At 54.3% G+C, this 67638-nt stretch overlaps 5 protein-coding genes and 1 long non-coding RNA gene across 7 annotated transcripts; 1 reads left to right on the top strand and 5 right to left on the bottom strand.

The window, feature by feature from the left end:
* Window positions 1-7201: 7201 nt before the first annotated feature.
* Window positions 7202-45399, bottom strand: HOXC4 (homeobox C4). Its single transcript, NM_001289851.1, has 4 exons — window positions 44836-45399; window positions 9947-10063; window positions 8866-9310; window positions 7202-8373 (listed from the first exon to the last, which is right to left on the bottom strand). Exons 3-4 carry the CDS (start codon window positions 9302-9304, stop codon window positions 8018-8020), a joined length of 795 nt encoding a protein of 264 aa, NP_001276780.1. The 5' UTR covers window positions 9305-9310; window positions 9947-10063; window positions 44836-45399; the 3' UTR covers window positions 7202-8017.
* On the bottom strand, window positions 26302-29831 carry HOXC5 (homeobox C5). The gene is made up of 2 exons (XM_004274230.3): window positions 28855-29831; window positions 26302-28154 (listed from the first exon to the last, which is right to left on the bottom strand). Exons 1-2 carry the CDS (start codon window positions 29306-29308, stop codon window positions 27940-27942), a joined length of 669 nt encoding a protein of 222 aa, XP_004274278.1. The 5' UTR covers window positions 29309-29831; the 3' UTR covers window positions 26302-27939.
* On the bottom strand, window positions 31700-45399 carry HOXC6 (homeobox C6). Of its 2 annotated transcripts, NM_001289852.1 has the most exons (3): window positions 44836-45399; window positions 33589-33934; window positions 31700-32867 (listed from the first exon to the last, which is right to left on the bottom strand). In NM_001289852.1, exons 2-3 carry the CDS (start codon window positions 33740-33742, stop codon window positions 32560-32562), a joined length of 462 nt encoding a protein of 153 aa, NP_001276781.1. In that variant the 5' UTR covers window positions 33743-33934; window positions 44836-45399; the 3' UTR covers window positions 31700-32559. The 2 variants fall into 2 exon arrangements, with proteins under 2 accessions (NP_001276781.1, NP_001276797.1); NM_001289868.1 differs by lacking the exon at window positions 44836-45399 and having other exon boundaries at window positions 33589-34100.
* A 3910-nt stretch (window positions 45400-49309) lies between these two features.
* HOXC8 (homeobox C8) lies at window positions 49310-53084 on the bottom strand. The gene is made up of 2 exons (XM_004274231.4): window positions 52399-53084; window positions 49310-51029 (listed from the first exon to the last, which is right to left on the bottom strand). The coding sequence occupies exons 1-2, from the start codon at window positions 52832-52834 to the stop codon at window positions 50737-50739; spliced, it is 729 nt and encodes a 242-aa protein (XP_004274279.1). The 5' UTR covers window positions 52835-53084; the 3' UTR covers window positions 49310-50736.
* Window positions 53085-59375: 6291 nt separating this feature from the next.
* Window positions 59376-62235, bottom strand: HOXC9 (homeobox C9). Its single transcript, XM_004274232.3, has 2 exons — window positions 61682-62235; window positions 59376-59924 (listed from the first exon to the last, which is right to left on the bottom strand). Exons 1-2 carry the CDS (start codon window positions 62217-62219, stop codon window positions 59680-59682), a joined length of 783 nt encoding a protein of 260 aa, XP_004274280.1. The 5' UTR covers window positions 62220-62235; the 3' UTR covers window positions 59376-59679.
* Window positions 62236-62572: 337 nt separating this feature from the next.
* On the top strand, window positions 62573-63395 carry LOC117202980 (uncharacterized). The gene is made up of 2 exons (XR_004485520.2): window positions 62573-62712; window positions 63146-63395. It is a non-coding gene; the product is annotated as an uncharacterized LOC117202980 (long non-coding RNA).
* The last annotated feature ends 4243 nt before the right edge of the window (window positions 63396-67638 follow it).

Genomic DNA, 67638 nt, shown 5'->3' with positions numbered 1-67638 from the left:
TGGGTTGGTAGTTCAGTTGCAGCTCATTGTTATGGAAACTGAGTGGCAGAGCAACGGGGGAGCATGAATCTGGGGCTCCTGGCCAACCACTGATCTTCAAGGAGAGAAGAGGGGCAGGATCCCAGGCAGGGCAGAATCTCAGGACAAAGCTGGAGGGAAGGGAGGGAGGAGGATTTACTCTTTTCTACCAGTTTTCAACTGTGGGCATGAGGGCAAGGACCTCGGGATTATTCCAGTCTGGCGCTCTGGAATATAAGGTGGGTTCTTGCTAGAGACAGGTCTACCAGACAGAGTCCAAGAGTCTTGGGCCTGAATGATCTGCACTGAGACCCAACTGGACTAAGAGGATAAGGCAGGCTCTTGTTCACCCTGATTAAGTTTACCACCCTCTCCATCAAGCTTTGCAGACCACATGTTCCTGGATATGAGTGGACAGAAGGAGGATGTGAGGGAGTCTTTTTTATTTTTTGGAAGACACAGAAAAGAGACCCTCCAATGTGTACAGTGGACACTGCCTTGGCCTCCTCAGTTAGGTTACAGAATTCTGGGGGGGATTGAGGGAAATTCTAATTTCGCAGAAAATAACTTTGCAACCAAGGGAAGGGGCAGGAGAGGGTGATAAAGAATGACCAGGTACAGAGGTTAGAAAAGGCCATCTCCCCTCTATGGTCAGAATATGAAGGTATGTTCAAAATCTGGAACCCAAAAAAGCCCAGCAGAGAACTGGGGCAATTATCTAAATAATTCAGCACCAAACCCTTCGACCTCAGATTCCCCACTTTTACTTGAATTTAATGGGTAACTGTCCCAGTGAGAGGACAGACTGGTCCCTGGAGGCCAAGACTCAAATTGTGCAATTCCAGGACCCTGTCTAGCTGGGAGAATGAAATGAAAGGGACTGGGGGTTGGGGAGGGGTCTCAAGGTTTGGCCTCAAAGGTCTCTGGGCTCTGGGGTAGCAGAACAGACGAGAGGCCCCAGGCCCTCCATTTGGGGGCTTCTTTGACTGCTAGAGGGGGAGGGAGGGGGGAAGAGGAAGCGAGGTGCGGGGGAGGGGCAGTCAGGAACAGATGCTTCCAGATCTAAAGAAATAATTTGAGGGGGAAAGGCAGGATCAAACGGAGGAAGACGAGGGGGAGGAGGGGGAAAAGGAAAGAGAACAAAGGTATGGTGGAGATTGGAGCCTCTTTGGTGGAGGAGAGATAAAGGGCAATCTGGGTGGGAAGACTAAACCAACATCTGCCCCGGGCTATAAAACCTAGTTCTATTTGCTGCTGGCGGAGGGGCCACTCTGGAGCGGTCAGATGGGCCCCCGAAGTGACCTGGACTGGAGGCTCAGCCAGGAACCTTTGAACCTCAGCTGTGCCTCCCAGGTTGTCGCCCCTACCTTTTGGTTCCTCTCCTGTTTCTCAGTTGGAGGGGAGTTTGAGGAGGGGCACTGGGGCTGGGGATGGTCCCCGCAGATTATTGGGAAATGACAGGGCAGAGGAGCAAGAATTCGAGGAAATACGGAGCACAGAAAGCAGCAGTAATGCGAGGCTTCCTTGAAAATGCCGAGCAAAGACAGACAGACAGACAGTGCTGGAGGCAGTCACATTCCAAAATGGTTCAAAATCATCAGAGAGACTGAGTCCAAGAAGAGAGGTTTCCAGCTGGGAGGCCCACATCTCCCCATCTCACCTCTGAGTCCGATCAGGCAAGATAAGGGTGAGGTGGGGGGCTGGAGAAGGGCAGCTAAAGGGAGGAGCAAATGCACATGGGGAATATTCCGCACCTCGCCCATTTTCTCCTCTCCCCAGCTTTCCTTTCCTCCAGCTAGAACTCAACCCCTGTTCTGTAACCTTAATTACCAAGGTCTGTTCCAGCTGAGTGGAAAGACTCCACATGTACAAAGTTACAAACACTGGGTTACCGCCCAAAGGGACAGAGTCACAGACAGGAGCCAGGCAATCAGTGGAGGGGGGCAACACCTCAGAACAAGAACAAACTGGTTGGGGGACATCTCCCAAGTGACTCATTCCCACACTCCCATGGATAACCCAGCCCTGTCCCCGTCCATCAGATTGGAGAAGGTGCCGCCCCCTTTCGTAAGAGCCCTAATCCTAACCTGACATCCAGAGACAAAGGCCAGGGGAAGAGGGAGGCAGTTCTCCCTAGGATTTGGGGTGGAGGTGGGGGGAGGACCCACTCTCTGCCTGGAATTCCTCTGATGGAGGAGACTGTTGGTTTGATGACCTGGGATTCTTCAGAGTCACCAAGTCCCGGCTTGGGAATGTTTACTACTAACTAGATCTCTCCTCTCCGTCCTTCCACACAGAAATCTTGAGAGGGTCCCATTTCCTGCTCTTGTAACTCAGAGAAAACTATCCTTATTTCCAGAAAATGAAATCTTATTTGGCGGGGGGGAGTTGGTCGGTAGAGGAGCCGTCGAGAGTCCGCTCCATTTTCCACGAAAATCTGGAAGGTGGAATAGGGGGAAGCAAAGGGAGCTTGGGCTCTAAAGGGCGAGTCCCGGGAGGTGGAGCGGAGTTCACCGCCCAGTGAACCCGCTCGGCCGGCCACGCAGCCCTAGGCCCCCGCCCCACGCCCTATTGTCCTCCGTGCGAGCCCGGGGTCGTGACCCAGCTGAAGGCGACACCGCACCCACCCGGAGCGGACGCGGCGTGGAAACCGGAGGAGGAGCCGGGCCGGCGGCGGCCTCTCGCATCTCGCCCTCGCACCACGCTTTTGCCCGGGCTGGTCACATTTCGCCATCTTCCAGACCCTGGCCGCTGCGAAGAGGGGAGCTGTGACCACCCCCACTCCCCCCCCACCCCGCCCCCGGCCCCGGCCCGAATGCAGGCGGTTGCTCTGTGCCCTGCTGTCTTACTCCCGGCTTCCTGGGAAGCCAGAGGCCGGGAGCAGGAACCTAGGGTTGGGCTGTTTGGCCGTGCCTCAGATATGCTGTGATCTAGGGTTTCTCCGCCCAGAAGTTCAAATATACTTCCCACTCCCAATCTCTGATGCTGGAAGAGAAGGTCAGAAAGGAGTGAGTAGAGGTGACACTTCTCTGGGCTGGACCCATAGCCCATCACCACTGGCAGCTGGCAGAGCGGATCCTACAGGACCCTACATCTTAGGGAATCTAGCAATTGCTGATGGGGACTGGAAATTTAAAATAGTCCCTTTCCATTTATTAGACTGTGCAACACTATTTACACTCAAACATACTCTGAGACCCTCCCTAGCCATTCTTGTCTCCCCTGCCTCCTAGCTCATCAGCTAGCTGGGCCTGCAGGAAGCGGCAGGCTGGAAGACAGTGAGTGCTGCGAGGACCCTACCCCTGCTCGCACGGTTGTGGGCTTGGCCTCTGGGTGGATCCTGTGTTCAAAGAAGCTACACCAGAGAGAAGAGCAGGAAAATCCCAAGGCATAGAGGGAGAGCCAAGCCTGAGAAGAGGCTCCTGGACGTGGGGGGCAGTGAGCAGACCTTGGTTTCTCTCTGCTCCGCGAGTCCAAAGGGGATCTGAGCTCCTGGAGCCCCACAGATTTTAAGATGGCTGAGGGAGCCCTTTAGGTCTCTGGTTCAAACGGGTCACCCTACCATTTTTAATTCTCAAGAAGCAGCTAAAACTTGGACACTCAGAGCAGCCACACACTGCAGGAGAAAAGTTGAAATGGGGCTAGCGAGATGGGATGCAGAAAAAGCAGGCTGAGGGGGTGGTCAGTTCCATCAGAAAGATTGGTTACAGGCAAAGACTTTTTTTTTCTACTAAATCTCCCAAATGTTTATTTTGGGCCCCTACCCATCCAGATAAATCAGGCTAACAGATTAGGAAGTTCATAAAATTGTATTTAGGTAATGATATCCAGAGAGGTAATAAATATTCCCTCAGCAACTGATGGCTGCTGGAGTTGGGGGTTCCTCCATCTCTTCTTCCAAGTTAGACAAGGATTTCTTGAAAGGGGAACACTTTCATAAGAATTAGCTCTCCAAAAGTGGGGTGCCAGATAGAAGCTGTGGAAAACCATGAGAAGTGGCTTTGTGAACCACGCTCCCCCAGCTGGAAAAAAGATGGTGAAATTGCCCCAGCACGCTGCTCCTCCCCATTGTAGCACCCTCCATCTCAAGGACACCCTTCGGAGTCAGTCTCTTTAATCTTAGAAAAGCAGACAAACTGTGCCTAGCAGAGCATACCCTGGCCCCAAGCTCCAGAGAACCCCTTAATTGTTTATCTTCCCTAGCACTCCCCCAAACACACACATATACATACATCTAACAGCAGGAAGATGTCTCTGGATTGCAATCCGCCCAGTCCATGCTCAAAAAAAGCTGATGCACAGATTGCAGAGAAAACTTTGTAGGAAACTTCACACAAGTGGCAGCGAGAGGCCCTTAGAGAAACAAAGTTCCCCAGTCCTTCCCATCAGGCTCACTTTTTCGACTCTCTCTCTCCTTTTTGAGCCAAGTTTCTTCACTCCTCAGGTACACGACTCTGCACAGAAACTCCATTCTTCCCAAGCAGAAGCCCTCCGCTCCTGATTGGATTTCCCGCCTTCCCTCACCAAGACCGGGAGTTGAGATAAAAATTGAACCGCAAACAGAGATAGAGTTGAAACTGCTGTGCTCCTCACCCCCAGAGCCGATCAGTGCTAACTACTTACATGTCAAGGGGATTTTTGACCTGTGGGGAATCTCCTGGTGCTTGGAGAGAAGGACCTTGGAAGACTGGTGTCGCCGTTTTCACCCCGTCTTCTTTTTACTTAGCCATTGGAGAGACACACAATACGCTAGCAGGCATTCATGCGTCTTGTCTCTCCCATTACTCGGGGCAAGAAATCCCCAGCCCTACAAAAGCAGTGGCATCCTATCTGGAGACCAGGGGCTGAGCAAGGGCTGGCTTGGGAGGGTCGGAGATGGGGGTGGGGGAGAGGTCAGAGGCGCTGCCGAATATAAAGGCAATGGGAGAGAAAATGCTGTGTCCTCCCCATGAACCTGGGCTGCGTCCTCCCCGCTCCCCCCCCACCCCCCTCCCGCCCCCGCCCCCCCAGCCTTTTCCCACTGCTCAACCCAACTTCAATAAAAGCTCTGGCCCTCAGCTTCCCAGTGAGGCTGTAGCAGCATCCAGTGGACCAAGACAGCTGGAGCTAGGAGCCCCGGCCCAGGTCGGTCCCCACATCCGACATCCTACTCCTTCCAGCCAGCCTGATCCCATTCTAGGTGGCCAGGTCCAAGGCAAAGGAGAGTTTTAGGGAAAGAGGAGAGAATGGAGCTCACTGGAGGGAAGGCCAGAGGCCAAAATTTTCCAAAAATCAAATGTAAGAGGGTTTAGTTTTGTTTTATTTGTTACAAACTAGGGATGTCTGATGTTTCCCCTTTTCAGACAGAGAAGGACAGAGAGAGGAAGGACAGAGTGACCATGTGTGTATGTGTGAGAAGAGGAATTAAAAACAGAAGCCCCTAAAGAAGGAAAAATAAAAGAACTGTCCCAATCCTTTTATGCTGCTTTTCCGGAGCTAGAGCATGTCCCTTCAGCAAGTTCAGGAAAAAGCATAAGACATAAAAGAGAGTGAATTTTCCCCTCCTTGCTTTCACCTCTTCCACTTTAAGGAGGACAGGGAATAAATTCCCCTGAAACCAAATGAGCAAAGTTAGGAAAGGACTGTGGATCTCAATTTCCATTTTCCCCTCTCTTTCCATCTTAGCTTCCTTCCAGGATGGGAAAGACACCCAGGTCCACCCCTCAGACCTTCCTTTCCTTCCCCCAAGCACAACTAGACCCCCTTTTCCTGCCCCAGAATCAATTGCCTCAAGATGATGGGAGCCACAGTCAGATTTGGCCCCTAATTCACTTGATTACATAAAATCACTCCAGATAATTGTTGGCCCTGCTTCCTCACACTGTAGGCAGCTTGTTTTGCTGTCCCCAGGGCACCATTGAGGGAGGAGAAAGTAGACCTACAGGACTGATTCCCCCCAACACACACACACACACACACACACACACACACACGCTAAGTACCAGCAAGCAAGTCCTTCAAGAGGAAATAAATCCAAAGCTCACCAAACAGATTTTCATAACTTGGTTCTTCTGCTGCCTTTCACTCCAGAATCTGGGGAGAGAGGACAGCGGTATCCATGGCTCCCCTACTTACCCCAGATATCTTCTCCCTCTCTCTTCTACCTCTGATAGGCCTCCATCCTGAAATTTGGTTAAACTTCCCGAGAAGCTCACCAACTACCTCCTCACCTTCTCCCAACAAACAAGCGAACATGTGAGCAGGCCTTCCTCAGGGCCTGGGCCCCTGGACCAGAATTCGCTGGAGGCTTTGGCCTAAATTAGTCATTCAGGTAATCCAGCTCAGTTTTTTGTTGTTGTTGTTGTTTGTTTGTTTGTTTTAGCCCCCAAGGAAACAATTTAAAAAATTTTTTTACAACCAGGCAGCCTTGTTCTGCCTATCCCAAGCCCTGCGGGGACCTGGGAAGTTGTAGGAAGAGGGGTGGTCCCTGCCTCTCCCTGTGTCTTTTCTCAACACCTGGCAGGTCCATGATAAAAGTTAGGGGGAAAAAATAAAAGTGCTTCATTATCTCTAGGAATCAGGCTTTGAGGCCTACCCATGCAAGGGGGCCTCCCAGGCCTCTGGCCTCCACTTCACCCTTCTTTCCAAGTCTAAACAAACAGAGAAGCCATCCTGACAGGTCACTTTGCTGCTTCAGTCACCAGCTCAAAATGTTTCTTCTTTTAAGGAGAACAGGCATGCTGAGTGGGCATCTCCCTTAATCCCTTATTCCCAAAGAGCTTCCCAAAGATGAAAACTCTTCTTCCTCCCAACTCCCTAAACTTGCCTTCTAGTCTGCAAATTAGGCAGGCCTACTCATCAGAGAGAAAGGAGAAGAGAGGAGAAGGAAATAGACAAAAGAAGGCACTGTGCTTAACTCTAGAAAAGTGAGACACCCCCCCCCCAGCTCCACTCTAAGTACCCCCAGGAGAGTCTGGCCTCTGCAGACTCGGAGAAATTGGCCCCAATCTTCCACATCCCCTCCCCTGAGATCCTCTGCCCCAAACCTTTTGCTGGTTCTTCTAAGGACCTTGGGAAACTGGAGTTGAGAGTTAAGATTTGTGTGTTTGCTTAGAGTAAACTTCGGCAACTATATAGAGAAGGTGGGATGTTATACCAGGTCAGAAGGAGGAGGGGGATAAAAAGAAACCATCAGACATTGACGTAAAACTAATTCACATCCACTGGTTTATTATTGATCACGGGGCATTTCACATCGACACTAAAATTCTTTATTGCAAGTTTTACAATAATCAAGTAAATTCAGTCCAAAAACACAATAACCACGATGGGGGGGTGAGGGGTATTCTACCTATAGACTGCCTCTCTGAACTGAAAGTTCATTTTTATTTTCTTTTGGCTCCTCAAACTGAACAGCTCTGAGAGGCTCTCCAGATGCATTTAGCTTTGTCTGCTGTCTTCCCCCCCTCTCCTCCCAGCTCCCCCCAACAATAATACAAAAGAACTTCATAGCTTTGTTCTCCTTAAAATGACTTCCCCCTCACTAACCTCCCCTGGTGCATTTTCAATGCAAAAGGCCTAAGGAAAGAGCGGGGAAGGAGGAGGAGGAGAAAGAAGGAGGAGAATTGGCTTAAAAATCTCTTTCCTTTTTTCTTTTCCTCATTTCCCCTGAAACGCACCTAAACCAGACCATCGTACCTTGCAATATATAATTTTTGCAGCTTTTTTTCCTTAAAAAATAAATAACCCCCCAAAATGGCCTTAAAAAAAAACCCCAGCAGGTACCATGCTAAGACAACATCACATGCTTAAAAGGGTCCTTAACAGTGGAAAGGAGAGAAGGGCAGGGGGCTTGTTTGTTTATCTGTTTTGTCTGTTTGGAAATGACAAGGGATAAGGTGGGAGGAAGAGAGAAAAGAACCAAAATATATATATATATATTAAATTCTATAAATAAGAGTCAATTTGTGTGTGAGGGGAGGATGGGGGCTTGGGGTGGGGGCAGGGTGTGAGTTATGTTTTATAACCTGGTAATGTCCTCTGCCCGTTGCTGCTCCGGTGGCGTGGCGCTCTGGGAGTGGTCTTCAGAAGTGCCCTGGGTGGCTGCCGAGAGGGTGCTGGGTGCAGCGCCGGCCGGGGGCGCTGACCTGACTTTGGTGTTGGGGAGTCGGTGGTCCTTCTTCCATTTCATGCGACGGTTTTGGAACCAGATTTTGATCTGCCTCTCAGAGAGGCACAGCGAGTGGGCGATCTCGATCCTTCTCCTTCGGGTCAGGTAGCGATTGTAATGAAACTCTTTCTCTAATTCCAGGACTTGCTGCCGGGTGTAGGCTGTCCTCGAGCGCTTGGGTTCCCCTCCGTTATAATTGGGGTTCACTGGGGGAGGGGGAGGGGAAAGCAAATAGTGGGGTTCAAAGGCAGCAGGCTCCCCGCCCCCCACCCTCACCCCATCCTCAGCTCTGTTGTAACAGGAGGAGGGGGTGGTGGAAATAAAGTCATCAAGCTAAACGGGTTATAAAGAAGTTGAAGGGAGCTGGAGACTTTGTAGTGTAATAAGAGGGGAATCCTCATTGCAACGACACTGAATTATTTATGCGCCCTTAGAAAGCGAGCATAGTTTTCACACATACAGAACAGATCGTAGCACATGGCTCGGACTGCCCAGAGTAGCTAAGCCATAAAATTTATGGGGGATGTAATTACCCATTCTCGCTCGTAAATCCAGTTCAATTGTGCTAACCCAGAGTCGCTCCTGGAGAGAGAGGGGGAAGGAGAGAAAGGAGGACGGGGGCCGGAGGGGGCCGAGGAGGGTGGGGAGCGCTGGGGAAGAGGGGAGGGAGGGGGAGAGCAAAAAGCAAAGTTGCCTACCCGTGCTAACGTGGATTTTTTTCATCCATGGGTAGACTATGGGTTGCTTGCTGGCGGCGCTGGAGGGATGGTCAGGGGCTGGCTGGCTGCAGGCTGGCGGGGCTGGGGACGGGGAGGCGGAGGCGCCTGAGAGAGGCGCCGGCTCGCAGAGCGGCTGTGATTTCTCGGGGTGGTGGTGGCCCGCCTGGGCCGGGCCGTGGCCTCGCGAATTGCCCGGCCCCTGGAGACTGGTGCAGCTATACTGGCGCTCAGGGTAGCTAGGGCGCGGAGGCGGTGGTGGGTACAGCTCCTGGTGGTGATGCTGGAATCCCGATTCCCTGGTCCGGCCGTAATATTCCGGACTGTGTTCAGGGATGTAGCTATTTTGCGAATATTCTTCGCATGGAGGAAATTTCGGATCGATGTAGTTAGAGTCCATCAAATACGAGCTCATGATCATTAATTTCTGGAGTGGAAAATAATTTTTCTCGCTTTGTCGTTTTTCTGCTCCATAAAGCCCTCCTACTAGCTAGCGACCCTGTAAAGTTACTTTCACCATGTGACTCCGCCGGCCAATCACACGGAGCAACCCAGTCCCCGGATAAGGAACCGAATCGCTTTATTCAAAATGTATCCAATTTTTTTTGTGTGTGTGGTGGTGGTGGTGCTGGGGGGGTGGTGGCGGTGATGCGGGGTTAGCTGGCAGGGGCCGCGGTGCCCCCAGTGCACACCCCGCCGACTGACAACCCTCCCCTGCAAAAGGAGATGGGAAGCCCCAGCTCCCTTCTAAAGCCTGGGCACTGGGGGGCTGTCGGGAGGCTGTGATTCAGCCCCCTCCCAGGGTCTCCCCTTGGGCCTCCGGTGGGCCCCTCGGGCTTCGGCTCCCGAGCTTTTCCAGAGGTCTCCATTCATGGCGATCCTGTCTCAGTCTGTGTAGGGCACCGTGGCAGCGCCCCTCTTTCGCAGGAAGAGGAAGTTGAATGAGGACTGGAGTGGAGGTTGGATGGGGAGAGGCCCAGGCTGAGCCCAGGAAGCTGGTGAGCCTGGGATGCCCCCCATCCAAGGAGACCAGAGTCCAGCCCCCTTCCCCATACACACTCACTCAACCCTCTGGCCATGGGGCCGGCGAGGCAGGGTCCCAGCTGGACCGGGCAGGTAGAGGCAGCGGGATGCAAATGATTCTGACGTCATTTCTGGAGGTCTGGGGGTTGAGCCCCCGCTGAAGAGAGACAGGAAGTGGTTGGCAAAAGCAGAGTTCAGAAGCCTTGCCCTCCCCGAGTACCCACTAACCCTCCCTTCCCAGCCCAGAGCAGAGGATCTCTCCTGCTGGCCGCTGTTTCCACTCTCCATTCCGTCTGGCCTGCTGCTTTCTGACAACCGCCTCCAAGGCTGGTTCCCAAGGACCTGGAGCAGGGAGGAGAGCACTCTGCCAGGGGCCAGTGCCCTGGGATGGTGCCCAGCCAAGGCCCAGGGAGTTCTTCTTTCTCCATCCCCACAGAAGGCAGACCTAGCTAAGGGGGAGGCCTTCGTCTGTAGAGCCTGCTTCCGGCCAGGGATTGTATCCATGTAACACATGTGTTTACATGTAAACACGCATCCCCAAGGGCCAGCTCCAGGCCGCCTTCCAAAAGCTGAAGGGTGAGCTCACGAAGCTGGGGATGCTGGGCGGGCCTTGGGGGTCTCCAGCCCGTTCCTGCACCCTCCCCTCTCTCTGCTACCCACCCACAGGCATACCCTGATGGTGGGGTGGCAGGGCCATGGAGGAGGGAGGGGGCAAGGAAGAGCTGCTTTCTGACACACTCCCCCTCAGCCAGGGGTGGCCACGTCTTGCACCAATTCCAATTAACTGATCCCATAACTCAGAGTTGAGGGGGGTGGCAGAAGGGAGAGCCCAGGGAGGGAGCCGGGTCCCCTTGTTGCACTTGATAACAATTATAGTTTAAAATCATAGCTTGCCGGGGCTCGGCTATATTTTACTTGATAACAATAAAAGTGACACATAAAGTTAACTGTTTATGTTTTATTTATTAGACTAAATCTGCCAGCGGTGGTAGAAGCGCTTGCCTCGTCGCTACAGCTTTTATAGGGCTGTAAAACGTCATAAATCAGTCTCGTGGAATCGCCCGCACTCTTTGTGTCGGCGGCAGCGCAGGGCTGGCGGCCGCTGGCTGCCTGCTCCCTCCTTTCCACGAAAAGTCGTAATGTGATTTTTTTCCCTCTGATTTTATTATTATGATCGCCGCTGTGATTAGTCAATCTACCTTTAATTCGCCGCCCTACGCTGCCTCCTCCCTGCCCAGCCTGGTTGACACTTGAATAAGTACCTTTTAAAACGGCATAACAACTATTTGAGGGTTTAATTAGAACATCTGCAATTAAGGGAATGAGGAGGGGAAAGGGAAAAAAATAAAACCCTTGTGAGAGGGAGGCTGAAGGCGAGAGATTCCCAATCTGTCTCTCACCACCTTTGGGATGTCAGAGAGGGTCCCCACTTCCAAATTAGGGCTCACCCTGAGGGCTGGAACGAGAGCTGGGCCACAGCCGATGCCCAAAGGGACTGATTCACCCTGCCTGGGCCCCTGGCTGCCTTCCCTTCTGCAATGCTTAAGCCCCCCAAACTCACCCCAGGCTCACCAAGAGCCAGTGCTTGGGGGTCCCTGGATACCCTCTCCCCAAGAGGTCAGTGCCCGACCCCTACCAACAGATGGGTGAGAGAACCGGAATTCCCTGGAGGTTGACCATCTCTTAGAAGAGGTTCTCAGATTTCCAAAGTTGGTTGAGAACTCCTGCCCACTCCTGTCCGGGACCCTCTGCGTGTGAGGACTGGCTGGTTTGGTTGGAAGAGGAACTTGAGACTGTGAGAAGGGGAAGGCTGCTGCTTGGTTGACAGTGATTTGGAGTGCGTGAGGGTTTTATTATTGGTGGGAGGGGGATAGGTTAATTATAAGTTGTTGGAAGTGGCGAGGGAAACCAATGCTGACTGCCGATCCACATAAAAATTCTGAACCCAGCCCCAGACTGCTGCCTGGGGAGAGGCAAAGCCCCTGAGAGCTCAGGTAGGGTGGGAGGAAGGCTGCTGAGGGAGAAAGCCTTCCAGCCCCACCCCCATCCTCCCTTCTAGGCCTGCACCTGGATCAGGTAGCCCCACCTCATCCAGGCAGGGAATAATCTCTGCTCCACCTGGCTCCGCTCCTCGCAGTCCTCACATTCACCTTCTAGCAGCCCTGCCCCCGCCTCAGCTCGCTCTTCTTCCATTTCTTCACCCTCTTGGTCTTAATTAGGGAGTCCTTCCCAAGGCATTGCACATCTCACACCACCACTCCCTAGGATTCAGAGCTCCTGCAGGTGGGTCGAGGGAACGAGAGCAGGAAACCCACTTCAGGCCAGTACGTGTAAGTAGATCCAGAGAGTTCAGATGCCTCCAACCACGTGTCCAATCCGTCTTTGGTTATTACTGCTAACAAATATATTTGCATTCATACTATTAACATTTATTAATATATTAAATGCCTCCTTATGCAGCCATAAATCTGTGGAGTTTTCGCTCCAGGTTTTCACAGCTAATTCGATATGCACATCCAGAAAGTGAAATCTGGGAGATTCCCCCAAGTATGCCCACACTTATCTACATCACTTACCAAAACCCTCTCTTTGGGCTCCTATAATAGCAAGAAAGTTGCCTATGGGGAAAATAACAAGCCAGACTCTACCACACACACACACAAGAACATTTTCACCAGGATATTATTGCAAGCACAGAAATAAGATCCCTTCGGAGGGCTTCTGTACTTAGCACTGGCTTAACGGGTTGGGGAGGGGGGCAGTAAAGCGGTTCTTGCCCGTGATGAATCCTTGTATCTCCTTTTGTGCTTCGCCCTCCTGCCTCCTCAGCGCAGGGATCTCCAACCCCTGCTCTGCCCTCCACCTCTCTCTGCCCCAATTTTATTTTTTATTTTTTCTGATCACCTTTTGCCAGCCTCTAAGCCATCACTGTCTGAATGCCCCCCTCACCCCATATCCTTTCTAAGTCTTGATCTGGTTTCTCTTTCGGAAACACGTTTCAGTACAAAGCGCTTCCCTTCTGACACCGCTGAAGAAAAATATGTGTCCATTGTGTGCGAGGCCTTATTGTGCCCGGATTACCATACTGACCGTTGGATAACCCATATTCCTCCCCTCCCCGGTAACAAGCTGCCGGCTGAGAGACCTCAGCGGCTCCACTGATTCTGCGATGCCTTAAAATCTCACGTCTCAGAATCCCTGGATTTTCCTAGGGAGAAAAATAAGTGGGAGAACCAACTCAGGACTTGGAGGGCAAAGAGAAGGAAAATGAGGGTCAATCCACTTCCCACTCTCAGAAGTGCAGGGTGTGGGTGTGTGCGGGCACGCGCGCCCGTGTGTGTAGGTGGTTTTTGTTGTTGTTTTAGAGATTAAAAATTGCAACATGTCTCTTTCTTCTTCCTCAAGTAAATTGACTTTTAGATGGTATACAATCAAGTAATTCATTTCATTTTTATTTTTTCTCCGAGCAACTTGAAAACCCCAAACTAAAGCAAGGCTCCCATTTTTCCCCCTGTGTGTGTATATGTATATATGTATGTGTTTTGTCCCTTTCTAAAGCCAGCAGGCAGGGCTAATGTATGCAAAAGAATATGCAAATGCTTAATTGATTTTTTCTTAAATCTCTTGTCAGTAAAAGTAATGAATTGGTCTAAAATGATTTTAATAACCCAGAAGTGTCACCAGAAAATACTCAACCTTTTTTTTTCTCCTAGAATCGCTTATAGTCTCAAAAAAAAAAAAAGCAATCATGGAATGTTAATTTTCCCCCCTTTAAATATTAAAGATGAATCTCTCTTGTTTATTCGGAGACCATAGGCAAGGTCCTCTCATGGATTTCCCCCTCCTTGCTTTGCCTTTCTTGGAATTCAATTTTCCTCAAATCTCGTTTAAAGTGGCTTTTTAAAAAGTGGCTGCATTTTAATATTGGTTAGACAGAGTGACCTGCATTTCACCTCGGGTGTTTGACTTGTTCCAATAGGTCACTGCCATGGGGTTATTGATGGGGAAACTCCATTGAAATTTGTCTCTTCGCAAATGGCCTTTAGATCTTCCAACGAGTTCAATAACTAGTTATAATGTGGAAGGGGAAAAATGAAGGCCCTGGGCTAACGAATTTGATGTTTCATTTTTATGCTGGAGAAATTGTTAGTTAGAGGTTGGGTTCCCCACCCCCTTCCTTGCCCATCGTGGCCTCACTGACTCTTGTCAAGTGAGGCCCCCACTCTTGTCCAAGGCTGCTGGATTGCATCCCCTTTAAAATTGGGGCTGGGGTGTCCCCTTCTCCCTTTGATGCAAGCTTTAACTCCTCTTTTTTGTTGTTGAAAATTCTGACTTATGGCTGCAGGAAGCTTGCGCTGCTGAAGATTTGTAACCTGAACTTTCCTGTTAGAGGGGGAAGGACTTTTACTTTTAAAGCTCTCTAAATGTGGTTTTGAAAGATCTAGGAATTAGGCTGGCTTAGGGGAGCTTACAAAGAGCTCCCTGACCTAGTGCTCTCAGAATTAAGAAGCCGATAGGAAGATGGGATCCCTTTGGGGAGCTGATGAGGGCATCTCAACATGCTCTTGGCCTCTGAGCTGCCAGAGACCCATGGGATTAGACACCCAGGACCAAGGAAGGTAGAGACTGGGAAAGGCTAAGGATAGAGGGAGAATTCCAATATAGCAGGCAAGAGAATCCTGGGTCTCCTCCAGGGTCAGAAACAGAATTCATGGGGACTTGGTCCAGTAACTGCCTGCTGAACTTCCTAAGAAGGGCGCCCGGCAAAAGCCCAGTGCCCAAAGATGATGCATTTTACTGAACTGGAGAGAGCAGAGGAAAATGATGGGGGGGAGTTGAAGATTTTATAAGGTTTCCCCTTTTTTTCTGGAGTTCTTAAGGAACGGGAGAGGAAAGGGCAGGGAAAGGGAGGAAAGGTCTTCATTTTATTCGCCCCAATCACACCCAAGTTGGGGAGCTGGTGACTTCTCCAGAGAAGCCTCTGTGAGAAAGGGCTGTGAGAGCTTGTTCTCTCCAGGCTGACCCAGCCATACCTGATCATTACCATCATTAACCTCAGTAATAACAAGAACACCATTCCCTCACAAACAGAGCTCCCTGCGTGCCTTATTTTTTTCCTCCAGGAACTGTTCCTTCTCGTTCCCTGCCCAAAGGGGTCCAGTTAGCTCAGGCCCAAGTCTCCCCTTAATAAGCCCACTCACCTCCCTTCCAAACCTGGATGCCTAGATGAGAGTCATTCCAAAGGCAAGCCTTGATTCCTGGGGTGGGGGAATCCAGTCCAAAGGCAACATGTAAGTGTCTGAAACTAGGGTGCCACTTCCCTCTACCCCCTTAAACCCAGAGGCAACGTCTTGGTGCCACTTGCGCTCTCAGACAAACCTGCCTGGACAGATCGGGGCACCCCAGGGATCACCACACGCCACGACCCCATGAAAATGGGGGAGCCCGGGAAGGGCCCATCGGGCGGCTTCAGGGTCCGGCCTAGAAGAGGACACACAGCCTGCTCTTTCCAGCCAAGCGGGAATCAATAGCGATCTGTTACAAACTTCCCCGCAGCCCCTCCGCGCTCCAGCCGCGACGGGAGAGCCCCATCCTCAGGCCGCTCGCCCACCTCGGCCCGCACCTTGGCTGCCTCCTCCGAACCCCGGACCCCCAAGCTCGGGCCTCGCCCTCTCCCCGTTTTAATTACGTGATTGATTTTCGCTTTGGCCGCGTCGGGACGCCTCCGCCTCCGACTGTTTAAATCTTTCGGCTCCCTGTTTTGCATTTCCGAGTCCTCCTGATGGGCTGTAATTTAGAGACTGGCCCTCGGGCGGCTGGGTCCGGGTCCGGGCTGCGGCCTCGCCCTACACTCCAACGAAATGGTCCTCCCGGGCTGTGCGGCGCGGTCCGCTCTGCAGCCGCTTCACCGCGCGGGGATCTCACACCGTGCTCCTGCCCATCCGCCTTGCTGAATTATTTTGTGCTCCGTTATTCTCTGATAGAAAAATGTTCCGCGTTGGAGTTAGCACTCCATGCCTGGGCTCGGAGCCGGGCCGCTCAGCGTTTTTGTTTTCTCTTCACCCGAATGAGGGGTATATGTCTGGGTAGGTCTGGATCGAGACCCCGGGAAGCGCGACGCCCGGCTCCAGGCTCGGCGGGGAGCTCCATCCGCTTCCCCCAAAGACCCGGCCCCGCCGGCGGCCCAGAAGCGCCGGGAGAAGCGAATTCGGCCGCAACTTTCCACCACTTCGGCGCAAGTGGGACCGCAGGGCCGGCGGCCCCCAGCCCGCAGTTGGCCGTTGGGTCTCATTTTGCTCCCCAGCCCCAGATAGAGGCCCCATCACCCGGGCAGCCCCAGCGGGCATCGGAGCAGCCTCTGGGAAGTGGCCGCGGTCCCACACCGGAGGGACCGAAGGTGAGGCGAAGTAAGGGAAGGACGGGAGGCATTTCCACGGACGGGAAGACTAGATGCGGGGTGCGGAGAGGACAGGGAAGACGTGAAATTTTAAAAAGGAGCCCCTTCTCCCACCGTGGCTGACCTCCCCTTTCTCTCCTCCGGAAGAAAAAAAACATCCCTCTTTTTCCTCCCTAAACCGCTGGTCTCCTGCTTAATCTCTCATCTATTTACAACTAATAAACACTTCTCTGATTATTTCCCCATGTCCTGTTCGTTCTTTGATCCTTTTCAATGAGGCGAGCTCTGAGTTACTATTAGCACTATTTTATGATCCTGCTTTTCCCTCAGGGAGAGGAGGGAGTTGGGAATGTCTTTCTCACTGGGGAAGAAGTTCAGTGAAACTTGAGTTGGTCACAACCTTCTCCCTGTCCCCCCCCCACCTGCAACAGCCGAGCCCCAGCTCCCTCAGCCCCTCTCCCCCCACCCCTTCCCGCAGAAATGTTGCCGGGTAAATAAGAGTCCTCCTGTCTGGCTATTAGGATTCTGGAGACGTTGGCATCTGTAGCAATCATTAGTCAAAGCCGCGCAAGCCAAAGGAGCCGAGGAGTTGGACAGAAAAAATCTTGGAAATGATATACAGGAGCCGCGGAGGCATCAATCCCGGCCGATAAGAGCTCGGCTGCCGGGAGTGAGGCGGCCGCTTAATTGGGCCCTGGGCACCAAGAACAATTGGGGAGGAGGCATCTATGGGTCGGGCAGTGACTCTGGCACCATTTGGGCACCCTACAAAAATAGTGGGGGACTTGAACGCTCTTTTCCCCAAATTTCAAAGGCCCAGTTGGCGTGGGGGGACAACGCCTCCGTCAGCCTCTCCACCCTGGGAGCCAAGAGGAGCGGAGCTAGAGGACTCTTCCCTTCTCTCTCCCGTCTTAGTGACTGTCTTGGGAAGTACTGCAGGTTGGGGAGCCTGGGCTGGGATTTCAGGTCATAGGGACAGCCTGGAGAGGACTGTGGTCCCTAGAGCAGGTTTTCAGGGGCAAATAACTCATTTGGACTCAGCCTTGGAGATAGCAACAGAATCACTCCCTTTAATAAGCAAGACAGCCCAGAGATATTTGTTCCCTATCCCCACTCACCTGATGTCTTTATTGACACAGAGATAGAGAGACAGAGAGATGCAGTAAGTGTCAGTCCTTCTAGAGGGAGATCTATGTCCCTACATATAGATACATGCATTATGGAACCATCTCTAAACATACTTTCAAATATTTAAGTTTGCAGCAAAATTGCAAAGACTATAAAGATCTCCAAATATGTAGCTTCAATATGTAGCTATTTTATGAGTTGGGACTTCTGCATAAATCTAGATAAAATTTTCAAAATAGAGATTGAGCAACACACGCAGAGTTCTTTCCAACCGAGGGAAAAAACTCACCAATTATTCATCCAGATATTTAGGGAGAGACATCCCAGCTTATACATCCAACACTATAGAGAGATTGGTAATGTGTACACAGGAGTTTAACAGAGGACTGTTACGTTCACTGTGTATCTATAAATCTAAATATCTATAAATCTGCATTTAAATGTGGAGTAGAGAGGGATGTAAAACACATCCTGTTATACACAGAGCAATCTATAAATACATTTTCACGTATACAACTATGGGATTGCTCAGCTCTCTGTAAAGACACGTGTATTTGCATCGAATCTTAGGAATGAGGGAGATTCTCTGATGCTTGTGGGTTTGGGATGCCCCAGCCCAGACTTCCCTGGGAAATAAATGAGAGTAAACTGAAGCCTGTGCAAGTAAGTGCTAAGAGGGCCCAGGGACTCATATAATCTATGGCCTTATTTCCAGCATATGGGGCATCTCTCTGGCGATGGATAGGAGCCCTGACAACTGGGCCTGAAAGCATCCTGACTTGATGTAGCCCGAACTGAGACAGAGGTAGAGGACTCTTTACTTCTTTCCCCTTTAGCTCCCTAACCCAAAGCTGGGGGACGGATCCATGGGAAGCTGGGGTGTCTTTAGGAGGGGAAGGCTCATTAACATTACAAAATGGAGCCATTTAGGTAAAATTTGTTTTTGGCAACAGCTCGGTTAGAGGGAGATGTGAGAAGACTGTGGGCTTTCACACACTACCCTGCACCCATCTTAATTACATAAAACCCAGTCACTGAGAGTTTCCTCCATTCATACAATGCTAGATGGGGTCATCTATATGCCCCCCTCCCATCCCCTCTCTTCACGAGCTGTCTCTTACAGACCTGAATTCCCACCCTGTCAAGAAGGGGTTTGGGGCTCAAGAAAGACATCACAGGGAGACAGCGGCCCCAGAGAGAGTAGAGCCCCCAGGAGTCATGGTATCTACCACCAGGCTCAGAAGCTGATTGCTTTCCACGTTAGCTCCTTTTTAACTAAGGGGTTGGGGGAAGCAAGGTCTGTACGGGCAAAAGAAAATAAAAGACGGCATGATTTTTAAATCTGGAGTTTTGAGGGGGAAAAATCACCAATGAGCCCTTTTCTTATTGGAGGCAGAGGATTTGGGGAGCCCTGGACTTCCTTTGATTTTTCTGCTCTGGTTTACTGGGGAAAGGGAGGTAAGGAGGGCCCCAGGTGGGCTTGGAGAAGTGCAATCCAATCTAGTTGGCCAGCTTGGGGGAGAGTGATTTACAAAGCAAAAGCTCAAACGCTACTTCCTGAGAAGTCACCAGATCAAAACAGCCTCCTCTAGGCTTTATGACCCCATCTCTACTCCCAACAGGAAAAGCACCTTCAATAAAACCTCAGCCCACGCCCCCATCCTCCACCCAGAGGAGGGGGAGAGACACAGTGTAAAATGAGGGACGTGACCCTTCCTCGCTTCATACACAGACACACACACACACACACACTCACACACACACTGGTTCTCCAGCCAGAAAGTTGACTTTTTAAAGAAGTATTTACTAGACAAGAATTTTCTCCACCATCTGAGCAGAGAAGCAGCCCTAAGGTATTTGGAATTAAGCCTGAAGAGCAGATTTGATCAGATAAGGATTTGGCCTCCTAGTCCTACATTGCCTTCCAACCCCCTACAACTCAACAGGCCAACAGGCCACTAAAGGTCACCAAGAGCCTGGCTGCCCCCATCTGTAGGGGCTGCTCCAGGGGGTTGGTTTTCCGGGGAGGCAGAAGGGAAGAAACTTAACAGATGCCTAGGGCTCGAGGGCATGAGTGGGGAGGGGAGGACAAATGGTCTTCAGGCTGGGCTGATGGGAAGAATCATGGGCTACCGGGAAGTTAGTTTAAGGCTGGTTTGCTGTGTCCAGCCTGGCCTTCAGACCTCTTTCATACACACTTGGACACATATATATACTTTGCCTGTTCAGGTGTGGTGATCTGGGCTGGGGGGCTGAGAGAACTGGGGATCTTTCAAGGGCAGAACCCAGCCTCCTCTACCTCTCTGAGAGCTGTGTCACATGCAGATCTGAAGGGATCCCAGGGAACTGAGCCCACACATTCCACACCCCCCAATATGGGGCTGCAGATCATGGCACTTGTGTCAAGTATAGAGAAGTAGCCTCTGTCCTGCAAAGGCTCCCTAGCATGCCCAGAGCCTTCTGGTCAACCTCTCATTCTAGCTTCTAAGGCCTGGTCATCAGAGGCTGAACAAGGTCCTGGATAACCTAGCCCAACTTCCCTAAGTCCCAAATTTCATCTCCCTCCCACCCCCACCCACACACAGTGAATCTTCCCAGGAGTGGGAGAAGAAAATGGATCCCAGGGTTCTTCTGTAGGACTCAAGGACAAAGAGATCTCTATCATCTCAGTTCCTCAGTCCAGACTCCTTGGGCTCCTGGGGCCCCATCAAAGCAGTGAAGGGAGGTATCACAACAGACATACCATTCTGGGTTACAAAGACCCGACAAAATGGACGTGATTTTCTTGGCCCTCTAACAGCTAGCCTCTTCTTGAAATTGAATTTCAAAAAGCCAGAAAGCCCTAGCTTGGGGTCCTGAATCCAGATTCTGTCCCTTCTCCACCTCTAAGGGCTCCAGGGTCTCCAGTCCCACTGAGGAGGAAGCTCAGAGCAGTGCCTGTCTCTCCAGGAAAGGAAAGCACAGAATTAAAGCCCAGGACAATGATGTTTCAGCTCAGGAACTCAGCCCAAAGCAATTACACAAAGAGAGGGAGAGTCAAAGACACAGATAAAGTTGACCTGGATATTAAGAGGGGCTGAGGCAATAAAGTCTCTCTTCCCAGTGCCTGCTTAGAATGAGCCAACACTCCTGCCCTTTCTTTCCTTACTTTCCTGGAGTCTGGAAACTCCAGCATGAGATATCCACACAGAGGTGAGGATTGGTCTCGGACAAGACTACCACACCATCTACCAGAGAAAAATAAGTTTGTGTGCTCTAATTCTAATTCATGATAGAGGTTAGTGGAGTGGTGGGAGTGAAGGTGACTTGGCAAGTGGGGGCTCAGTGGTTTCTGAGAAGAGCTGCCCTCCCTCTGACTTCTCATTCTAATCCTTCCCACCTGACCTGTGGCATTGGCCCCAAGTCAGCCCCACCCAGACAAAGCCCAGCTCCATCTGGGCTATCCCTTGACGCCCCCAGAGGAGGGCTTAGAGGTCTGGGTGGCACAGCCCGTCTTGCTCCTCCGTCAGCTCAAGGAGGGCAGGAGTTCAGGAGGAGGAGAAGGGGAGGGGAGGGGAGGGGAACTCAACCAGAAAATTAACCCTGGAACAAAGCCTTGGAGACTGGGGGATGGGGGTGGGGGGGAGAAATGCCTGGGTCTGGGCCTGAAAGTCAAGTGTTCAGGAGACATGAGGACAAGTACTCCTGCCACACATGCACATTCTCTGTGCCATCAGATGGACTTGCTCAGCAATAGTTTATCAGCCATTGCTTGTTCTGACCTAACCCATGTGTAAACACAAACGCAAAATCCACACCTTCAGTGGCTGTGTCCTTTGATAACCATTGGCCAGGACAAAGGGTCATCATCAACATCATCATATCTTGTTAAAAGAATGGAAAGGAAGGGAACTTAAATCCATCACCTGTTTCGTATGGGGGAAGGGAGGGGGAAGGGTCCTGGTTTTCCGTGCTGATTTCCTTTTCCAGAATGCTTCTTTCAACTTACTTGAAGTTATTCAACAAACTAGGTACCAAATACAACTTTCAAAAAGTCTCCACTTTTGCTCCCTTCCCCAACCATGCCAGAGACACTTCGATAAAGCTAATGGCTTCTGGAGCATTTCCAGAAAGATAAATCAAAAGAGGTCTCTTCTAATCACTCCACCTGTCCCCAAGAGGATAAGAGAATGAAAGCGAAAAGGTGTGCAAGGTAAGTGTATAGGGAATAATCATAGTCAGAATTTGAATTCAGGGCTGGAGTTCGTATCCACATCCACTGTACAGCCTAATCTAGAGTGTATTATCTATAAAGTCCAGGGAATTGGGTAAGATCACACAGGAGAACATGAGAATAATGCAGAGGTTGCCCCACAACCTCAGATCCCAGTGCAGTTGAGACTGATCTCGAAGTATAACTTTGTTAGAACTGGAGGACAAAAGCCAAAGACTCCCCAGAGCTGGGTCAGGGACAGAGGAAGAGGGCTAGAATATTCTCAGCATCACTTATCCCCTTCATTTCAGAGACATGGAGGACCCAAGAACTAAAGAGGGTGGTGGGGAGGGAAGAAGAGGAGTCCGGGGAAGGCCGAGACTGAGACCCCAGTACTTTTGGCTGATTGGTTGCTAAAGGCCATGTGACCCTGCTTAGCTCATTTCTGATTGGTTGCTTGACCTCTTCTAGGGTTAAAGACCTAGGAACAAAATTAAAAGCTTTCCGGGTTAGGTGGGGCACCTTGACACCTGATGGACCGCCCATCCCCCTATACTCCAGAGAAACCGCAAATTCCAGAATGGGGGAGGGGTGGGAAAGCCAAGAATGTCAAGGCCCGTTTGTGTTTGTACTACATCCATTTGTATTAGTCCTACAAAACAGCAAAATAAATAAATACATGTAAAGAAAACCCCACCACAACAAAAAAACAAACAACAACGCCCTGGCAAATTATCTGAGAGGAAAGACAATCTGCAATTACTGGGGTGGGAAGAAGGGGGTGATAGTTACACGGAACTTTTGAGCCTAAGAAACAGGAAAAGGGGGCGAGGGAGTCATAGAAACCCTCCAAGAGACGCTGTGTAAGTCTGTAAAACAGAAACACACTCACTCACCCTGCTACACAGAGCTGAAGGGATCGGGACTGAGATCTGGCCAGGAGCTGGGGAAGGCAGCGAGTCTTGCCTGGGTGTGGGACTTGGGCCCTGATTAAATTCTTGATTGAAGACCATTAGATTCGCTCCCCAAGACCCAAGGGAGGCTGGAGGGAGGGGGGGCGTCAAGTTATAGACCAAGGGAAACTCCCATCTCCCTGCTGCTTGGATGGAAAGTTTCCAAAAATCCTCAGAATCAGACTGGGAGGGAGGGGTAGAGTCGGGGAGGGCCCCTAATGAGAAAGGGAGAACAGGAGAGTTAATTCTCCAATGGGTTACTGGGAAGAGTCCGCTGGGGTCCTAACGGCCTCTCCAGAAAATAAAGGAGTGGGAGGCTGGAGGGGGAGGCCGGTGTTGAGGGACTGAGGCCCGGGAGGGAAGGCTTTGGAGAGTTCTCCACCTGGGCGCCCCGGCTCTTCAGCTCCTCTAGCATGCGACAGTCCCCTAGAGCAAGGGACGGGGCTCCAGCTCTGACGGCCGGTGTCCTTGGGTCTCTGTTCCCCATCACCCTGCCAGAGTCTGTCTGGGCCCCCTGCCTCTGCCTGATTCCTGTTTCTTTCTCAGTCTTTTGGGCGACAGGGGCACGGTAACAGCGTCCTCCTCCTGTCCCCAACTGCACCTCTCCATCCAGTGGCGCCCAGAGCCCCTCGCCCCCAAAACATTCCCTCCCCCTCTGCTCTGCCTCACCCCCTCGCTCCCCTCCCCCTTTCCCCTGGCCTAGATGCCTTGCCCTCTAAGGACCCGCTTTCCACCCTGCTTTGGAATCCCTGGCCTCTTCAGAGAACCTGCGTTCCTACGTTGTCATTTTCTTGGTGTAGCCCCCAGTGAAGCACGGGGAGGTGAACACTACGCATCCTCCACACGCAGGTGTGGAGGACACGTCCTGCCTCCGTGTCCAACGCCTCTGCTCTTCTTTCCTAGAAACCTGAAGGGAGTCTCAGCCTGAGATTGGCCCCAGGGCACTATGCCCATTGGGTCCTGAGGGCTCCATCGCCCAGAGGCCACTCTCTCTTCGGGGCCAGGGGACTTTCCTGGCCAGCCTAGTAAAGACATTGCCTCCACTCCCATGCCCATTTATACTCCATTCACAGCAGGGGCCTCTAGGCCTCCTCAGGCCAACGCTAGGGATGCCAGGAAAGACCCCGACAGTTAGAGGGAGGGGGAGGCATGAAACCACACTGGCCCCAGACAGACTAAGACCCCAGACTGTGGAGACCCGGAGACCCGGACAGCTGCCCACCCAGGCCTGGTGATGAAGAGAGAGAATGTTTCGGGACTCCCTGGGCTCCACCCGCCAACTTTAAGATGCTTCCGCCATTTCAGTTCACAGCCTGTGGGCTCAATAGTCCCAAAGGCCTCCTTCCCTGTCTCCCTCCCCAGCTGCCTGCCCTGCCTGGACTCTGGGCCACTGGCCAAGGGCTGAACTGGCCCCTCCCCAGAACAAGGGCCCCAGAGGCCCTTTGCACTTGCGCCTACAGTTTACACACTCCTAACAAACAGCAAACATCCCTGTGTCTGCCGCTGTCTTTCTTCTCAACTGAGAAGGGAGAGGGGGTCAGGGGGACCTGGCAAAGCTCTAAAGGACCCAGGTCTCTCTTTACCCCAGTCGACTTGCAGCTGGAGGGACTGAGGGGCTGGGGGTGGGGAGGGCTGGTCTGGGGAGACAAGCTCCCCCATCCTCCTACCTCCCAGCGGCTTCTCTTCTTCTCCCACCCCGGCCTGGGGAGGCCTGGGGAGGCCTTCTTCCCCTCCCTTCATGAGTGGGAACTGCCTCCTCTTTGGCGGGGTTGGGGGGGATTAGGTAAATGGGAGAAAGGGTCAGAGAGAGAGAAAATTAACTTACAGCGTTCGTCTGGGATTCATTTGCGAAGATGTAACCTCTCTCACCATCATCCCCAGCGCCGTAATCCCCTCTAACTGCCAGGCCCTCTGTCCTAGCATTAAACCTCACCAGCAGCTGCGTGGCTGGACAGTTAAGATTATATATGATGTAAATATATTGTGGGTTTGTCAGCTCTCCCTACACCATAAAACTTGGTTTAATGACATCACGTGGTCCCCCAAGAGCCACTCATGGGCTTGCCTTCGGGCCATTCACATAAATAACCTCCAAAAGTTTCAAACTCCTAAATTCACATAGAAGCAGTGCGTGTTTCTCTAATGCTCAGTTACACTAAAAAGCCCTCGTGCTGCTCCCTGGCCTCACCTCATACCCCCCTTGCAGGGTGGGGAGAGGGCAGAGGATGGATCTTTATTTATTTACTTACTTACTTCCATAAGGACCTGTCGCCTTGAGGTCGTGTTGATATTTTTTTTTCCTCCTATTTTCTTTCTCCTCTCTCCTCTAATTGCTCAGAGTGGGCCGTGTCCCCCTCTTCCCACTCCCCCGGGAAGGTAAGTCATGCTTCTTCCCCTTCTTCCTCACTGCCAGAGGGGGTGGGTTCCAGGGCAAAGTGGAGAAGCAGGCTCCATGGTCTCCGTTTGGGACCCAGAAGCCCCTCCACTAACTCCCCAAGAGCAATGCCAAACCCTGGTACTTGAAGATTGTTCCAGGAGGCCGGCTGGTGAAGCAGAAGCCTCTGTTCAGGGAGAAAGCAAGAGTCTGGGCCGCACCCACTCGCAGTGCAAGGGAGCGTGTCCGAGGCCTCTGTCTAGGTTGTGGGCGCTGATGCCGCCGAAGCAGAGGCTGGGCCCTGAGCACAGGTCTGCAGACCATGACACAGGGTGGAAAACTGGCAGGCACGGCTGTGTCTACCCAAGTCTGGCCGACCGGAGTCACTACTCCAGCTCCTCCAGGGAAAGAGGAGACCCAAACCCTGCGGGGAGGAGGCGTCAGTGCACAGTGGGGCTGGTGTAACCTGCCCAGCGGGTCTGAGCCACACTGTCCCCACCCCTGGCCAGGGGCGATGCATCCCCTCACCCCACCCCACTTCAACCCCGGGGAAGAAGCGCAGGGCCTCGGCAGTCAGGGAGGCTGGGGTGGGTGATGGTGGGCACCACGACCTCTTTCTTAGTTAACTGTGACCCACTGGAGACACCAATGCTTCTCCACGCTTCACTGCTCGCCCAATAGTTTTACTCAGCATGGAGAAAAAATTAAAATAACTCCCTGAAGAAAATTACACATTTTATTTGAGAGAAAGGAGACAGATGAGCTGGTGCAGGGCTGGGCTGACTGCTGAGCGCTAGTGGAAGAGAGACATTACAGGCTCCCTCACCTGGCCTGAGTGTAGTGAGAAGGGGAAGGGTGGAGCCATGGGTGCAGTTCAAGAAACATGTGTGGAGACCTCCTACGTGCTAAGCATGGGGTGAGGCAAGGCTCTTGGGTCTTTCAGAAAAAAAAAATGACAGACTGGCAGCTTAGGCAGTGGGATGCAGAGGAGTCAGTCCTTACAATAAATCCAAGGAACATCAACGTTAATAATCATAAATATTCCCCTTGCCCCTCCCCAAAGCCTCTCTGCTCCCTTTCCCTCTTGGCTGCTGGAATAGACTGCTAGCCCAGATCCTGAACTGGCCCCCACCCCCAGTGTGGGGGGCCTAGGCTTGGCTCCAGGAAATCACCCCGTCGTGGGAGGCGGGAGAGGAAATGCAGTAAAGTTTTATGAACCCTTCCCGCATTTGTTTCTCCTATAAAGTACTTCCTCCCCCGTCCCATCCCAGGAGCCTGGGGCGGAGCAGATCTTTGGCCTAGGCCAGCCTCAGGCACCACCTGAATTATCTCCTTTTCCCCTTCCCTTTAGCTCCCCCTCCCCCTCCATACAAAATCCCAGAGACTGAGACAAATGATGGCAAACAGACCCAACTCAGGCACTGGTCTATGCAGCTCCCTTCCCAGCTAATTGCCCTGCATAGCCCTAGGCCCTAGGAGGTGGGGAAGACAGTCTGAACATTTCCTGCCTGGGAGGTACAAACTGCAGGTTGCCCCACTGCTTCCCCACTACCTTAGAAGCGTCACACACCTCCTCCCACGGCGCCCCTCTACTGAGCAGTACCAACTCTTTCTGAGCATCCTTTTGGGACCAAATAGGCCCCTAGGCTGAGGGCTCAGCCCTTCCTCTATGTCCAGCGAGGCCCGGGGACCACCACGTAGCCCTGAGAGAGCTCTGCACAGGCCCAGAAGGGCCTGAGTCTGAGCACCGTGGAGCCATGGGTCCCTGGTCCCTGCAGATTAGCTCTGGCATGCTGTGGGGCCGCTGCCAGTCTAGAGGCCTCATATCCACCCAGCCAAAGTGGGAGTGGGTGCGGAGGCCTGAATGCCTGGGGCAGCCACAGCATGGGAAAAGCCGGTACAGACGGCTTGGGTGCCCTCCCCTTCCCCGAGAGGTCCTTCTTGGAGCCAGGATTGGGAAAAAGGCTCAGTTCGACCTTCCTCTTCTCAATACTCCTAGAGGCTCCTAAAAATTCTTTTAAAGGAGAGGCTTAAAGGCTGTGGGCCTCCCCCAACACCCCATAGCCCATTTAGACAATTTCCCCCAATACATGCCCCCCAAACAGAGAGGAGCCGCTGCATCTTTAGTCCTGTTCTCTCTTTGTCTTTATTTGATATGACAAAATATAGTTTCAGGAAAGACCTGGAGTCAATAAATAGTTGGACAACAGCGATGAGAGGAAGGACACCGAACGTCGTGGCAGGGACTACTGGGGCAGCCAGGAGCCTCTAGGACCTTTGCTGGGGTCCAGTAGCAGGGAACCCCAATAGCTGAGCTAGCTAGCGGTCTGAGGCTGGGGGCCTGAGAGGGCATGCAGAGAGCGCAGGCTGGACAAGTTCCCGGGCTTTGGGGTGGGGGGCGCAGGTTGGGAGAGCATAGGGCAACCAAGGGGGCCCTAAGCAGACAGTCAGTCATCTTCCCCCTTTCATATGCAAATCATTTTAAAAATGAACATCGAGTTTAGTGGCTACAAGGAAGCACCCCGAGTCTGGTGCCGGACTCCGCCAGGCACAACCATCCTCTTACCGAGCCCGCAGCCGGGAACAAAGGAGAGGGCGAGGCCGGAGGGTCCCGGCACGGGGCCTGAGGCGCCCGCAGGGCCCACCTGAACCCCGGCGGCCAGGCTGGGGCAGGAATCCTGAGAGGCAGCCCGGGCCGGGTTCGCTCAGCACCGGCCCCTATGCCACAGCCCTCTGGGGATCCTGCGGAGAGCCTGCCCTGGGACCTCGGTGCTGAGCAGAACCGAGGGGAGTCCGGGCAGCGCGGGCAGCCACGCGGGAACCTGGGGTCGCTGGGGATGCGGAATGCCAAGGGAAAGAGCTTTTGTCTGTGAGGCCGGGGAGCCGATGCTCCCAGCCCCCGCCCTATACCGAGAGAGGAAAACCGAAAAGGAAAGGCGCAGGGACCGAAGCGGGCTCGGGGTGCTCCCGGCGGGCCTCTCCGCTGCCTCTAGAGAGCCTCTTTGCTTTTCATTTTGGAATCTTTCTTCCACTTCATCCTGCGGTTCTGGAACCAGATCTTGATCTGTCTCTCGTTGAGACACAAGTTGTTGGCGATCTCTATGCGCCTGCGGCGAGTGAGGTAGCGGTTAAAGTGGAATTCTTTTTCCAGTTCCAGAGTCTGGTAGCGCGTGTAACTGGTTCGGGACCGCTTGCCGTCAGTCTCTGGAATATAAACCCCCAAGCCAGGAAGGGGTGAATAGCGTGCAGCGCCCCAGCTTCCCCATCCCAGCCCCAGGCCCCCACCAGCGGCCGGAGGGAGAAGACGCGAGCGGGGCAGGACAGGCCCGGCGGGCCGCAGGCGGGCCCGGCCCAGCCCAGCCTGGCCCCGGGAGAGGCGCCTCCGCCCGGGCAGGAAACTTTCCGCCGTAGCCTTCACTTAGCAGCCGGAGGGGCTGAGGGGGTGGGGGGGAGAGGGAGACCCAGGCTCGGACCGAACAATAAGCACCCTCGAGATCCGAGCACCGGGGACCCCCCTCCCGCCCCTCCCAAGTCGCTGGAATCTTCCGGAGCGGCAAGCGGCGGCCGAGCCGGCTCCGCAGGGGAGGGAGGAGGGACCGCGGGGGGATCCCCGCTCTTGGAGCCCCGCGCTCCTCACCCTTCAGATCCCTCTATTTTTTTAACTCCCTCCCTCTCCCCCCAAAATTGAATATTGCCTTTTATACACGTTTTGTTCCTATGATCCAATTATGTCGTCGTAAATTTGGGCGCACACAGCCTCTAAGCCTTTTAGTGGACAGTTTTACGAGCCATTGATGCCTGGATCGTAAAATTTATGGCCGCAGGTTTTTTTTCTTTATTTGCCCCGCATGGCCTATAAAACCCAGGCGGACCCGAGCGCGCAAAATGAAGTCCTAAAGTTTACCGTGGCTCATGTGCAGTTTGGTCATCCACGGGTAAATCTGTGGCGGGGCCGGTGGCTGGCTCAGTCCGGCGGGCTGCCCTGTCTGCGCCTGCTCCTCTTTGATCTCCCCACTGCTCTTAGCTCGCTCCTCCAGCGCTGGGCGAGCCGCCTTCTGACTGTACATCCCGGGGTTCAGAGGAGCCGCTTCATCTCTGCCCAGAGCGTGTCCCGGAGCGGCCGCGGCGCTGCAGGCGGGGCGGTCGGGGTGAGCCCGGGGGTTGGCAGCCATGTCTACCCCGTGGAGAGAGTTGGAAGGCGCAGGCGGTGGGAAAGTGATGCTTAAGTCCAATCCGCCGTAGCAGTACCTGGATGCCTGCACCTCTGAGGCCGATCCATAGTTCCCACAAGTTTGCATGTTATAGGCAGGGATATTGGGGCTCTGCTTATAGAATGAATTGGCTACGTAGGAGCTCATGGCGGGGAGGGCCCCAAAAAAATTTCTGCACCCTTTTTGATTAAGGGTGATTTGTGACTCTTTGAAGTTGAGGGGTTTTTTGTTCTCCAAAGTGCACAATTTATAGGTGGAGATATCTCTTTCTTTATCCTATGCGCTCTTCCCAAATAAGGGAGCCTTAAATAGAGTCACGTGACTCGAGCGGCCACTCATAAATTTGGCTTGATGACCTCCGGGAGTTTAGTGATGGAAGCCGGCGAAACGCATCTTGATATGTTGGCAAAGCCCAACCAAGGGGGAGAGGGAGTGAGGGAGAGAGAGAAAGAGAGAGAAGGGGGAGAAAAAAAAAAAAGGTTCTTGGAATTGGGGGGTAGGCGGGACAACGAGCCCACAGCGACACCTGGTGCCTCCTTGGAGGAATTGCAGCCTGGCTCGCTGGCTGGCCTTCAGGACTCTGGATTTTCCACGCTGTAGAGGAGAAGCTGGGTGTTGCTGCAACAAACCACTGAAATGGCCTTTTAAATTGTATTTCATTTTAAGGGGAGATGAGGCTTCACTAGGATGCACAGAGGGTTTGTTCTGTTTTTTGGTTTTTTGTTTTCTGTTTTTTCGGGGTTTTCTTGGGTAACGGATGGCCCCATCCTCCCCAACCCCGGGGCCTTTCAATGTTCAAAAATGGCTGAGGGAAGGGGATTGAGGTAGGAGAGCCCCTACCCAGGCCGGAGGGGGCTTATCTCAGTTTCTCTAAACCAAGGGTCGAGGTCCCTTTCCTTTGAGGCCCCAGAGCCCTGATACTGCTGAGGAGGTGCCTGTCAGCCTGAGAAAGTGAACCCAGCCTCTGCAGAGGTAGGCAGGATGCCCAGGAGTAGGGGTCCCGAGTGGGCAGAACTAGATAGGGGGCTCATGGGACTGAGAGTGCTGGGGACTCTGGGATGAGCCTGGAGGTGAGGAGCCAGGGGAAGATGAGTAGGCCTCCTCACCATGCCAGGGACCCCAGAGTAGCAACAAGGCAATTTTCAATTGTGTGACTGGGTGGATGGCTAGCTGGGTGGGTAAAGAACCAGACACAATGAACTGGAGGACTGCTCTGCATCCCTGGGTATGACCCTGGTGTGGTACCCATGCCAGGTATTTGGGATGGAAAATAGATGTTAATTGAGGGCATGGAGAAGCAAGATTCAAGCTTCCACAAATATTATATGAGCAGGGCAGAGGAAAAGGCCTGTTTTGTGCCCTTTGGAGGAAAGGCCTCTGGACCAGGCTTTCCAGGGACCTGGGTTCAGAAGGTCCACAGGAAAGCAATTTCTGAGCTATCTGGAGGTGTCCAAAAGGATCTAGCTGGGGATGGGGGGATGGGGGTAGGCAGGGCAGGCGCCTGGGCCACCTTCACAGCCTGTGACCAGGGGCTCCGCAGCCATTCGGCCCCTTTACATCCCCCCCTCCCCTAGCCCCAAGTCTTATTCTTTCCTGCCTGTCTCTCCCCGGGAAATATCCGCCCCGGCCAGGAGAAGCCCCCCTCCCGCCCCCGCTGGCAGAGGCGCTGGAAGGGGCGCTGGCGGGGGATCTGGAAGGTCTGGAAAACTGGCGGACTTTTTCCCTCTGGGAGACCCCCTCACTACCTCACCCCCTAGGTCCACTCAGGTTTCTCTGGCTGGGCTTAGGAGAGAAGGCCTGAGCTGGGGAAGGGCTAGGGTCTGGCTGCGCTCCTCACCGGCCTAGTTTGAGGGGAGAAGAAAGAGTAAGGAACCAGACTGGGGCTGGCGCTGTAAGGAGGAAGGAATTTGGTCCCGGCCACGTCAGGAGTCCCAGAGCAGGGGAGAGCTCAGTTTCCAGGCTTTCTTTTCCGAGATGTCCTTGAATCGCTCAATCTCTGCCGAAGGGCTCGGGTCCCGCGGTCTCCTCTTTCCCTCGGTTCTCCGCCTCCGCCACGTTTCGCAAGAGTCGGCCTGGCGCGGGCCGGGGGCTGCCCTGCTGGCTTCCGGCGGCGCCTCCCTCCTCGCTCCGGGGAGTGGGCGGGGGTGACCTGGGGCCTGGATAATGCGTCCTTTCTGGCCTTTGGGGCCCGGGGTTCAGAAGCCGAGGACCCCAGACTACCAAAGGCAGGAAGAAAGGCCTGTGTGGGGCTGGAGACCACTCCGACCAACCCGGGCTCCCACTCTACCCCCAGCGAAACCCCGTGCGGCCCTTTTTGCGGCGCGAGGGCGTTGCTCTATGTGGGGAACCCGGAGAGGCCTCCCAGCCACCAGCGCGATCCCCGGGAGAACCGGGAGGCAGGGCTGAGCGCCGGGCCGGGCGAGGCGCGTGCAGGGGGCCGGGGGCTCGCAGGCGGCGGGCGGACGCGAGAGCGCACGGAGCCTGCTCCAAGTTTCACCCCGAGGCCGGAGGGCGAGCGAAGTAACAGAAATCCCGATATAAACTTTAAAAAATAATATCAGTTTTATTAAATATTCGAGAACGGATCCAGAGGTCGGATTTATACAGGAGGGTAACACGACGGGATTTTTAAAATTTATTATTTTTCTCCTACCGGCTAAACAAACGTCATTCACTATTTTTTCTCTCTTTTTGTACTTTTCCCTCTTTTTTTTTTTCCTTTTTAAGATGGGATTGGAACACGGACGGTGCTAAACATAAATATAAATACAGAGACCACAAATACAGCTAAAAATATTCACACAGAAATGGTCACAGTTTGTAATATGCCATAATGATCCCCAGGCTTCTTTAAATACAATTCGCCTGGGCTGCGCATTTGCTGGGGCAGAGGGGCCGGGCGGGGGCTGCGGGCAGGCCCTGGGGGTTGCTGTGGGATCACCACGCGCCCTACTTGGGCCTCCCGCCCTCCCCGGCTGCCACGCCGGGCCCTGAGGCCTGGGAGCGGAGGCCCCCGGGCCCGGGAGCCGGCTCTCTGCGCGGGGGCGGGGGTGGGGGGCGCCGAGAGGGTGGGAGGCCAAGTCCTCGTTTGGAGGGAGATCTGTGGAGTCTGAAGCGAGGTTCAGGCACGAGCCCCAAGGCCTGGGCGAGGGAAGGGGCCTGCAGACGAGCCGAGAACGAGCTAGCGAGGGAGCAGGAGAGGAGGAGGCGCCTTGTGAGTCTGTGCGGTGAGGGAGGGGGTCCAGAGCTGACTTTTCAGGTCCATATTTGACTCCCTAATTTTGTCTCAGGAAGTCCAAACATCAATTGTGCCAGTGATAAATACAGAGTGTGTGATTAGGAGGGAGTTGCGGGGAGCGAGGGAGCAGGAGAGAGAGGGGTGGCAGGGACAGTCCTGGTCACTCTTTCTGCTTCTCCTCTTCTGTCTCTTCCCGCTTTTCCTCTTTTCCGCCCAGGCTGTCGACCGCGGCCCCTCCGCCGCCCCCTGAGAGCGTGGACGTGAGATTAGACTCTTTTTTCCACTTCATCCGGCGGTTCTGGAACCAGATTTTGATCTGTCGCTCGGTCAGGCAGAGCGCGTTGGCGATCTCGATGCGCCGGCGCCGGGTTAGGTAGCGGTTGAAGTGAAATTCCTTCTCCAGTTCCAGGGTCTGGTACCGCGAGTAGATCTGGCGACCGCGCCTCCGGTCCGCTCCATAGCCGACCCCTAGAGATCCGGGCACAAAACACACTAAAAACAATCAGCAAGGCATCCTCCGCAGACGATTTAGCCTAGCACAGCCCTGACCCTCCCAACTTGGCCAGCAACTCACGGGCCCCCTCCAGCCTTCTCCTCTCTGCCCTGTCTCCACCCCCACTGGGGGTACTACAGCCAGGATCCCAACTTCATTCAGTCCCCCCCACGCCAGGTTGGTAGGTGGGTCCCAAAGAAAGGTGGGGGTAGGGTGGGGGACAGAACCAGGCAGAAAGCTGCAAGTCTAAAAGCTGATTTTTGAAAAATCCCAAACATGGGGGATGGGGCCCCATTTCTGAACGACTGGGTTCCCCCATCTCCCCAAGCGCCCTAGCTCCTTGGAAACTTCTCCCCACTTCTCTGTCCCCTCCTCTCCCCCTCCCTTCTCCTCAGCCTGACTCGACTTTGGGGGGCTCCCCCACCCCCTCCCCTCATCCCCTGCCCTGTTCCTGCCCCCTCAGCTCGCCTTGGAGCCCTCCAATCCGTCAGGGGCCGAGGGGGCCAGGCCCCTGCGAGCAAGCGGGAGGCGAGCAGAGGGGGCAGAAGAGGGGGCCCTGTCTCGGCGTCGGCGAGGAGACGAGCGTGATTGTTTTTATGGGGCCATAAAAAACTCTCTCCGCCCGTTCTTCTAGGGAAGCCGGTCATAAAGCCAGTTCAGTTTATTTAATTTATATCTCGGAGCTGTAAAACTCACCACTGTGCGAATTCATTCGCTGCATCCAGGGGTAAATCTGGATACTGGCTTTCTGGTCCTGGGGCGCAGTCCTGCCCTGCTCAGAACTAAAATCCTGAGCGATTGAGGTCTGTGTGTTATGTCCTAAGGTGTTTTGTCTGCAGTTTGAGAGCATGTCTTTCTCCTGGTAAAAGGAATTAGATCCATAGTCATACGGCCCTCGGCTGGAACTGAACACGACATTCTCCTGTGGCGAATAAAAGGGAGTCGAGTAGATCCGGTTCTGGGCAACGGCCGCTCCATAGGTCGAGAAATGCCTCACTGGATCATAGGCGGTGGAATTGAGGGCGACGTTGGGGAGGACGTCCTGGCCCCCGGCGAGGTGGCAGGATAAGGAAGGGTTAGTGAAGTAGGAATTCATCCCTTTGCCTTTACCTGGTCGGGCTATGATTTCTTTAATATTTATTTCTGTCTCCAGTTTGTACTCGGAACTAGATGGTTATAGGGACGGCTCCAATCCAGGACAGACAAAATGACAAAGTCAGCTGACCCCCTCCCAGCCAATCGCAAGCCAGATGTCAAGAAGGGGGAAAAAAATCGCTTCTGCTTCTGTTGATTCCCTAGTTGAGACTAAGTGTGTGCTTTGAAAGTAAGACTTGGATTTCTTTTAAAAATATATACGTAAGGGAACTGATTTGAGGGTGAAGGAAGGGTGAATGTCCCCGAGCAGGGCCTTGGGGCCCAGAAAAGGAGAGCTGCACTCCCAGGAAATCTCTCAGCTCCAGCTAACTCTGCTGTGCTGTAGCCACAGCCAGGGCTGGAGAAATCCCTGTATTTTCAATCTGATTTCATCTTTTATATCTGCCCCCTTCTAAAATTACATCTTGATTTCTCCATGGGAGGAACTCCCTCCCAGCTCAGGGAGATCCCCAGAAATCCTACAGGAAATCCTGGTTTGATACGCCATGGAGCGAGTCTGCATCATTAAACCAGTATACTTTTCCGAATAATTTTTTTAAAAAAATCAAAAGTGGAAAGAAATTGCATAAAACATGGTGCTCAGAGGGAGGAGAGTCTGGGGTGGAGGGAGCATGTGGGGAGCCCCTAAGTCTAAAGAGGGAAAGAGTGAGACATCAGGGTGCAGTGGCAGAGCTGAGGTGTGCAAAGCAGCCATGCATCTGCTTCCTCTTCCTCCTAGCCCCCCCCCACCCCCGTCTACCTCCTCCTCAGGACCCCTTTTGGGGGAAACTCATAAAGCATTTTTGCCTAAAAGGGAAGATTTATTTTAAAAATAAATAGGAAAGGAAGAGAAAAAGTAAAAGGTGGGAGAGAGAGAAAAAAAGGAAGAAGAAAGAACTCTGAGAGTCTTTCTAGACACATCAACTCCTGTTTATGTTGGTGAGAATTTATGATTTAGAGCCAGCCAGGGCCGTTGGGGTAATTCACATAGGATCCAGCCAGAAGGAGAAGGCCGGCGGGGTTCTGATGGATACTGAGTGTCTTGCAGGCTCAGAGCCCCTGCCCAGGTCAGAAGCCCCTGCCCCCTCGGACTCTCTGTCCTGCCAAGGGAGGTGCCCCTGGACCTGAGCTCTGGGGCTTGGAGATTCTAGCCAAGGTTTCCCGGGGTGCTCTCACCCAAGGGCCAGCCACACCTAGTGGGGCCGGGCCTCTCAGCAGCCCCCTGCCTCCATTTTCTTCCCACCTGGGGGCTGAGAATAAGGAAGAGAAGGTTAGGAAAAGGCGGCTGTGTCCGAGGCTTCTGAGGGAGCCGCAGTGGGCAAACAGAAACAGCGGAAGGTGTGCAGATGTTCTTTTTTTTTTCCCCCTGATTAATCCAAACTTATGTTGATAACGTAACATAGGCTGAAAATGCTTTGAGTTGAGAAAGAGGGGGTCAGTGGGGCAAGCGAGGGGAGCAGTGGAAGCTCATATTTTCGCCTCACCATTTTTTGGTGGTGGTGGGGGAAACTGGCTATAACAAGAACCCGGATGTCTCCGGATTTTATGATCTTTTCCTTCTGTGTAACAAAGCGGAGTAATCAATGGGTAGCAATAAAGCCATAAACGGGACTACGCTGGGAAAAAAACTCGTTTATTCATCTGCTGTAACGTTAAGGTTTCCCTGGAGTGTCGCTAGGGGGGAAAAATAAAGTTTCGAACCCAAAAGCAGACTGTGTAGGAGCTGATGGAGACAACATGTTAGTTAATACATGAACCTTGTTACGGGATGGAAGAGTCTTCCTGCGAGACAATTTGTGTTGGCTTTTAAAAATACAGGCCCAGTCCTTCAGAAAGGAGGGAGATGTGTTGGTATTTAGAAGGGCAGGGGGAAGGCCCCTATAGTTATTAAGGTTCCCCCTCTTGGACCATACTTTCCTCTCCCCAAGGAGATGAAGGTGAAGCGTAGAGGAGGATTCTTAAATTAGGGAAGAAATTTTTAGATGAGTTGTCTCATTTTGGGGTGCCATGGCAGGTACACAAACAGACACCAGCGTGAGCTGCTTTTCGCTCTAGAATCCAGCTGTCCTCGAATTGAATTCGTGGCATGCCTGGGCAGTGGTTTCCAACAGCTGGCTGGGGCTCCAGGCCCCCTGGAGGGCAAGAGGGAGAGGGAGAGAGAACTAGGGAAGGGGTGGAAGACCGAGGGGGCTGAACTAAGGAGCAAGTCAGTGCACCCCTGGATACAAGTAGCCGCTCTCAGAGTTCCCATCCTCAATTCTGCCCTAAGGGTAGCAGTGTAACACGTAAAAGAGGCCGGAAGAGAGAGTAAATTCCCTCCCCACCCCCACCTCCTTTTCAGAGAGAGATTGCTAGAGGGATAAATCATGTCAGTGATATTTCCTTCAAGATATTAAATTGTTGCAATGTACAACAAATTGAATGATGGAAGATAGGATGTCTTAATGAGGTTTCGCTTTCAATGAGTGTTGATTTTCTACATATTTTAAAATCTCTTTCATGGGTGGGTGGGGGAAGGAAGGACCTTGAAAGAAAGAAGGGGCTTCTGGGGAAATGTGCTGCAGCTCCCCAGCAAGGATGCCTGGGTTTCCTTGAGCCCCTCCTAAAGCAAGTCTGGAGGGGAAAGGGGCCCCAAAGTTGGGGAAAGTCTCCTTTAGGGCCTAAAAGCGGTGGGCGCGGGGGTGGGCGACCTGAGAAACAGAATGTAAGTCTCAGCCCTGGAAAGTTAAGTGTTTTATTACGTCCCTAAACAGAGGGCAGAGACTGAAAGGTCTCACCGATTTATAATGAACAGGAACGAGCTGCTGGGGGAAAGAGGCAGAAATGCTGGACGGGGGGGAGAAGGGGAAGCAGAAATACAAATAAGATCCCCTACTGCTTAAAGACTTTCGGCAAAATTAATTTCCAACACACTCTTCCCCCATCACCTTTCATTCCTGAGGAATGAAGCCTTTTTCTTTCAGTTGGATCTTTAATTATGCAGCTGAAATTTGCTGGAAGGATTCGCTCCAAGGGGGGAGAGCAGGTCAGATGAGCCGGGTCTTCCCTCCATTGGATTATATTTTCCTTTTTTCATTTCATGATAATTTTAATTTTTTGGCGAAAGAACAACTGTCTATGGGGGGAAAGCTGGGACTTGGGTTTTTCTAAATATATTTATATTTTCCTGTTAAATTTGTCTGAAAACAATTATGGAAACTCATCAGCAGAAGCAAGAACAGATGTTTTATTAAAACTGCAGTTGAGCTCTGTAAATATGCACAAGTCCTGGGAAGGAGGGCGAGAACTTGTTCTTTGTTTCTATAAAACAAGCCTAGAGAAATCAGAGAACACCCCCCATCAGGCCCATAGGTCTCCGACTTGGTCTGTCCCCTTCGGCCTCCGGAATCAGGCATCGGAGGAGGTTTGGCAGAAAGAGCGGTTCGCTTTCAGAGTTGGAATTAGTGGATTCAAAAACAGAATTCCAAAAACACAGAAAAGGAATAAAGGCGGAAAGTTGCCCGCTCCCTGTTTCAGCCACCCCCCCCATCCAAAACACATGCTTTTCATGAGTGCTAGTTATAGGAGAGAACTTACAGTAGGTGCCCTGGGCCTGAGTGGGGGGCAGTCATTGGTCTGGAGTCCCCAAAGTTGCATTGGAGGCTGGGCACTTGAGGGTTTCCCAGGGCAAGTACAGGCCTCCTACTCCAGCCCTACCCCGCTCCAGGCTGGGGGCTGCGGGCCTGTGTAGCTCTGAACTGGGGAGAGGGTGGCTGGGACTGGACGCTGGCCCTGGAGGGGTTCATGGGCAGGCCTCATCTTGCCTGCCTTTGCTTTCCACTCTGCTCTGGGAAATATATTAATTTCTTGGGTAAGGGTATCTGAAGTGAGAGGGATGAGATCTGGAATTTTTATTGGGGGACAATCTTCTCCAGAGGTCCTGCTTAGTTCGTATTCTGCCAGTCTTCTCTCTCTCCCCAGATCCCCCAACTCTGCACCGATGTCTGTGAGTCACCCAGCCTCGCACACAGATACACACACTCCATTCCTGGCTGCCGGCGCCACCAACTACAGCTCGGCGCCTCTGGAGGCTGCTCAGGGACGTGGGCACTGGAGCCGCAGGACTCAGCACTCGGCCTGAGCGCCTGTCTGCCTGGAAACCACTATAGCTGCCGACCCACCCCTTCAATCCTCGACTTCCAGGGCGGGAGAGGAGCCGTTGCCCCACTGGTCCCTTTTGTGCCACTGGGCGAAGGCTGAAATCCCTCTTGCCGAGAAAGCCGAGTTTCAAATTGTTCAGCTCACCTCACAATAGCACTGTTTGGTTAAGGCTTTGCTGTTCTAGAGTGACTGCTCAGTTGGCCCGACTGACTTATGATTGGATTTTTTTTTAATTTAAAAATTAAAGAAAATAAATCCTACTCCAAATGCCTAGTGTTTTGTGTACGAGCTCCTTTGATCTCCACAGAATCTGGAGTAAAAGGATTGCAGAGAGAGTTTCCTAGTCTGCCAGATAGCCTGAACACGGGGAACTGTGTCTGCTTGGGGAGACCAAAACAGAGCTGACGCAAGGAGCCCCCAGCTTCTCAAAGATCCAGTGGGGAAATCGTCTGAGCTCATACCTCCCCATACACACATTGCATTGCAAAAAAGAATGCTCTTTCGTCTTGCAAAGTTCAGGCATGGAAACACTTGGAGAAAAGTGAAATTTGACACACCCAACCCGGAAATGGATCCCATTTGGGGGTGCTGATATTCTGGGGACAGGGCCCAGGCTGGCTAGTTGAATGGAGTTGGGGGTCAGCAGGGAGGGGGGAAGGAGGAAAAGGCCAGATGGGGGCATGTCAAGTGCCTGAGAACTGCCCCAAACACCTCAGAGGCCTGGGCTTTTGAGCTGAGCCGTTGAAAGGCTGCCCAAGCTGCTTTTGCTTTATTTACAATTAAACAGAGGAGAAAGGTACCTGGAGGGACGCCGCTAGCTCACGTCATATTTTCTCTTTTCCCTCTCTCTGTCCAGATTTCTGCCTGACCTTTCCTTATCACCACTCCACTCAATGCTGCTACCATTAGCAGACACAAACTCCCACACCGGCATTTGTTCGGCTTCTCAATTCACTTCTCTGGCTGAAGGTTCAAAAGTAAAATACGTCCTCAGCATCTCTGTCCCATAACACTCAGCCCTGAGCCCCTTTCGGCTCCCTCTGGAAGAAATCATTTTTGGCTTTGGGCGCCTGGCCCCCAAGCCTCCCACCTCTATCCCAAGCAGCTGAGCATCAGCTGAGGCGGGGGCATACAGAGAGACTTCGGACAGAGTATCTCATCCCCACCGGGAATGGGGAGGGAACTCAGACCCTGAGTGACATTTCAGGGAGGGAAAGCAAGTAGCCGTGCTTGGCCCAGGAGGGAAAAGGAAAATCCAGAATATTTTTGGCCCCCAGAATAAGGGCAAAGGATCCCCAACTTCCTGGCTTCTCTTACACCCCTCCACGCCGAGCACTGTTTGGACCCCTTTTGGAGGTTTATGAAAATTGTAAAGTTCAAGAACAAGGCATTTATGACGTCACAGCGAGTTGTCACGAGGAAATTGTAAATGTCATAAAAGTTATGTACGGCTAGGTTCTGTGTGTGGTTCCCCGCCTCCCCTCACTTTGTCTCTCGCTTTCCCCTTCTTCCCCTGGTCTACGTTTTCCCACTTGAAAATCAAATGTTATTATGTTCTAGAACAATAAGCCAACAATGAAACATCATCCTCATTTCCCTATAAATAATTTTATCCTTTATTGTTTGCAGACCTAAAAGAACCATTTAATCTGCGCTGGCGAAAAGAGGGAGAGAGATGGGGAGGGGGGAGATTGATTTCAGAAACTAGAATATTACTTACTTCAGTGATACTCTTTCAGATTTGATAGCCAGGAGCAAAATTAGAGGCGAACAGCGGCCTCTCCGACTCTACACCTGGTGGGATTGGAGATTTATAGGATCTTTAGTGAAGGGGCAATTTAATTTTGTAGGATTTGCTTAAATTCACTGCTATTTTGGGGGGCTGAGGAGAAGGGAGGGTGAGGGGAGAGCGACATGCTTTATCTAGCTTTATGAATCCGCCAACGTTACCCTGATTTAAAAACCCAACAACCTATGTCTCAGGGAAAACTGCAGAAAGGAGTGAGGTGAGGGGGACTCAGCTTTCTCAATGAGTGTGGCCCCCTTAACCAAGCAGTTGCCAGGGGGAAGGAAGAAAAGCTGGAGGCTGTTCTGTCTCTCCACCACCGGGACACCCGGAGGTTTATGGTGTCCCCATAATTCCCCCCACCCTATAAACAGCTGCCCTATTTTAGGATGATTTCTGCTTCCTCCCCTCGGAAAGGGAGAGTGAGGGAGGTGGTAATGGCGGGAGCGGGGTGCCGGAAAGGGGAGGGAGTTCGGGATAGCGCTGTACTTTGTTCTCCGGGGTGAGTTTGCTGGTTTGGCGGGTTTCTGACGCAGGGTGGCAGCAGACAAAACAAGTAAACAGCTCACAGACACAATAAACAGGGGCGGCTGCGGCGCCTGGCAGAGGCCGGGCGAGGAGCACACTTTGGGGGTAATGTCACCCTGGCACCCGGGGGCCGCCCAGGCCTAAAAGCTCAAGGCCGCCCTTGGTGCCGGTGGAGAGAAGGTGGGAGAGAGCTGCACGCCTCGGGACCCACAGTAAGTCTGGACAGGAGATTCTGGGGAGAAACCTGATCACCTAGGGAGTGGAGGTGATCTCCCGTCCTTACTTTCTTTCCTGGGCATTTTAATGGACATTTATACTCCCCCCACCCCACCCTGTCTTTCCCTGGGCCCGGAAGAGAGAAAGAAGGCTGGTTAATTCCCAGCCCTGGCCCACACTCAGTGCTTTAAGCCTGCAGGCGGTCAGACCCAGCTTCTTCTGCCCCATCAGCCATCTCCCCGGTTTAGGTAGCAGAGAGGATTAAAATAAAGTCCCACCGGTAACCAGATCTGGGTATTTGGGGAACTTAGAGAGCCCCTAATCTGCCCCACAGATGACACAGGCAAAGCTGGGGCCCCGTGAGCGGCCAGGGCGAGCAGGGGCGGGGGAGAGATGCTCACCACACCCCTACCCGTCTGGCTGGCTTTCCCCGCGGCCTCTCCAGGCACCCTAGCTGGCAGCCGCCCCAGACCACCGCCCAGAGGCCACCTTATTAAGCACTCCAATCCCCTTTGCCACCTCAGCAAGGCTTCAAGCACCAGGGCCCAGCAACTGCTCAGAACGGCTCACAGGCCTACCTCACCCATGAACGTTTCCCACCGAACTCACTTTCAACACAACCGGGTTCCCCTGCTAAAACGGTCCTGAGCTGGGGAAGATTGCAGGGAGGTGTGGAGAGAAAGCAGAAGGGAGTCAGTCTTTCCCCAGCCCAGCTACTTGGACAGCGAAGGCAATAAGGTCTGAGAAAGCCTTTGTGGCATCCCTTGGTTACTGACACCCACATACTCCGATTCCAGCACGAACACATTTTCAGCAGAGCACGCACAGAGGGCACCCAGTGCCTCCTTGAGCCCATGCCCATCTAGTGAGGGCTAACAAAATTTCGCAGGCACATAAAACGGTGTTTGAGTGAATACAGGTATGGCTATATACAATTAACCATTGAGGAAGTATGAGTCTGTACATATTCATGCGTAAGTCTGCGCCTGTACATTTCAGCCTCTACCTAATAAATGTATAAAGCTACCAAGTCTGGTTTCGGAACACAACAGCCAACCCAACAAGGCCGCCTCCTCCAAACAAGGTCTCATTCTTCGTGGGGATCACAACTGTCAGACCAGGGAGAGAAAGGGTTTGCTTTGCCCATTTCTCCTTAGCTAGGAGCTGGTGCATGAAATACAGCCCGTGGCAGGACTGACAAAGCCCCGTAAGGGGCAGGCCTGAAGTGCCCAAAAGAGTGGGCTCAGAGGAGACTGCTGGGGGCCCTGGGCTCCAGGGAGCGTCACCAGACCCTGACCCACAGACTCAGGGCTTCTGTCCAGCCTTAGTTCTGGGTGTGCAGAGTCCTTGAGCCTGATGCTATTCTCAGCTGCCCGGGCTATTATTAGACAATCACAGCAGTGCTCTCCCTCTCTAAGGACCTTGTCTGCAGGGAATCTGGCCTGCAAGGAGGCTGAGGGCTGCCAAGGGTGGCCCCTCTTGTGTTTCAGTTTGAGCACCATCGAGGGAAAGAGAGAAGGGAAAGAAAATCGAAAGTAAGGAGGGAAGGAAGGGGCTGGCATCTGGGGCTGGGTTTTTTCCCTGGCCAGACTAGAACACAGAAAACCAGGGCCAGTCACTGTTGCTATGCTGTCTCTGCATCTCTCTGTGTCCTGAGGAGGAGTCTAGGGGTGAAGGGAGTGAGGGCCTGCGGGACCCTAGCCAGGAAGGGACAGAAAATCAACTGATAAAAATATTATATAAGGACATTTCAGGACGGTGCTGTTAACCCGACAACCACGAACCCTAGCACGCTGGGTTAGATCCCTGTAGGCCGAGGGGAATACCCCAGCCTTGCCCAGGCCCACCCCTCCAAAGGAAGGGGGGCCCTCTAGTATTCCAGGTGAACCCCTACTGGCCTGAGAGGCCTTCCCCAGAAACTGTTGTCCTCAGGGGTGAACAAAGGAGACTTGTCCGTACTCCCCCCCGCCCCCGTCCCCCAGCAAATCAGTGCGGCCATCTGCAGGGGTGGGGGCAGACAAAATACAGCGAAGAGAAATAGAGGCCTCACCGATCGGCGGTTCCCACAGTACGCCAGGAGAAAGGCTCCCATTTTCAGGCTTCCGGGGCCCCTCCACTGGCCCACTGTACTCCCCTTGCCCTTTGCAGGTTGCACGGACTCGGGGCCTCGGCGGCCGCAGCCTGGCTTTCCGGGGCGTCAGCCCCTGGGCCGCGCCGAGCGGCGGGAGAGCGCGCGGCCGCCGGAGCAGGCGGCGGGCTGGGCCCATTTGGGAAGAGCCAAAGCGCTTTTCTCGATCGTAAACAAGGAACGCGAAATTAGCCCCTCGGCAGACGCCTCTGCCGACACACACAAGTCCTACTGGGGGTGGGGGGTGGAAGGGGGAGAGAAAATGCCATTTCTTCCCCCGGGAGAATACCTCCTAGGCCTTTATGTCGGCTGCGAAAGGGGAATTTTGGGGGGGCAGGAGAGGAAGGGAAGGGGATTGTGGGGGTAGGGGAGGGAAGATTCACCGTCAACTCGGGCCCAAGGGGTTTGATTTGAATGCAGTCGAATTATATTTTTAAGAATTTGATAAAAACAGGTTATCCACCCCCTCCCCCCCCACCAGGCGACCGGTCGGGGTTTAAACAGGAAATCGAGGAGTGATCCCCTCCCCCACTCGGGCTTGGCGGAGAAGCCCAGTCGCGCGGTTGGAAGAGGATGGGGGTGGGTGCTCTTGGCTCGGACTGGAGGGGACTCTGGCCCCCAGACTCTCGGATCTCTCCAGGAATATGCACCCCCCTCCCCCAGCTCTGGGGTGTGTCTGCCTGGGTGTGTAAGCGATTGTGTGTGCATCACCGCCCTTTATAAACAGAAGCTCAAACATATAGGTGCCGCCTCGGACCCAGGCCAGGGAGCAGGGCGGGGTCATGTATCAAGCTGCAACACATTCAGGGCTACGTACATTTGGAAGAAATTAAGCCACTGTGTTATGAAACCATGTGTGTTGGGTTAGGACTATACAACACGCCATTAGCACCAATTATTAAGAAGCTCCCGAGCGCCCGGGACCCTCCAGGCCGCCCAATTCTGACGTCCCTATCCCATGAGCCAGCCGTGCCTTGAGTCCGCACTGTCTCCGCTCACCCAGGAGGCCCCGCCAGCGAGGCCTGGTCCTGTGCCCACCCATCCTTGGGCCTCCCCAATTCCCACCTACGCCCCAGACAGGGCAGATTCCAGCCCAGAGCAGCCAGGCGACGCGGATGAAGCAGCCCAGTGAATATCCTGGGTGGGGTGGCGGCGGCTGGGGGTGGGGGTCTCCGGGCCGCGGGGAGAGAAGGCAGATTGGCCCCCTTTCTCCAAGCACAAGATGGCTTTTGAGTACCGAGTACCGAGTCCCCCAGCCCCACCCCCACCCGTCCACCCGCAGTGCAGAGCACCTCCCATCTTTCCATCCGCTCGAGTGGGGGTGGGAGCAGGGGTGGGAGCAGGGGTGGGCAGACGCTCTCCCCTCCGCCGACGCGCACCAGCCACCAGCCTCCCCCCTAATTGCCAATTAACAGGCCCAGCCGCCCGCCTAGCTGCGCTCTCTTCCTGCTCATCTGCCCGGCCCTGGGCCCGCACTGCGCATGTGTGAGCTCTAGCGGTCGCACTCTCCCGGAGACAGGGAGGAGGCTGCGGAGCAGGGAGGGGGCGCTGGAAAGTTTGTTTGGGGGTTGGGGGGGCAGACTCTGCTCAGGGAGCAATGGTTCCAGCCTACAGGTTCTCTCTCCTGCCCTGAAGTTTGAGCTCCGGGCCCCCTCTGTCCCAGTCCCATTAGCCAAGAGGCCGCAGATCTATAAAACGTAGGGACATGGTCCGCGCACTAGACCCAGGCCTTGAGCCCCACCGGTGCAGTCCTGTGCCCCCCCGACCCCCAATTTCAGCGTACAGTGACATAAGGACAACACACTTCCCCCACTACCATATTCCAATTTAACCCAATTTCTTCCCCTCCCTCCCCTTCCCCCCCCATAATTGCCCACGCGCCCACCCTCTAACCCTCTCGCCAGCCCCCTCTCCTCTCTAACCAAGACAAGCCGCTGCTGTCCTTATCTTGAAACCGCCACCCAGTTACGGACCATTAGTTACATATTTGAACCAATAAGGAAACACTTACCGGGCGCTGCTGTCACTCTCCCTCTCCCTCTCTCTCTCTCTGCCTCTCTCTCCCACTCTCTCTCTTTCTCGTCTTCCCTCATTCTGTGCCGCTGCCGAGACTGCTTCAGCTCCACATACATATATATACTTTATATAAGTTTAAAAATAAAAAAGAGTAGTCCCAATAATCAAAAAGCCAAATAAATTTGAAGCAGAGTTGCGAGAAGGAGGCAGGAGTGAGAGCCTGGGAGAGGGGAGGGGCGGAGGCAGCTGCAGCTCCCTATCTCAACTGCTCCCGCATTCCTCCTGCCCCTTGGGGGGCTAGAGGGTCGGGAAGGGAGAGAGGGGTGTCCTCCACTCCTGCCTCTCCCCCCACCCCCCTCCCCAGGTGCTTCCAGCTTCCAGCAACTCCATCTGGGAGGAAAGAAATTAAATGAGGGGAGAAAATAATTATTAATCAGATTAATTAAAAAAAAAATACTGGTAATGAAGGGAGCGCCCAGCGCAGGTTTCCCTGGCAATGGTTAGGCTCTTACAGGGAGGACTGTTCTGCGGAGCGCTCCGAACGGACAAACCACAATAAAAAGTTCACGTTCATGGATGGAATCCACATGACTTCTTGTGGCCAATCCAACTTGTGAGTCGATCGTAAACTTTTATTACTCAGCTGTAAATTTTCTGCAAACAACCGGGAATGCGATGCATTTGTGTAGCGTGTGCAAATGGGCGCCACGGTCGCCATGTTTACCCAATTCTCTCTCAGAGGGAGCATCCCCAGACCCCCACCCCACCCCCACCCACCGTCCACTCCCCACGGGCCGGGCTGCTCCTGGCTAGCGCGGAAAGGGCAACGGGGGAACTTGACAGGAGAGAAGGAAGGATTCTGGCCGCTGAGTCGGCTGCCTCCCTTTGCCATACCGAATTTTACATATTTTCCTTAATAAATGGGGTATTAAGGCTGGCTCTGGCAGAACCAAAGCTTTGCAAAGGTTTGTGGCATTGGGGCAGTGCCGGCGGCGGCGTGAAGGGACTGAGAAGGGATTCACTCCCTACCCCTGCTCCCTCCCCACCCCTGTTTTTTCTAGGAAGAGAACAACATCCTTCCCAATGGGGCGTCCGGGAAGCCCCCCCACACACACTCCACCCCAGCTGGGAACGGGAGGGGCAGGCGGCTGGAGGCCTCATACCCAAGCCTGACCTGGCCACGGTCTGAAGAGCAGAGAGGGTTGAGACCGGTCCTGGGCAGTCCTGCGGAGGCAGCAGGAGGGATGGGAAGCGGGGGCAGCCTCTAGAACCCCCAAAGCGCCCGTCATCCCCAGGTTCCTTTCTCAGAGAAAACGAATGACATTTTTTCCCCAAGACCATCCCTAGTGTCAGGTCTCCTCAGTTCCTAGGTTCAGACGGCAGCTTCCTCCTAATCTTTCTAGAATTAAAAATAAAATAAAGGCCCACGATCTTGGCTCCCACTTCTTTTTCCTTTGGGCGCATGGTCATGTGAAGCCTTTTCTGTCTTATCAGGTGGCCCACACCCACCTGCCTTTTTCAGAAAAATTCTGGTGTCTGGGCAGCTGGGACACACCTTGGAGGCTCTGAAAAAGAACCAATTCTTCTCTAAATTCCACCTTCCATGCTAAACACCGAGCACCCGAGACTCCAGACCCCTGATTTTGGCGATGAATCCAGCGTGGGGGAGCCCAGAATAAATTCCCCCACAGAGACTATTTGCCAACCATTCGCAGCCCAGCCACTTTCCCCACCAGCTGGAGATCTGAAGGCGTAAAGTTCTTCCCTTGGTCCCAAATTAAGCTGGCATGGGAACTTCCGTGGCTGGGTGCCCCCACCCCAACCAACAGGGGGTCCCTCATCCCCTCCCCAAACTTCCTCCACAGTAAGAGAAGCATTTCCCTCAGCCGGATGCAGAGACCTCGTTCCTTTTACAAACCCACCCATAAATTTTATAACAGGTAGTTAAAAATTACGACAAGGAAGCGCTGGCCCAGCTTCTCACAATGGGCCGAGGGGAGAATGGGGCAGCACTGCGGGCAGTTCACCGGAAATTTTACTTCTAGTCTGTGGCATAACCTGTCCTGAGTTCGCTTTAACTGGGGCGGGGTGACTCTCTCTAGCCAACACGCGGCCAGTGGGGCATCTCATTTAGGGAAGCTGAGGCTGGGGAGGGCAATCCATGCTCCCATCTCTCCCAAAGAACCCTTTAGGGCACTCACTACCTCCCTCACCCCCCAGATCCCCTGCGGGCCCGCTACTCCCTTGGCCTCTGCAGTGAAGTGGGGAGGGAGAAAAAATGCCGAGAATTTTCAAAAATGCCAGAGAAACGAATTTGCCCCCCAACTTAATAGCTGCATTATCCCTTCTCTACGGTTGGGGTTAGAATAATAAATGTAGGGCGAAATGAGCGAGCTGCTTCAACTCAGCAGTTTGAAAGATACTATTTTTCACAAATCACAAATAGCTTTCGGAAGCCACTTTGATTGGCTAATAAACAAGTAAAGAACGGGAGAATGTCCTATCTGCTGCAGCCGAATGGTCCTCATTCCGGTAATGGGACGGCGGGAGCATTTGGGAGGACGCGTTTCCAAAGAGAGTGCAACCCGCTCGCAATTAAGTTCCCCCCATAAAATGGGTTTTGCCTCCTTTTCTCTCCAAACGAGAAAACAGAGGCGGTGGGCACCAGGGGTGGGGAGTCGGGTGCTGCAAGAGGGGGCGGCTGGAGCTCTCTTGGTCTGGCCCACCCGATGCTTCGCATGTCAAGCGATGCCGGGTGCCAGACGCACCCAGCCCTCCGACGCCGGGCTTGGGGCCACCAGCACTACACGGCCGGGGTTGAATGGGACATTGGGTGTGGCGAAAATTCGGCGAGGTTCTTCGAAGCCACTTAGTGTAGGGTCAACCCACTCGGCTACCGGGCCAGCGATTTGTATTAATAGCAATCAGAAGTCCACATTTAAAAATGAAACGGCCCTCGCCGGCCCTCGGAGTGTGGACGCCTGTGGGAAGGCCTGAGGTCGGAGCGAAATGCTCTCTTTTCAGGCCTCCCCGGCGGGTTGCCGGTGTTTCCCGCAGCAGACGGGGTTACCTGGATGCCCCGCGGCTGGCAGCAGGGACCCCAGGTTCCGAAACATTTCCCCCAGAGCTGCTCAAAGCTGTTCCCGGCTGCCTGCAGCCTGCGCTTCCAATCGGCAGCCTCGCTGGGGCCGCAGGAGTCCCCCATTAATGACGCCTGATCCAATCCTGTGTTCAGAACCACTTTGAGTGGGAGCCAGGCACCCAGATGCAGGTGAAATTACACAAAACTAGAGTCGACCTGGGCCTAAGTCTGGGAAAATCATTGACCAGGGAACAGAGACAGAGAGAGACAGAGAGAGGGATCTGGCCTCAAAAATATTTCAGTCTTTGGGGGTCTGGTTTTTAAGACCAGAAGATCCCTTCCCCTCCCCTCTCCCCCTCTCATGACTGAATCAGATGACTTGTATCTCTGGAATTTGGTATTATTTGACCAGGATCTTACTGGCATAAACAGATTTCTCTGTCTAGGACCCTCCAGGGAGGAGCGAGAGCCACCTTGCCCCCCCGAGTCCCTTAGCCTTCGACCCTTTATTTTGGGGAATGAGGAGTCCAACGAAGACTGTCCTTCCCCCGCTGTGGCTGGGGTGGGGGACTGTACACTCAGCAGCAGCCCCCAACCCAGGCCAACTGAGCCACATTATAAGGGCAGGGCGGGCTGCCCCACTGCCAAGGTGAAGCCAGGAGCGGGCTTGAAACAGCCAGAACAGAGGCTGGCGTAAGTGCAAGCGGGCTAGGTGACAGCGACGGCTCTGTGCTGGCCACATTCGCAGTTCAGACTGTGGGCCCATGTTGTTGGCATGCCAGTCCACTCCCCTTCTCCTTCCCTCCTCTCCCCTGGGCGTAAGCTTCCTAGCCCCCCAACACTCAGGCTTCTTCCAGCCAAGCCCTCCAGACTGCCTTGAGCCTCACACATCCTTCCCACCCTGTTCATGGTCTAGTGCTGGGTGCTGAGTACCAAGGGTTGGCCATGAGGGGCATGTGGAGATGAGAAAGCACACCATTGCCTCATCCTCATCCTGAGCCCCAGCCCCTGGAAGAAAAAGGCCTAGTTGCCGGAGGGGCACAGGGGCAGAGTTTGGGTCTGGGCCCAGCCCAGGACGAGGAGGAAGAAGAGGGATAAGTGGGGAGAAGACACCTTCTTCCCATTGGGATCCTGGCATCCAGAAACCCACTTTGTTTGGAGCCAAGGTTCTCCCAAGAGCATCTTCCTCCCCCTCCCCCTCCCCCTCTTCTTCACCTCCCCCCTTTCACCTGCCCTCCCAGTCCAGCCTGCTCCTCTCCACGTGAGTGCCCCCAACCCCAAGTCAAATCAGTGGAGGAAACCTTTACCAGAGTGTTGAAAAAGAAGCAAAAGGAGGGGAGGGGGGTAGAGAATGGGGGGGTGTGCTGGGGAAAAAACAACTCAGTCATTGCAGCTTCAACTATTTTTCTCCTCTTTTTTTTAATTATGACTCACGTATACAATACAAAGTACTTGGACCAGAAACAGGGCTGCTGGGACACAAAATCTACATTCATAGCTGGACATAAAGACAAATGACAAAAAATTATTATTATAGATATATTTTAACGTTTTTTTCCTTTCGAGCACATTGCATAAACAGAGAATTCAAGACAGAGTTTACTATACATTCAGTGCAATTTAGTTCTACTCTACTGGGGTTAGAAGCACAATAAAAGCTCACAGGACCGGCGGGCTAGGCAGTCTCAGTTGTTGGGTTTTTCTTATTGAAAGAAGCAGCAACAAACGACAGCAAAACCGCATTACAAATACTCTCAAAGCAGGATTTCTTCCTATAGGTAGTGATAAAATACGTTGGAGGTTTCTTTCTTTTTTTTTATTTTAAATTTTTTCTCTTTTTTTCTCCCATATTAGGATGTTTTTAAATTTCTCTTTTTTATTTTTTTCAAGATTATTGCAGGTTCCCTTTAGGTAGTATGTTAAAGACTCATTATTATTATCAGTATTATCAGTATTATTATTATTTTCATGATTATGGTGATGTCTGAGTGCTCACTAATGCAGCTCAGAGGAAGCTGGGCCCAACAACAGAAATTAGACAGGAAAGGGGAGGGAGGCATGGGCCCGAGTGACCATGGGATGGCTAGGTAGGATCTTAGCGGGTGACTGCAGGCTCCTATCTACACCGTGGAAAGGGAGGGGGGAGGGGGAGACCCCATCTGCTTCAGGTTTCCATCAGGTTCCTAGAGAAAGTCAAGGGAGTCTTTCTAAGCGGGGAGCCCCAGGGAGGGAGAGGGGATATTCCTCGCTATCATTTAAAAAATGTCTTTGAACATCTTCCCTTTCTTTTCCTTCCTTCCTTCAATTTTCTGTCCTTGGGAAAAAAAAAAAAGTCAATCTAATACACTAATCCTAGCTTGAAAACAAAGCCGCCACGAGTCTTCTTCTGCAGTTTGAGGGGGTTCCCCTCTAAAATAAATACCAGAGAAGCAGGGAGGTGGCAGGGTGGCAAGACGGGGCCGGGAGAAGGGGCAAAGACGCCAGGTCTCAGACCTTAAAATCCAGGCAGGACTAAGAAGGGTGGGGGGACGGACAAGTGTGTGTGTTGGGGCAATGACTGAGGCAGAGACTCGGAACTTTTCGCTGTGTCTCGGTCTCCCCCCTCCAGTCCCCAAACAAATAAAGATCCGGGGAAGTCCAAAGGTAATAAAACCCGAGCTGCAAGTATCTGACAGGTAGTTGGGGTTTTGAGTGTCATTCTATTCTCTATAAAAGCAAATGACAGTCGTAAACTTCTCAATTTATCCGCTACCATAAAACGAAACTTCAAGGGAGTTGCTAAAGGCGGGGGGGGGGGGGTCCTCTCTTTTTTGCTCAGTCCTTGTTTTCTTCCTTTTCCTCTTCTTCTTTCTCCTCTTCCTCATTTCCTTCTTCCTCCACCTTCTCCTCGTCTCGGGCTCCCGGCAGTTTATCCTTGTTGTTCTCCTTTTTCCACTTCATCCTTCGGTTCTGGAACCAGATCTTCACTTGTCTCTCAGTCAGTCCCAGGGCGTGAGAGACTTCAATCCGGCGCTTTCGTGTCAAATAAGGATTAAAGAGAAACTCCTTTTCTAGTTCCAAGGTCTGATACCGGCTGTAAGTTTGCCTTCCGCTGCGCCGCCCCGGAGCTGGACAGAACAGAAGCCCAGTCTGGTTATGTTTGGGTGGGGGCCTGGCTTTCCCCTGTCACTCTTCCTCCCCTGAAGTCCCCCCTGTGGTCTGCCCAGTTCCCCTCCCTCCTGCAGAAAAGGCAAGAGTGGAAATCAGGCAAGGGCAGGAAAGTTTGGGGGTTTGTTTTGGCTTGGCTCCACCTTGGGAGGTGGGGGGGCAGGGACTGGGGTCTGTCTGGAAAGGAGGGGCTGGCAGAGGCCAGGGGGGCACTGTAGAGTCTCCCCAGGCCTGCAGTCCCAGAAAACTGGCCCTTGCAGCTTTGTTCACAAGTGCAGAGGGGCATTGGGTGAGCAAGGCTGGGGACAGAGTCTGTTTCCAAAAGGAAGGCATAAGGGCTGGGGGTGAAGAAGTGGGGCTCTGTTCACTGCCCTTCCTCGGATCTCTCTGCCTAATGCTTTTCCAGAAGAAAAATAATTGATCTCCTGGAATGTATCACTGCTTGGCCTGACTGCTAACTGGAGACCAGCAAATAAATCACGGGCCATCCCCACTGGAACTTGTCGCCTTCTCGCGTCCCCTTTTACTTCGAAACTGGGCTCTGAGGGGCCACCCTTGGAGGGGCTCATGACCTGACCTGCCCTGAGGGTCTCAGGGAGACCCCGCAAGCCTTTGACTGGGGACAGCTTGGCGAGGGTCCCCCAGACCACAGAGCTCTCTAATCTGCATGGCCTCCATCCTTTCTGGGACTCTTTTTTCTTCTCCTTGACTCTCTCTCTCTTCTCTCCAACTGAGGGAAGTAAAGCAAAGTTGGGGTAGTGGCCCTAAGGCTAGCTCTCTGAGAGAAGGTGGTGGGTGCCCCAGACAGGCAGAGCACCTGTCCTTGGGGTCCCGCCACCCTCTGACCCAGCTAGGGGAGGGAAGCAGGGGTCTCCCTTCACCCCAAGACAGCCTGGCCACTGTCCTGGACTGAGGCTGTCTGCCTTATGGAGAAACTGGCTTGCTCCAAAGGCTGATAACCTCAGGGTCCCCGGCCCCTTCCCAGCCACCTCCCCAACTTTGACTAAAGATGATGAGAGGGAGAGAAAGAGGGGTGGAGGGGAGAGAGAGAGAGACAGACAGACTGACAGAAGTGGAGAAAACGTTTTTTTTAACCCTTTGCACCCAGACACCACCTTTTCCCCCACCTTCACCCCAATCCCCCAGGCGAACTCCGTGCCCCACCCCCAGCTGAACCTCCCAACCTCCAGAAACCCACTCACGCCCGGGGGTGGGGCCCGAGAGAGCCCCAAGCCAGGAGGTAAAGCGAGGGCAGACAAAAAGGAGGCAAGGGCGGGGGGAGACCCCGGAGCGCGGGAGACCAAGGGGGAAAGAGAAAAGGCTTCTCACCGTGGGGTCTCATCCATGGAAACATGAGGCTGGGAGACGAGTTTTGATTTAAGTGGCCTTGTCCTTCGCTACTGTTAGTGTTGGCGGAGGATTTACAGTCGGGATATTGCACCACGCTCGCCTCTTGCTGAGCCCCATAAAGGGACTGTCTGGGGAGCGCCTCGTAGCCATAGAATTTGGAGGCGTCTCCGTGGCAGCTCAGCGAGCACGGGTTCTGCTGGTAGCCCGAGTTGGAGATGCCCGAGGTGCCGTGGTGGAAGAAGTCTTGGACGTGGTGCGAGGCGTGCTGGAAGCCGGGCGCCGAGCCGCCGGGCCCGTACACCAGCGCATGGCTCCGGCCCACGCTCTGCGGGAAGCGGCAGTCGTAATAGGCCGGCTCCAGGGACTCGCCGCCTTTGTACTTGGAGAACAGGGGGTTGACGAAGTAGGAGCTCATGCTGGGCACATGAAAACCCGCCGCCCTCTCCCCTCTGGCTCCCGACTCCCCCGCCCGGGACCCCGAAACTGCCCTCCCCCCGGGGGCGATCCCTAGGCCGGCCGGTTCCCCGGGGCGGCGGGCCGGGCTGGGCAGGTGGGGGGCGCCTGGGTGCCGGCGGGGCGGCGCAGCTCCCGGGCTGGGCGCGGGCGGCGGCGGCGGCGGCGGCGGCGGCGGCGGCGGCGGCGGCGGCGGCGGCGGCGGCGGCGGCGGCGGCGGCGGCGGCGGCGGCGGCGGCGGCGGCGGCGGCGGCGGCGGCGGCGGCGGCGGCGGCGGCGGCGGCAGCAGCAGCGGCGGCGGCTCTCTTCACTGTCGGTAGGTAGAGCTCGCGCTCTCGCACTTAGCTCTTTCCTTTAACAGCCCGGGCGAATTCCTCAATTCCTCAGACTCCCGGCGGTGGCGGCGCTTACACGCGATTCGCGTTCATCAATCCACGACATGAAGACAGGCGAGAGGGAGAGAGGGAGAGAGGAAGAGAGGGAGAGAGGGAGAGAGGGAGAGAGAGAGAGGGAGAGGGAGAGGGAGAGGGAGAGGGAGAGAGAGAGAGAGAGAGAGAGAGAGAGAGAGAAGAAAAGGAGGGATGGCGGGCGGGTGGTAGAGGGGTTCAGGGCTGGGGGGGACCTGGAAGAAGGGCAGGGGAGGAAGGGGGAGGGATGGGGGTGTGGTATGTCGGGGGGTGGTGAGCCAGCTCTAGCTAATGACTAGGGCCAGCTTTTCCAAGGTGCGCATTCAGATTTGAAGGTGCCTCTCCCCCCTTCTCTTTTCCTTCCTCTCAGAGAGAGACAGAGAGAGAGAGATACCTGAGCCAGCAGGTCAACTCAGGTTACCTCAACAGGTATAAGACCCCCCCCGAGGGGTTGAATGCCAACAAGAAAGTTGCTCCCCTAACCCCCAAAGATGGGCTCCCCAGGGGTGTCCTTAAGTCTGGGGACTCTGAGGAAGAACAAGCACATCATATCCCCAAACACTTCAGGCATCAGAACCCTCCATGACTCTTGCCCCTCTCCAGGGTGGGAAGCTGCCCTGTCTTCCCTAGATCCTTTTCTCTTGCCTGCCTGCGTGCTGTGGGTAGTGGAGAGGGCCAGAGGCCGGGGGCACTCCATATACCCAGTCAGGGCTGCACTGACCCTTCAGACACCAGCTCCTGCCTGGGCTTGCCACGAGCTTGCTGGAGAGCAAAGCTGCTGGTGGGGACAGAGAAGGAGAGGGCAGCTGGTGGGTCCCTGGCTTCTGGCTGGGCTGATCCAGGAGGTTTCTTCTTGGGAGACCCCTTGTATCTGGGTTGGAGGAGACTAGAGCAGGCCTCTTAGCTGTCCCCACATACCCTAACCCCATAGGAAATGCCAGTTCAGCTAGGAGGGGCCCCCTGGCTTCACCACACACACACCCCTACACTTCCCCAGGCAGGCTGCCCAGGCCAGGATGTGGATGGGAACTGTCAACAGACACTCTTTAAATATTTACCCACACTTTCTCTGGGGGGCTTCCCCCATCCCCAAGACTGGGTAAATTCAAGTTAATTCTAATGGATAAAGGAACCTTATTCCATCAGCACCCTTTCCTGGCCATAAGCATGTACAATTATGTGGACTTCACCCAGACAGAGAGAAAAGGAGAAAGTCTGAGAGCTGTGGATATGTGCGCTGTGTGCAGGTGAATGAAGAAGAGCAATAAGAATGATTTTTCCGGTCCTCCCCCCTCCACAGTGTGTGAGGTTCTCATACACAGGGCAACGTGGGGCCATACTCGGGATCCACACGTACTATATGTGCTACCTTCCATTCTGAAAAACATCAAATGCATGCTCACTCAGCTATCACGCATGCCAGGAAGCACCCCTGTCACCTCACAGACACTGTGCACACACACGCACATCCGGGCACATATGAAAATAAGACCTGATCAACACACATGCAGCTTTAGCCCTTTGCATCATGAAAAAAAATTGCTACCTATTTTCCTTCCACATCCTGGGGTTTCAGGGCTGGATGAGGTAGGAGGCGGTTAGAAAACCAGATCGTTTTCTTCCCCATCCAGAGCCCAGCTCTGGGGATGGAGGAAGAAATGAAAGTGCAGGGGAGGATGGTGTAGAGAGAATGAGCTTCCCCCTTTTGTATCTAAATAATTGCTGAGGAAATGGCCACTCTCAGCCAAATTCCCAAAGGACAGTCACTGGTGGCCCAGCAAGAGACGCTTCCAGGATCCCCTGAATTTGGAAGAACCTACCCCCGTCTGACTTAGGGACGGCCCAAACTCTGTGACACCCAGAACTCTGGCCCTGGAGCAGCAGGAGGGGAGGGTCAGCGGAGGGCCGTGCCAGGGCTGCAGGCCTCCCCATGGTCCAGGGCAGTAGAGGGCATGACAGAGGTCTCCTCCACTACCAGAGCACGCCGCAGCCTTGGTTCTGGCCCTGCCTTTTCTGAGCCTGTTCTGTGGCTACTGAGCTGAACGAGACAGACTCTGGGCTCCCAGCTTCTAGGTCACTGGGGACTGTCATAAATACTTTCTCCTCCCCTCCTGGAAAGAGGAGGCTGGGCAGGCCGGATCCGCTCTGGGGCCTGCGCCTTATCTTTTAGGGGCTGGGAGGATATCTCGACACTTTATGGTCCAGCGAAAACCCTGCCACAGAGCTAGTCTTCCGGGCCTTTGTGTCCTGGAATGCGACTGTCCCGAGTGTGCTGCCAGCACCGTCTGCTCCGAGAGCCCACCAGTCCCGAAATCCCTGGTTGGACTTGGTTTCCCCTTTCGGGATGGAGCGGGGGGCGTCCCTCGCCTTTTCTTTCTTTCCTTCATTTGATTGTTTTTTTTCTTTTACACGTATCTGGTTGATTTCGCTCCGGGAGCCTGGAAATAAAGGAACCGCAAGCAGCCATCCTTGCTGGGGCGTCTCTGTCCCTCGACCCCCATCCTTGCTGGGGCGTCTCTGTCCCTCGCCCCGAGGCCTGCACCGCCCTCCTAGGTACCACGGATTTATGTTCGTTTGTCCGGGTCATTCTGCCTTTTCGTGTTAATTACGCGCTGCCTGCTTCGTGCTTATCTCCTCCGCAAAGCGATTATTTTCGGCGCCCGCCCTCCTGAGATTCCCGAGTCTGCTGCCAGAGCGAGGGCCCACCTCCCGCCGCCACTCTCGATTTATTTACACCTCACAGGTGAGAGGATTGATTTGCTCAGAGCCAGAGAGGCCGGGCTGGGCCGGGGCGCCGGGCCTTCTCGTCGCTGCTCCTCGGGGCCGGGCCTCAAACGTCAGTGCGGCCAGGCCGGCCGGGGGCACCGCCGCCGCCTCTAACATTGAGCAACAGCGCCACCTCGCGTCCACTTACTCCAATGCAGTCCGGCCGGGAAAAAGCCAACAGCTTAGAGCAAGCAGGTCCCCAGGCTTGACCCAAAGGTGGGAGGTGGGAGGAAGGAGTTTCCAAATGGGTGCGCGTGAGAGGGGTCCCCGGAAGGAATTTCCCTCCGGACCGCTGCTCTTTTGTTTTCTAAATTCTCGAAATAAACCTTGTCAAAGGTTTCACACTATTTTCTCTTTCTGTCACTCTCCCTTCCCGCATTAAGAGACACTGTGCAAAGGAACTGCCGCGATTTCCCCCGCGTTCAGGCGCATTTCTGGCCTCGGAACACCTCCGCGCACGCAGATGCACGCCCCGAAGCTCCCGCGACCGCCCGCCCGCGGCGCGCACCCTAAACTCCTCGCTCCTCTTACCCCGCCGCTGGCTCCGCACCGCCTATTCCGCTGCCGCCTGCAGGACTTTGGGGTGGGATTCTGACTTCTCCTGGCTCTTTGCCCCCTGGTTTGTAGCCCATCCCTCTCTCTCACGCGCGCGCTCTCTCCACCTCTCCCTCCCAGCCAGTGAGGTCCTGTTCTCCGTGGACCATAGACAAAACATTCCTATAATCCGATTTCAAAGGAAAGAGTGTCCACCTTATTTAAACCATAAAACAATTAAGCCCAGACGTCTAGCCAGCTCCGCGCTGCTGTTTTGTTCGGCCCCATTCAGAATCCAGCGCAGGGAGACAAACAGCGCCATAAAAGAGGCATTTCGGGGCCGCGGAAATGTACCTATCCTCTGCCTTCCCAAGTGGAACAACATTTAGGGTTTTGTGATTCTGACAAAGGAGCAGAGGAGAGGTGGGAGGAGAAGATTAGGGCAGGGGGGCGTTTGCAAGCCCCTCTTTCCTCCCCAGCTTTCGTTTCTTTCCCCAGATGTGTGTTGTGTTGTTGTGGTTTGAGTTCACAAATGACAATAAATAAAACTAGAATCCAATCCTGACCTGCAGGCTGGAGGCCGAGCTGGTACTGAACAGTGGGCTGGACCGGGTGGGCCTGCTCTGGATCCCACGCTCTGCTCAGGGCCCTCCTTCCTGCCCGGAGCAAGGCCGGCTCAGGCGGGCCGCAGGAAGCAGGCCGCGCTGGCGGACGGACGAGGGGAGGCGACAGGGCCTTGGAGCAGGGGCCGGGTGGAGGCCCGGAAACGCCGCCGAGCTCGGGCCGGAGAGAAGCCTGAGTCCCGGCGGTCAGGACCGAGGGAGACGGGTGCCTTGTCCTCCGCCCGGTGCGGAACTGCGGCCAGGGTCCCAGAACAGTAAAATGGCCCAGGGGAGGAGCGAGGAAGCGAGAAAAGAGAGAAAACTACAGGCAAAGCACCTTCCAAAAGGACCGAGAAAACAATCGCTTCTGGAATTGGGGAGGTCTCTTCTTAAGCGGGGAAAACGAGAGGAAATATTATCAAAACAAAATGTTCACCTCTTCCCACCTTCCTCCAGCCCCCGAAATTGGAGTATTTAGTAGAAGGAGGGGGTAGGAGATTCAAATGACGGGGAAGGGGCTGGTCCCTACAAGTGCCTCACCAGTCCTGTAAGGTGATGCCATGGAGGGAGCTGCACAGGGACTGGGGTCCCCAATTATTTTCTTCTACGGTGGTATTCCCCAAGTATTCAGAGCAACACTCTGCACCCTCGCCAGAATGGGCAGCCCGAGATATTAAAGGGCTATATTTCAAGCAGTCTGAGTTTAATAGTTTCCAGATTGGGGGATTTCCGAGAATGGGGGCGCCGGGCCGAGTCATACCCGGCAGCTTGAGTCTGCTTCTGATTAGCAGATGAAAACTGCCGGTTCTGGGGAAGGCGCTCTGGGGTGCTACGCAGCCAACCAGCCCCATTGGGCTGTTACACACACATCCCCACATCCTTGCCCCTTGGGTCCCACAGCCACCAGAGAACACCCCACTCCTGGCTAATCCCCGACCAGCTTCCTTGGGCCCTAGCTGCGCCATCTCCCAGAAATGCTGCAGCCGCTCAGCATAACCCCGTCACCCCCAGATCAACATTCAAACTAAGCACCAGAGAGAGAGATTGATTAGAAAAGAGAGAACCAGGAGGTGGAGAGAGAGAGGAGCTGAGAATACATTGAGAAGTAGAAACTAAATCTAATTCTGATTCTGGTTTTGCCATCTTTCTCCTTCCTCCCTGTCTCTCTTCCTTCCTTTTCTTTCTTTCCCTCTTTTTCTCTTTCCTCCCTCCCTTGCCTCTCTTCCTTCTTTCCTTCCTTCCTCCTTTTCTTCCCTCCCTACTCTCTCTCTGCACCTTCCTTCTTTCACTCTCAATGCCCAGTGCCTGTCCGGCTCCCTGAGGCCTGCTGGGCCTTCTTCCTCCTCACCATTCACCACACACCCTCCCTAGCACTGCTCCCCCCGCCCCCCACAAGCCATCCCTCGAAGCACCGATGCAGCCGGGCAAGAATCCAGCCCGGGCCCTCACCCAGCACCCAACTTTCATCTTTACCTATCTCTTCTCTCCGATCTCATGTACTCATAAATTATTACAATTAATTACAGCCAGGGAAAACCATTCATGCTGTGCCCCCACCCCCAGAGACTCCATCGAGCTACCAGGAGACTCACAGGCAGCCAGCCTGGGCAGGCACAACTGGACCCGGGCCTCAGCAGCCTCCACTGCACCCTGGGAGCCCTCAGCCCCATCGCACCCTGCCTGGAGAAGCGGCTGGGGACTTGCCCTTCCGAAGCAGAGGGAGCCCCTTGCCTGGCTCCCGCCTCCCCGAAAGGATCTAAGCACTTGCTTCCTCCACGCCAGAAGCCTGAGAGCCACAGGGAGGAGAAATAACGAGAACTGGATACGGTTGGGTTTCTGGTTTTTTAAGTGACTTCGATATATTAACACAGAGCTGTTCTACCACAACAAACAGAAGCACGTTACAGGACAGACTCTGGGGATGAGTTGACACTGCTATGTACACGCCAGAGGCGCTGGCCTGAGCCGCCGGACCCAGCCTGCGGCATGGTCCCCGGCCCTCGCCCCTCAGCTCCTGGGCTGGGAAGCGTTCTTGTGTATATGTGTGTCTTTTTTTTTTTTTTTGTACAAAATCTGCACGCAGAGCACCCCAGGCCTGGGGAAGGATGGCCCGGACCAAATACAACACAGGAGAAAAAAAAATAGAAATATAGCGATTCAAGTACTGGCTTCTCTGAAGAAAGGAGGAAAAAAATCACATTTCTGTGTGTCATTTATTTCAGTTGCGCTGGGAGAAGAGAACGCGGTTTCTCTCCCGGCCTCCTCCTCCTTGCTGGGTAGAACTAACTAAAACACCAATTTCTCAACACTGAACCCTCCCAAATCTCGCAAGAGTTTTCCTTCTCCCTTTCCCTTTTTTTCCTTTTTAAGCCGATTGGCTTTTCTCTATCTTGCTCATTCCTTTTCTTTTTCGTGCTGTCTCCCGCCTGCGTCGGAGTATTTTTGTGGGTTTTTTGTTTTTCCCTTGGCTGTGCCGAGGCAGCAGGCTGCGGCAGGGTTTAGGATTGCTCCTTGTCGGTTTTTTCTTTATTCATCTTTTTCATCTTCATCCTCCGGTTCTGAAACCAGATTTTGACCTGCCGCTCGGTGAGGTTGAGAACCCGGGCCACCTCGTACCGACGGTCCCTGGTTAAATACATATTGAAGAGAAACTCCTTCTCCAGTTCCAGCGTCTGATACTTGGTGTAGGGGCAGCGCTTCTTCCTTGTGGAGCGGGCGTGAATCCAGTTGGCCACGGGGTTGCCTGGAGGGCCAAACACAGGCAGGGGTCAGTGGAGCCCCTTTCCAGTCCAGGACGCCTGGCACCACCCCCCCAGCCTCAGCCAGGCTCCCCAAACCCAATAATTGAACCTGAATTTGGGCACGTTTTGCTTGAGGAATTTCCCCCCTTACTCCTTTTGCGTTCTCCCCCCTCCTCATCTTCCCCCTCCTCGGTTTCCAGCACCTAAAACGATAGGAAATCGAAGCTATCAAAGCCTCTACAGTCTGGTCCTCAGCTTCAAGAGTAGTAATTCGAGAATATCCCCATAAAAAGTCCAAATTCCCAACCGTTTCATAGGCCCATAAACGCTTCTCTCTCTTGTTTTTTATTTTTATAGCGAGGTCTCTCTCCTCCCCACTTCCCTCCTCCTCTGCCCCCTCCCATCCTCCCAGCCCACGACCAAGTCCTGAAATTTCAGTAGTTCTGCTTCCTGACCCTGAGAGTCCCCAAGCCCCTCACTACCCTCTCCAGCGCCCCATCTCCGCTCTCTCAGAATTCAACCCTGCTGAGGCGAATTCTCAGAGTGATGCTGGGATGGGAAAAGCCTTTCTCCTCTCCCCAGGGAGCTGCTGGCCTTGGGGAGAGGCTCCCCTATATCTTAGCTTCCCTGTTTGGCTTCCAGTGCCCCCTCCTCCTGCCAGCCCCAGGACAGGCTCTGCAGGAGCCAAGCCTCCAATTTCAGGTTTATGGGAGTAGCTGAGGGCAAGGAGGGAAGCCTTCAGAGGGGTATAATTAGGCCCTGGCCCCTTATGGGGCTGCAGGAAAGGATTTCCTGCAACCCCCTCCTGGGACTCCCCCAGACACTTCCTCACACCCAGGGGCTGCACCCCTTCCCCTGCTGTTTCCCCTTCTTTCCTCTTTCTCTGGACCTGCAGCTCTCACCTGTCCCCCCACCCCACCTCACCTCACCTACCCCTGCCTTTCTTTGCAATACTCAGAAGGCTCCTGTTTCCCTGATTGGCGTGTGTGTGTGTGTGTGTGTGTGTGTGTGTGTGTGTGTGTGTTGTGTGTGTGTGTACAATTCTCTAATCGGGGGAGATACCGCTTCCCGCTCCCCACTCCTCCTCCCTGACCCCCATTCCCACCCCTCTCTCCTGCAGACACTCAGAAGAGGGCTCTCAAGTTTAAGGAGACTGGGACCCCACTTCTCTCCCCCAACTCTGGAAGTCCTGATCTCTCCAAGTTCCTAGGCTGGGAAAGCCCCCAGACCCCTCACCCAGGCTTCCTGGGGGAGAAGCCCATGGACCCTCTGTTTTATGCATCTCTAGTGGAGTGAGGACCCCTACACTGCCTGGGAGGTAAGGGGTGGCTTTTCTCCTTGGGGTTATTTCCTCTCTGCCCCCAGTGTCCTCCCCATCTCTCCCCCATCCCACTCCAAACCATAAAATGAACCTTGCCCCCACCCCATCCCCTGGCCCTGTCTGCATTTCTTCGAAAGTTGCGACTGAGCCAAAAAGCCTGGGCCGGGGGTGTGTGGGCGGGGGTCTCATCAAAGCCAGCTCCTGGGAGAGGAGCCCCCTTCAGCCTTCTCCCAACCTGGCTCCCTGGGCGCCCTTCTCAGACCTTCCTGCCCCTGAAAGCTCCCCAAGGTAATTCGCTTTTATTGAGTCCTCACCCCCTCGCCTTCGCCCCTCTCCCGCGCTCCCTGCGCCGCTCGGAGGGGCTGTAATCCGGCTCCCCCCGCCCGGCCTCCCCTCCCCTCCCGCGCGGGTTGTAAAGGAAAATTGCTCCCAACTTACTGGGGTCCAGGTCGGCCTTCTCCTCTTTGTGCTTGCTGCCGGCGAGGGCGTCCGCCTCGGGCGAGGGCAGGGTCTGCGGGGCGCGGTCGCGCAGTTCCCCGGGCGAGCCGTACATGTAGTCCGGGTAGCTGCGGCCGTCGCCCGGGCCGCAGTCCGCGCGGCGCCCGGGGTAGGCGTCCGGCTTGAGGGCGTAGTGACGACCCCCGGCCGGGAAGCTGGGGAAGGAGACGGCGCCGGACAGCGGCTCGAGCCAAGTCCGCATGTAGCGCGTGTCGGCGCCGAGGTGGGGCTGGGGGCCGTACGGGTGGTAGACCACGGACGACTGCGAGGGCACGGGCGCCCACGACGTGCTGAACACGGCCGGCTTGGGCGCGAAGCTACAGGACGGAAAATCGCTACAGTCCGGCACCAAACCGCTGGGTCTGGCGGCGGCGGGGTGAGCCCCCGTGGCCGGAAACCTGGACGCTAGGAGGTCTTCATTGTCGTGAGAGATGAGCGAGTCCACGTAATAGTTACTGATGGGCCCCGTCGCCGACATCGTAACAGGGTTTTACATACATAAGATTATTGTATGAACTGTATATGTACTTTTTATCTGCTCACAGAACAATCAAGGCAGGTAATTATTTTTCCAGCCTTTTCCCCGCAGCTCATTGGCTCCCCGGCCCCCACGTGATCGTATTTACCCAAAAATACGGCGCGGATCAATGCGCAGGGGCTTTTTTTCCTGGCTTTTTTTTTTTTTTTTTTTTAACCTTCTCCCACCCTCTTCTCTCTGCTGATCCCCGCGACCTGCGTTTTCCTGGGGGTTCGCAACTCTGGACCCAAGGACCCGGCCACTCCCTCAGGACAACTCGCATGTCAGCAGAGAAGCCCCTGGCTCGTGTCCACCCCTAAGCAGATGGCCTCCGCCCCCACCCCCGGGAGGATTCTTGATGGGGTGCAAGTGCCACTCCCCGAAGCCAGGGTTTCCGGACCCCCGGGGCCGAGCTGGGTGCGGGAGCCCCGCAGGGGCGGAGAGGCCGGCCGAGGTAGGTGGAGGAACTATTTCTTGACGTAATCCGTCTCTGTCGGCCCCGACGCTCCCGCAGTCTCTGCGCAAGCCGAGATCAGCGATTGTCAGTTCCGAACGTGGCTTTTAAAAATACGTTTTTAAACAGTGTGTATGTATGTATTTCTTTCAGGAGCAGCAGCAGCGAGGGAGGGAGAGTGGGAGGGGACTGGGGAAGCTGGGGTGGAGGGAGGGAAGGAGGGGAAGGGGAGCGTCCTTCTGCCACTGGCCAACTCAGCCCCCCAAATTTGGGGCAGAGGAAGCTTGGGGAAGGTGGTCCGCGGGTGGGAGGGGTAGGACCTCGGGACCTCGTACACCTTTGTCACCAGAAGTCCTCGCTTGGCTTTGGCACAGATATGAAAACGCCTTTATTTTAAATTTATTGTCTGTATCTATTTATCTTTCTTTGCCAGCCTGAAGAAGTGGAGGAGAGACCTACACAACTTCAGTGGGGTATCCCCATCCCGTCTTCCTGCTCGCCCTCCTTTGCCCCCAGCTCCACCTCTGAGACATCCTGCCCTCCCCCGCCCCCCAAAAAGAAGTCACTCCAGGGCTCTGTCTGCAGAGAGCCAGGGTGAGAGCGGGCAAGGCGAGAGAGCGACCTCGGTCGTGGGCAAGTAGCTTGTTTTTACGTCCTTCAATAAAAATTTTATGAGGATCATTTGATTGTTCATAAATGTGTCTTTCATTAAATAAAATTGTAGGCTGTTTTTGGAACGGGAAAAAAGCTACAGAGGAATGGGAGAAAGCAATTTCTTTGGAGTCAGACACAGGAATTCTGGAGGGGTAGTGTGATTGTAGGGAAGATCACACAACTTGGATTCCTCCCCCCAATAAGTTGGTCGCTACCCTCCTCCTTGAATCTGGGGTTCATTGCCCAGCCCTCTGCTTTCCATCACACTGTCCCATGGTGGTTTAGCAAAAGTGGGCTTTAGGCAAGCAGGAAATTCTCAGTGTGGGTGCAAGAGAGGGGGCAGGGAAGTTGGCTGGGGGCGGGGGAGAAGAGCAGGTGATGTCCCCAGAGACAGATGTACCCTAGGCAGGGCAGAGTGAGTTTGAAGGAGGGGTACAATTTCAGGGTCAGCAGGGAAGAGTCCAGTTTGCGCTAGGGGAAATAGGCAGGAGCTGAGGCTAAGACACAGACTCTGAGGCAGCAGGGAAGGATGAGTTTTCCCAGATCCGAGACGCCTGCGCTTCTTTCCCCTCTTGTCCCCAGGAAGGGACCAAATGCCAGGGGTGGGGGGCAGAGGCTGCTTCCCCCCCACCGCACATCTCTGTCGACCTGTCTCCTCTGGGGAGGAGAAGGGCTAGAGAGAGGTGTCCCAGAGAGTGTAATATGTGTGTTTGGGGTGGGGGGAAGTTGAGGAGGAAGGATAGATCTGCAGCTCCAAGCACTGACCCCAGCCTGCCAGGCCCCCTCCCCAGTCCCTACTTACCCCCCACCACCACCCCGGTTATGTCCTTTTCGGTCTAGCAGGGCTGGGATTTCGACGCATGGGGGGCGCGTGACGTGAGAAATACCCGGCTGGGCAGAGACGACTCAGGACCTCAGCCACTTTACCCTCGGCTCTGATTATGTTCTCCTGCCCCGGCCTGGACTGGTCTGGGAAATCCAAATTACACCAAGAAACAGCATACCTCTTTGGCCTTGATGGAGTCGGGTTAGCTGTCAATCAAAAATTCTCCCTCACTAGTTCAAGGAAAAGACAGGAGATTCCCGTTCCCCTGCCGAGGCTTCCTCCAGATCCCCAGCGCCATCAGCACCTCCCCCAGCCCATGCGGCTGGGGACCCTGCCTGGCTCTGGGGTGACTGCTGGCAATGCTGAGCAGAGCTGTGTAGCCGTCAGAGGGCCTGGGGCCAGACTGCGACCAAGGGGACATCAGAGGACAGAGCCCGAGACAGCCTGAGACAACAAGATTGAAGCCCGGCGCCAGGCCCATAGTGAGGAAGGGAGGAAGGAAGGAGGGAAGGAAAAAAGAAAATGGATTAGGATAAAAGAAAGAAAGAGGGGAGAATTACAGAAAAGAGGGGAGGCAGGATGAAAAGATGGGGAGAGCAGGGAAAGGAAGGCGTGCAGAGAGCGAGCCGGAGGAAGGGCGGTGACAGGAAGGCAGGACGGGGTAGGGCGCGGGCTGGCCGAGCAGCCGTGGCATTGTGCAGCCCGCTGGCTGGCCGGGCCTTTGCCGCGGGACCCGCTCCGGGCGCGGCGGCCACTTCTGCCTGGACACAAAGGAGGAAGAGGCCTTCTCTCCTGCCTCTCCCGGGCGACCTGCTGAGGTGGGTACACCAGGCCTCTGGGATATAGAACCCTATCTCGGCCCAGGCAGCCTCCCGGGCAGCTGGGAGCTGAGCCACGGACTCGTCAAGGAGCAAAGGAGACATGAGGAAGGAGAAGGTTTCACACCCGCTCCTCCTCTGCGTCTTCGCCAGGGAACAGAGCCCATCTGTCCCAACCTCAGTCTTCTTAGAAGAAAGATGCCCCTACAGCCCCTCTCCTGTGGGCCTCTACTATGTGGGAGAGACCCCAGACATACTGGCTGTAAACAGATGCCCCTTTCTCTGCTACCCACTTCGGTCACCGCCTTCTTTTCAACTCCTGAGCAGCCTGCCCACCCAGCAGAGGCAGCAGCAGTGGGGCAGCCTGGATCAGCAGGCCCACGTACTCTGCTGCCGTCAAATTCCCTGTCAAACTGAGGGGAGATTGTCGCCTTCATTTCGGAGAGTGAACTCAGACCCTCCTCACTCAGGCACAGACACAGCTGTGGATCAGGAAGCAGGCCTCGCCCACAGCCCCCTCCCCACCAATGCCCCATTTTGCCTAGGCCTTGCTGAGAGAGGCAGCCAGGAGGAGGGGGGCTGGAAGAGGCTGGGAGTCCCTGAGTTCACCAGGCCACCAGGCTGAGGTCCCTCGGGTTCCACAACTGCATGTGGGTAGTGCCCCCCTTCTCTGCATTTGGAGATGGGGTGGCAGGTCAGGGCTCCGAAGCAGAACATCAGGCTCCCCCCAAACCCACGCTTGGAGGTGTCGGGGCACAAAGGATGTGGGATCACCGAGCAGGAGGGGTTTGTCTTCCCAGGTTCAGTTACGCCTGCTGAATCTCCTGCCCGCTTCCCAGCCTCCCTCTCACCCACACCACTCCCTTCAATTTTCCTCATCACCGATGGGGAACCCAAGGGACCGGAGGCCACTGGAAGTCCCTGTTGGGGACGGGCGGGGGGACCCCAACTTTAGCTAGCAGTTGTGCATCCACTCTAGTTCATAGAGCTCTCTTCTGACCCCAGAAGACGGCACTGGGCACAGGAGAGGCCCCTCAGGGGGCGGAGCACCCTTACTGCATCACCTCAGACCTGGACAGCTGGGACCACAATCAAGCTAGCACCACCGTGGGAAGGACAGACAGACAGAAAGACAGGCAGGTTAGCCTCATCCCCTCCCCTTGCCCTGCACCTCCCTTTTAGTGATTTAAATTCCCTCTGGTTCAATCCACACCGCCAAGTTCGGATTAAATTTAAAACAGGCTTTTCCCGGTCCCCCAGCGGGTCATCCCCGAGCCCGAAGGCAGGGCGCCCGCTCCCGGCTCGTCAGCGCGGAGGAGGCTGTGTGTACTCCATTTGCTTTCATTTTCCTTCTCCCCCTGAAATGGGCTCAGTTCACCTCTCTGCTGCCCTCTCCTCCTCCCCGCCCCCTCCTTGGTTCCCCTCTACTTTCCCCCCTTTTCTCTCCTGATCCCTCTTTGTTGGGAAAAACACACCCACACACACAACTCCTCCTAGCTCAGGCCTGCGCTGGAAGCAGAAACTGAATTCTCCTGGCCTGCGGCGAGGAGACCAGCGTCCTGCACCCACCCCAGGTGGGTACCCGGGATCCCTACACACTAGGAGTCCAGCCGCTAAACCCAGCAGGAGTGAAACCCCCAGGGGCTGTGAACGTGGCCCTCTCAACGCCACGGCCTACATTCCCACCGGCCCCCTGCCCAGCCGCCCCACAGCAAACGGGGCTATTTCCAGCTCCCCCAGCCTGGTCCGGTTTCCCCGCCTGGGGAGTGGCTGGAGGGGGAGCGGCCCCAGAGCGAGGGGTGCTCTGCGCTTGGAGCCCCCGTGGCCTTGGGCGCCTGGTTACCCGATCTTTGTGGGACGTGTGTGTCACAAGGAAATTTGCAGTGACTTTGGAGCCCAGACTGAGGAAGCCGAGGTGGCGAAAGGAGAGACAATAAGGGTCCGAAGTACAATTAAGGGGCCAGAGCCGCTAGTCTCTCCCCCGCCTTCCCTGCCAGGCTAGGAGCTGTCTGGCCTCAAACCTCAGGGCAAGCCGCGAACCTGGAGCCGGAAACTCAGCCCATGGTGGAGGGAACCAGAGGATCCGGCAGCCAGAAAGCAGGAGGAACGCTCCCTCCAACTTGGGCGCGCACCAAGCAGCTCCGCTGAGTTGCAGAGAATCCAGTGAATGAAAGTGTACATTCCGACGAATTTGCCCGATTTTTTCCAGCCTTTGGAAGGACAGCCTAGGGTTTGGAACGTCTCAGACGGACGGACAGACAGGCAGCCAGGCAAACCGCATCTCCGGAGGCAGACAGACTCACAACATGAGTGTGAGCCTGAAATCAAATACAGGTTCAACATTTCCCAGGCCTCTGTGCCAGGCCGGGTGAGCGCCGATCTCCCTACCTTCTCTCCCCTCCAGGGCGTTGGGCAGAGACCCGGAAGCCTCGGTCCCTCTGGCTTGGTCCAATCCCGCCTCGGGAAGCGCCTTCGTTACCTGCTCCTCGGCTCCCCACGGCCACAGATGCAGGGAAGCCGCCTCCGCCGGGGGAGGGAAGCCCCGGCCACCGCAGCCGCCGCTGCCCGCCCTTCCTCCCTCCCTCCCTCTTCCTCGCCCTCCCTCCCTCTCTCCCTCCCTCGTGCTCT

Source organism: Orcinus orca, chromosome 11 (assembly GCF_937001465.1).
Source record: "Orcinus orca chromosome 11, mOrcOrc1.1, whole genome shotgun sequence".
NCBI lineage: Eukaryota > Metazoa > Chordata > Mammalia > Artiodactyla > Delphinidae > Orcinus > Orcinus orca.
Note: the sequence above shows the minus strand (reverse complement) of the source record. Positions and strands in the feature narration are given on the sequence as shown.

Excerpts from the sequence above, each read along its gene's own strand:
- HOXC9 (XM_004274232.3), bottom strand. The coding sequence starts at position 62,219 with ATGTCGGCGACGGGGCCCATCAGTAACTATTACGTGGACTCGCTCATC. Across the intron at positions 59,925-61,681 it reads GAAGGCCGACCTGGACCCCA|GCAACCCCGTGGCCAACTGG; the intron begins GTAAGTTGGGAG and ends TTGGCCCTCCAG.
- HOXC5 (XM_004274230.3), bottom strand. The coding sequence starts at position 29,308 with ATGAGCTCCTACGTAGCCAATTCATTCTATAAGCAGAGCCCCAATATC. Across the intron at positions 28,155-28,854 it reads CAAACTGCACATGAGCCACG|AGACTGACGGCAAGCGGTCC; the intron begins GTAAACTTTAGG and ends TTTATATTCCAG.
- HOXC8 (XM_004274231.4), bottom strand. The coding sequence starts at position 52,834 with ATGAGCTCCTACTTCGTCAACCCCCTGTTCTCCAAGTACAAAGGCGGC. Across the intron at positions 51,030-52,398 it reads TCCATGGATGAGACCCCACG|CTCCGGGGCGGCGCAGCGGA; the intron begins GTGAGAAGCCTT and ends TGTTCTGTCCAG.
- HOXC6 (NM_001289868.1), bottom strand. The coding sequence starts at position 33,988 with ATGAATTCCTACTTCACTAACCCTTCCTTATCCTGCCACCTCGCCGGG. Across the intron at positions 32,868-33,588 it reads GCGAATGAATTCGCACAGTG|GGGTCGGCTATGGAGCGGAC; the intron begins GTGAGTTTTACA and ends CCGGATCTCTAG.
- HOXC4 (NM_001289851.1), bottom strand. The coding sequence starts at position 9,304 with ATGATCATGAGCTCGTATTTGATGGACTCTAACTACATCGATCCGAAA. Across the intron at positions 8,374-8,865 it reads AAAAATCCACGTTAGCACGG|TGAACCCCAATTATAACGGA; the intron begins GTAGGCAACTTT and ends CCCCTCCCCCAG.